This window comes from Neoarius graeffei, chromosome 4 (assembly GCF_027579695.1).
Source record: "Neoarius graeffei isolate fNeoGra1 chromosome 4, fNeoGra1.pri, whole genome shotgun sequence".
NCBI classification, from domain to species: Eukaryota; Metazoa; Chordata; class Actinopteri; order Siluriformes; family Ariidae; genus Neoarius; species Neoarius graeffei.
Genome location: NC_083572.1, coordinates 70,002,273 through 70,074,361, shown reverse-complemented (window position 1 = coordinate 70,074,361; position 72,089 = coordinate 70,002,273). Strand labels below are relative to the sequence as shown.

Here is a 72,089-nt window from a genome sequence, read left to right as displayed (position 1 = left end):
ATAATCCAGCAAACCCCCACTAGGCCACCAGGGGGATGACTCAAATGCAGAGGCGTGAGGCGGAAGTAGAAAAAGTATCAAAAGGTTTATTTATACTATATACACTATATACAGGGCAAAACAAAAAAAACAAAACAAAGAGTATAATCCAATACTGGGAAGACAAAGGGAAAAATAAAATATCAAAAGTTCAAAGTCCAAAAAGGAAAAGGCAAAAATGCAAAAGCTCAGAAGATCACAAAAATAAAAATATCCAAAAGGTACAAAACAAAAGCCAAAAAACCAGAAAAGCAAAGTACAAAACAAAGAACACGGTACAGAGGAAACTGGAGATAAACATAACAGCACAAAGACTCCGTGACAAGAGGACTGAACTCAGGGGTATAAATACACAAACTAATTAAGGACACAGGTGAAGATAATTAGGACTAACAGGCAATTAACAAAAACACAAAACACAGGAACAGTGGCGGCCTCTAGAGGCCAAAATAAACATGACACGAAAAGGAAATAACAGCGGCCTCTAGAGGCCAAAACAGTCCTAGTCCTAACAGGACCCCCTCCTCTAGGAGCGTCTCCTGACGTTCCCAGGGCGATCCGGATGGGCCGAATGGAAGTCCCGACACAGTTCTTTATCTAGGACATCCCGAGCAGGAACCCAGCAGCGCTCCTCAGAACCATAGCCCTCCCAGTCCACCAGATATTGCAAGCCGCCGCGGACCCGGCGGGAGTCAAGCAGGCGATGCACAGTGAACACAGTCTGCCCCTGGAAGATGCGGGGGGGTGGGGGGTTCCTAGGGGCAGGGGCATACGTAGACGTCAGTACGGGCCGCAACAGGGAAACATGGAAAGTGGGGTTGATCCTCAGAGTCCGGGGCAACTGGAGCCGGTAGGAGACAGGGTTCACCCTGCGCACCACCTTGAAGGGGCCAATGTAGTGAGGAGCAAGCTTGCGGTTCTCCACTCGCAGCAGAAGGTCCTTAGTGGACAGCCAAACCCGCTGCCCAGGGCGGAAAGTGTGTGCAGGTCTTCTATGGCGGTTGGCCTGAGTCTGGTTGGTTCTGGAGGTCTGTATGAGGGTCTTCCTGACCTTGCTCCAGGTCTTGCGACACCGTCTCACATATTGGTTGACCGAGGGCACCCCCGCGTCCTCCTCCTGGTCCGGGAACAGAGGTGGCTGGAACCCGAATTGGCACTGGAATGGCGACAGCTTGGTGGCCGATGACTGCAGGGTGTTGTGGGCGTACTCTGCCCATGGCAGCCAGGTGCTCCACGATGTCGGGTTATCCATAGCCAGGCCTCGCAGGGTGGTTTCCAGGTCCTGGTTGAGCCTCTCCGTCTGACCATTGGACTGTGGGTGAAACCCAGAGGAGAGGCTGGCAGTGGCTCCGATGACCTTGCAGAACCCGTGCCACACTCGGGAGGAGAACTGGGGCCCTCGGTCTGAGACGATGTCCTGTGGAAGACCAAAGACTCGGAAGACATGATTAAACAAAAGTTTCGCTGTTTCAAGAGCAGAGGGGAGTTTGCACAGTGGTATGAAGCGGCAGGCCTTGGAGAATCTGTCAACTATGACCAAAATGACCGTGTTACCTTGTGACTCAGGGAGACCCGTGATGAAGTCGACTGCCACGTGGGACCAGGGACGCCGGGGAATGGTCAGAGGATGCAGGAGACCCTGGGGACGCTGTCGTGGGTTCTTGGTTCTGGCGCAAACCTCACAGGACAGGACAAATGACCTTACTTCCTGCTCCATGTTAGGCCACCAGAAGCGTCTTTTCAGGAAGTCCAGGGTCCTTCGAGCTCCCGGGTGGGCGGTGAGAGGGGAAGAGTGACCCCACTGGAGAACCTTGGCCCGGGCTTGATGTGGGACGTACAAGAGGCCCGGTGGCCCCGTCCCAGGACCGGGGTCCTGGCGTTGGGCTCGTCGGACAGCCTCCTCAATACCCCAGCGGACCGGGGCCACAATCCGGGACACAGGGATAATAGGCCCGACTTCATTCTCCCTGTTAGTGGCAGAGAACAGCCTGGACAGTGCATCAGGTTTGGTGTTCTTGGAGCCGGGGCGGTACGAGAGGGTGAAGTCAAACCGACTGAAAAACAGGGCCCACCTAGCCTGTCGAGGGTTAAGTCTCTTGGCTTGCTGGAGGTACTCCAGGTTGTTGTGGTCAGTCCAAACCAGGAATGGATGTTGCGCTCCCTCCAGCCAGTGCCTCCACTCCTCAAGGGCCAGTTTGACCGCTAGCAGTTCTCGATCCCCCACATCGTACCGGGACTCCACAGGACTCAGGCGGTGGGAGAAGTAAGCGCAGGGGTGCAGCTTTCCTTCCGAACATTGAGAGAGCACCGCACCGACACCACTGTCCGAGGTGTCCACCTCCACGATGAATGGTTGGGAGGTGTCCGGGAGGACCAGAATGGGTGCCGTGCAGAAGCGGTCCTTGAGGTCTTTGAACGCCTTTTCCGCCTGAGGAGACCAGACATAAGATCCACCTGTCCCTTTGGTGAGGTCTGACATGGGTGCTGCCACAGAACTGAAGTTCCTGATGAACTTGCGATAGAAGTTAGCGAATCCTAAGAACCACTGAACCTCCTTAACAGACTTGGGAGTAGGCCAGTCCCGGACGGCCAGGGTCTTGGCAGGGTCCATTTGGAGTTGGCCTGTCCGTACAATAAATCCCAGAAAGGAGACCTCGGGAACATGAAATTCGCATTTCTGGGCCTTGGCGAACAGATTGTTCTGTAGCAGCCTCTGGAGAACCTGGCGGACATGGTGGCGGTGCTCCTGCATGGTCTTGGAAAAGATAAGGATGTCGTCGAGGTAGACAAAAACGTACAGGTTAATCATGTCCCTTAAGACGTCGTTGATTAGGGCCTGAAAAACAGCTGGTGCGTTGGTGAGTCCGAAGGGCATCACCTGGTATTCGTAGTGCCCAGACGGGGTGTTAAAGGCAGTCTTCCACTCGTCTCCCTGTCGGATACGGATGAGGTGGTATGCGTTCCGTAGGTCCAACTTGGTGAAGACGGTGGCGCCTTGGAGCAGGTCGAAAGCAGTGGACATCAGCGGAAGGGGATATCGGTTGCGCACAGTGATCTTGTTCAGGCCCCTGTAGTCAATACATGGTCGGAGCCCCCCATCCTTCTTGCCGACAAAGAAGAAGCCGGCACCAGCAGGTGAGGTGGAGGGTCGAATGAACCCAGAGACCAGGGCGTCTTTGAGGTATTCCTCCATGGCCTTGCGTTCTGGCTGAGAGAGGGAAAACAGCCTGCCACGAGGAGGGGTAGTCCCAGGGAGCAAGTCGATGGCACAGTCGTAGGCCCGGTGCGGAGGAAGAACGGCGGCCCTGCTCTTGCTGAATACCTCCTTGAGATCCCAGTACTCTGTGGGAACTTGAAATAACTCTGTGAGATCAGGGGGCTCGGCAGGAGACACAGGAGAGCTAGAGAGCAGACAAGAGGCATGGCATGCAGGGCCCCATTCCACAACCTGGCTTGTTACCCAGTCTATGCGAGGGTTGTGGCGAGTAAGCCAAGGAAGGCCTAGAATAACTGGGAACTCAGGTGAAGGAATCAGGTGCAGGGATATTTCTTCCTTGTGACCTTGAGACTGGAGGAAGACTGGAGAAGTAACTTGGGTGACTCTTCCATCACCTAACGCTTGGCCATCGAGGGCAGACACAGACAGTGGGACTTCAAGAGGTGCAGTCGGAATATTGATGCTTTGAGCGAAGTGAATATCCATAAAATTCCCAGCCGCCCCTGAGTCTATCAAAGCTTGACAAGAGTGGACAGACTCACCCCAGGAGATGGAGACCGGGATGTAGATTCCTTGGCCAGGGAGTCCGGGAGAGAGGGTAGGCCCCGTCACAACCCTCCCTCGGCTGGACGGGGCGGTCCTTTTCCCAAGAGTTCGGGACATGATGCTCGGAAGTGACCAGGCTTGCCACAGTAGATGCAGCACTTGTCCCTCCTTCTGCGCTCCCTCTCAGATGCGGAGAGGCGAGTACGACCCACTTGCATGGGTTCTGGACAGTCACTGAAGGAGGTAGACGGTCTCCAGGTAGAGGTAGGGAGGCTGGGGGGGCTCAAGGCTTGGTGGCGTTCTCTCATCCTGTTGTCCAGACGAATAGCATGTGAGATGAGGTTTTCAAGGTCACTTGGGCATCCAATAGAGGCCAGACCGTCCTTGATGGGGTCAGACAGACCATGGTGGAAGGCTGACACCAGGGCAGTCTCGTTCCATCCACTTACTGCTGCGAGCGTTCGGAACGAGATGGCGTAATCTGCGACGCTTCCTCCTTGCCGGATGGACATGAGCTTTCGGGCTGCGTCGGTACTGATGTCCGCCTGATCGAAGACCCGAAGCATCTCTTCAGAGAACAGCTGGAAATCAAGGCACTCAGGTCCCTGTCTTTGCCAGATAGCAGTAGCCCAGGCTCGCGCCTTACCAGCTAATAAGGTGATCACAAAGGCAATCTTGCGGCGATCCGTAGTGTAGGTGGTAGGCTGAAGCTCAAAGGTGAGTTGACACTGGGTAAGGAACTCTCGGCACTCACTGTGCTTGCCGTCGTACCTCTGTGGTGCAGGAAGGCTGGGTTCGCAAGGTGAAGAAGGCAGCATGGCAGGAGGCACAGGAGCAGGAGCGGGAGCTGGATCAGGAGATGCAGGCAGAGATGTCAGCTGTGCCAGGGTTTTCCCGATTTGCTGAAGCAGTTCCTCGTGGCGAGCAAGGGCCTCACATTGGCTGGTGAGCGTACGTCCATGAGCGTCCATGGTTGCTCCGAAGCGTGTCAAAGCTGCCGTAATTCCCTGAAGGTTGGCCGGGTAGACAGTTGAAGCAGCCTCTGCTGAGTCGGTCATGACGGAGTCTTTCTGTTAGGGTTTTGCTGGGATTCGAACCTGGTTCGTTGGTGTGATAATCCAGCAAACCCCCACTAGGCCACCAGGGGGATGACTCAAATGCAGAGGCGTGAGGCGGAAGTAGAAAAAGTATCAAAAGGTTTATTTATACTATATACACTATATACAGGGCAAAACAAAAAAAACAAAACAAAGAGTATAATCCAATACTGGGAAGACAAAGGGAAAAATAAAATATCAAAAGTTCAAAGTCCAAAAAGGAAAAGGCAAAAATGCAAAAGCTCAGAAGATCACAAAAATAAAAATATCCAAAAGGTACAAAACAAAAGCCAAAAAACCAGAAAAGCAAAGTACAAAACAAAGAACACGGTACAGAGGAAACTGGAGATAAACATAACAGCACAAAGACTCCGTGACAAGAGGACTGAACTCAGGGGTATAAATACACAAACTAATTAAGGACACAGGTGAAGATAATTAGGACTAACAGGCAATTAACAAAAACACAAAACACAGGAACAGTGGCGGCCTCTAGAGGCCAAAATAAACATGACACGAAAAGGAAATAACAGCGGCCTCTAGAGGCCAAAACAGTCCTAGTCCTAACAGATTATAAGTTTCTTCTGACCTTACTTCTAATCCTACAAATACAGATACTATAAATAGCAATGGTATAGCTACCAATCCCATGTAACATGGTATTTTCCCCCTTTTTTTCTCTTGGATCCTAAGATTAAGGCTTTTACTTCCTCTTTCCAAGCATTTCTGTTTCTTTTAATTCTTTGTCCAATTATCTGTAACACTGAATCACATATAGAATTAGAGAAGGCCCTCAACACCATCAATGAGTTTTCCTTTTCAGCATTTTCCTGAACATATTCCCCATTTTCCCTTTTCCTTTCTTAGGGGTTGGAATTTCAGTGTTCAGATGCATTGAGGCCATAATTCCACGCAGCAGCACATATGACATGCTCCCGGGCTCACCGATCACTCTGGACTCCACTTCCCACAATCCCACTCACACACCTGACACTACCATGTGCACTCCATCAGCCAACCCTGAGCCACTTCCTCGGAGTGGCTCCCTGAGTTTTAACTGTCATCACCTGTACCGTTTTGTTTATGTCTGTATTTATACCCCTCTGTTTTGTTCATGGTATAGTATTGCCTCCACATTTCCGTGAGCGGTTATAATTCTGATTGTGGTTCCGTGTATGGCCCTTTTTGCCTTCCCGTTTCGCTTATCCCTTGCGTTTATCTGCTCATTTTTCTCGCTTCCCGGTTTCTCGATCTTCGTCTGTTTCTCGACTCCGATTTGCCTAGCCCTTGTGTTTATCTTGCCTGTGGTTTCCTGATTTCTGGTTCTTGGACTATTGCCCACTTCATGACCTCAATTTGTCTAGCCCTCATTACTTTGTTGGATTTCCCGGTATTGACCTGTCCTGGTTATTGCACATTGTCTTTTCTCACTGTGTCTAAAGCCTTGAGTTTATTCTTAATCCGCGAGTGTCTGGTTTGTCACAGCCGCGTTACAACATACAGTGAACATGTATTTATTACCAGATCAGGGGGCTCAACATTAACTTTTAAACCCACTTGCCCCCCCCCCATATCACTTTCCCCCTATTTTGCAAGTACTATTTGTACTATTTTTTTTTTTAATGTACAGGTAGATGATAACTAAAATAACTTTTATACAGGAGCTTTGTTCCTCTGATTATAATACATAGGGCCAAATTGCTCAATTCTGATTGGTCAGTCAAGGAGGGCTTTTTTTCCTTAACACGGGGCCGTATTTCTGAAATGCTATTGGCTAGTTCGTTACTTGGTTAAATTTATAACGATGAATGATATTTGTAATTCCTTTTAGATGAAGCACAGAGGTTTCTTGCATTTAGCAATCAGCTTTTTGTAAAGAAGTTCCAGTAAAATTTTGTAAACCACTTTTAAAATCCTTGTGTCATGATGAAAGACACGTTAGAAACTGATTCAAATGTGCAAGATAGTCTTGCTCCCTGATTGGTTCAGAAAACGTGACTGACAAATGTTGTGAACTTGAATGGCTTCCAAAGTATGAATTTGGCCCGATATATTATAAACAAGTAATCGTATGGTTCCTCGTAAAATTAAGGATCAATTTCGCTCGTGATTTCAAAGTTTTGAAATTGCCCAAGTCACAAAACTTCGAAATCACTCGTGAAATTAATCCTTAATTTTACTCGGCCCCATACGATTACCTATACTAACAGAAATAAAGCTCCAGCTCTCTCTGCTCTTAATCTGTTCTGTTATTTCAGGATATATCGCGCATATCCATGTGTAGACACAGGGAACCCTTGTTAATGTACACTGATTTATACAATCAGGACATTTAAGACATTTACAGTCTGAGACTTTTGATAGCCCCAACACAAGCACTCTGGGATACTTTATCCTACAAGGCCCCATAGATGACAATGCTTCCTACTTTATGCTGGGATGGGTGATCAGTCCATTCCCAGTGCACTGCTCTGTTGGAGGGCTCTGGCCTAGTGCCCTTAAAGGGATAGTTCGGGATTTTTGACATGAATCTGTATGGCATCCCCATCAATAGTGTCATGCAAACACACTGACTTACCTCTGACAGCATCCTGTGAGTCCAGTTCTTGTCCAGTTTTGGTCCAGACGAAAGTAGTCCGGCAAGTTTGTTGGGGTCACGAAAGTAAAACGTTTTTCGTCTCAAAACAGTATGTGTTCAAAAGAGTGATATATTTGCATCACAAAACCATTGGCAAATAAAAAGTCAGACCTCGAAATCGCTTGGCACTATTTTCCTGCGCGCTGCCGGCTTCATCCAGCTGCGGCTCCAGCTTCAAGGATAAGCTGGAGCCGCATAAGTAGGAGTCCCGGCGGGTGGTTTGTATTCGATTCGTTTATATCCCGACCTTGTTAGCTGTAAGATTTATGTTCATGGACCCGGTAAGCTGGTAAATAATTTTTTTTTTTTTCTTTACCAAATTCTAACAGAAAACGAGAGCGCCCGAAAGGGAAAGCTGAGCCGAGCTGCTTCACGGCTGTAATGCAAATTGCTTTCCTCCTCAGTATACAAGTGCGCTTCCATGTCAGGGAAAAAGAAACTACCACTGCTGCCTATGTAGTGCCCTATTTATACAAATAGGAGTCATTCAGGATTCAGCCATGACACGGAGCAAAAACATGGCTGAATCCTGAATGACTCCTATTTGTATAAATAGGGCACTACATAGGCAGCAGTGGTAGTTTCTTTTTCCCTGACATGGAAGCGCACTTGTATACTGAGGAGGAAAGCAATTTGCATTACAGCCGTGAAGCAGCTCGGCTCAGCTTTCCCTTTCGGGTGCTCTCGTTTTCTGTTAGAATTTGGTAAATAAAAAAAATAATAATAAATATTATTTACCAGCTTACCGGGTCCATGAACATAAATCTGACAGCTAACAAGGTCAGGATATAAACGAATCGAATACAAACCACCCGCCGGGACTCCTACTTATGCGGCTCCAGCTTATCCTTGAAGCTGGAGCCGCAGCTGGATGAAGCCGGCAGCGCGCAGGAAAATAGTGCCAAGCGATTTCGAGGTCTGACTTTTTATTTGCCAACGGTTTTGTGATGCAAATATATCACTCTTTTGAACACATACTGTTTTGAGATGAAAAACGTTTTACTTTCGTGACCCCAACAAACTTGCCGGACTACTTTCGTCTGGACCAAAACTGGACAAGAACTGGACTCACAGGATGCTGTCAGGGGTAAGGTCAGTGTGTTTGCACGACACTATTGATGGGGATGCCATACAGATTCATGTCAAAAATCCCGAACTATCCCTTTAATGACCCCTCTGAGTCCTGTACCGTATGTTTGATGTCTGTGCATAACATATAGCAGAAAACTCAATTGGTAGGTCGAATGATAGGTCCATCTTCAGATCAATCTTCATCTATACCATGAAAAAATTTCCCATTTGTCTTGAGTGTTCAGTCTCTAGGGCAGGGGTGTTAAATTAATTTTCACTGAGGGCCACACCACTAAATTTCCAGGTCATTGAGGGCCAAATAGTCACTGAACATCCATTTAAAAAGGGCAACCATAAACTCCCCATGGCAAAATTATTAGTTTATTAAAGAAATTTTGAACACTGTTCCAAAGGGAATCAGTAAAACAACTGCTAGGCTAATTTCTCATTCATTTCATTTGATTCCATTTCAATACATTTCCAATTTTTTGTTTGATATATTTTAACATAGAAACATGAAAATGAGTGCAGTCAACAATTTACATTCATTACGTCAATAGAAAGTAAAAACTTAACAATTTGGTTTCAATAGGAACATCTTTAAAATTCAACTTTCATTCATTCATTCATTCATTCATTCATTCCTAGTATATTCAAGTATATTCCAGTGTGTTTTGTTTGATGTTTTTAACATGTAACATACAGTAGAATTATTAGCATGAATGATAAGTGCAATCAACAATTTACATTCAATATAAACTTGCCTGTCCTTACCATTCAAAAACTATGGCAATAAATAGTGTATTTAATTTTGTGTGTGTGTGTGAGAGAGAGAGAAATTCAGTTGCTCTTCCCTGACATCTCGCATCTCTTGGTCTCAACCAGGAAATCAAAATTAGGATTTAGTTTTTGTACTGTCGAAACCTTCATGATATGGTGAAGGCAGGCCCATTTCAAGCTATTTGGGGGCCCTAGGCAAAGGGGGATCTGGGGCCCATAATTATCCCCCCCTCGACGAAAGGCCTTATGGCTGCCTATCCACTGAAGACTTAATAAATAAACATCACACATATTGTAATCATTCTTACGATTTTTACTTAATAAATGAACTCTTTACATTATTATAAATAATTATCAAACCCAATTAAACACAAGAATAGACAAAATATACACACACACACACACACACATATATATATATATATATATATATATATATATATATATATATATATATACACACACATTGGTGCTTGAAAGTTTGTGAACCCTTTAGAATTTTCTATATTTCTGCATAAATATGACCTAAAACATTATTAGATTTTCACACAAGTCCTAAAAGTAGATAAAGAGAACCCAGTTAAACAAATGAGACAAAAATATAATACTTGGTCATTTATTTATTGAGGAAAATGATCCAATATTACATATCTGTGAGTGGCAAAAGTATGTGAACCTTTGCTTTCAGTATCTGGTGTGACCCCCTTGTGCAGCAATAACTGCAACTAAATGTTTCCGGTAACTGTTGATCAGTCCTGCACACCGGCTTGGAGGAATTTTAGCCCATTCCTCCGTACAGAACAGCTTCAACTCTGGGATGTTGGTGGGTTTCCTCACATGAACTGCTCGCTTCAGGTCCTTCCACAACATTTCGATTGGATTAAGGTCAGGACTTTGACTTGGCCATTCCAAAACATTAACTTTATTCTTCTTTAACCATTCTTTGGTAGAACGACTTGTCTGCTTAGGGTCGTTGTCTTACTGCATGGCCCACCTTCTCTTGAGATTCAGTTCATGGACAGATGTCCTGACATTTTCCTTTAGAATTTGCTGGTATAATTCAGAATTCATTGTTCCATCAATGATGGCAAGCCCTCCTGGCCCAGATGCAGCAAAACAGACCCAAACCATGATACTACCACCACCATGTTTCACGGATGGGATAAGGTTCTTATGCTGGAATGCAGTGTTTTCCTTTCTCCAAACATCACGCTTCTAATTTAAACCAAAAAGTTCTATTTTGGTCTCATCCACCCACAAAACATTTTTCCAATAGCCTTCTGGCTTGTCCATGTGATCTTTAGCAAACTGCAGACGAGCAGCAATGTTCTTTTTGGAGAGCAGTGGTTTTCTCCTTGCAACTCTGCCATGCACACCATTGTTGTTCAGTGTTCTCCTGATGGTGGGCTCATGAACATTAATATTAGCCAATGTGAGAGAGGCCTTCAGTTGCTTAGAAGTTACCCTGGGGTCCTTTGTGACCTCGCCGACTATTACACGCCTTGCTCTTGGAGTGATCTTTGTTGGTCGACCACTCCTGGGGAGGGTAACAATGGTCTTGAATTTCCTCCATTTGTACACAATCTGTCTGACTGTGGATTGGTGGAGTTCAAACTCTTTAGAGATGGTTTTGTAACCTTTTCCAGCCTGATGAGCATCAACAACGCTTTTTCTGAGGTCCACAGAAATCTTCTTTGTTCGTGCCATGATACACTTCCACAAACATGTGTTGTGAAGGTCAGACTTTGATAGATCCCTGTTCTTTAAATAAATCAGGGTGCCCACTCACACCTGATTGTCATCCCATTGATTGAAAACACCTGACTCTAATTTCACCTTCAAATTAACTGCTAATCCTAGAGGTTCACATATTTTTGCCACTCACAGATATGTAATATTGACTCATTTTCCTCAATAAATAAATGACCAAGTATAATATTTTTGTCTCATTTGTTAACTGGGTTCTCTTTATCTACTTTTAGGATTTGTGCGAAAATCTGATAATGTTTTAGGTCATATTTATGCAGAAATATAGAAAATTCTAAAGGGTTCACAAACTTTCAAGCACCACTGTATATATATATATATATATATATATATATATATATATATATGGGCGGCACGGTGGTGTAGTGGTTAGCGCTGTCGCCTCACAGCAAGAAGGTCCTGGGTTCGAGCCCCGGGGCCGGCGAGGGCCTTTCTGTGCGGAGTTTGCATGTTCTCCCCGTGTCCGCGTGGGTTTCCTCCGGGTGCTCCGGTTTCCCCCACAGTCCAAAGACATGCAGGTTCGGTTAACTGGTGACTCTAAATTGACCGTAGGTGTGAATGTGAGTGTGAATGGTTGTCTGTGTCTATGTGTCAGCCCTGTGATGACCTGGCGACTTGTCCAGGGTGTACCCCGCCTTTCGCCCGTAGTCAGCTGGGATAGGCTCCAGCTTGCCTGCGACCCTGTAGAAGGATAAAGCGGCTAGAGATAATGTGATGTGATGTGATATATATATATATATATAAATAAAATATGAAAATACAACCCCGATTCCAAAAAAGTTGGGACAAAGTACAAATTGTAAATAAAAACGGAATGCAATGGTGTGAAAGTTTCAAAATTCCATATTTTATTCAGAATAGAACATAGATGACATATCAAATGTTTAAACTGAGAAAATGTATCATTTAAAGAGAAAAATTAGGTGATTTTAAATTTCATGACAACAACACATCTCAAAAAAGTTGGGACAAGGCCATGTTTACCACTGTGATACATCCCCTTTTCTCTTTACAACAGTCTGTAAACGTCTGGGGACTGAGGAGACAAGTCGCTCAAGTTTAGGGATAGGAATGTTAACCCATTCTTGTCTAATGTAAGATTCTAGTTGCTCAACTGTCTTAGGTCTTTTTTGTCGTATCTTCCGTTTTATGATGTGCCAAATGTTTTCTATGGGTGAAAGATCTGGACTGCAGGCTGGCCAGTTCAGTACCCGGACCCTTCTTCTACACAGCCATGATGCTGTAATTGATGCAGTATGTGGTTTGGCATTGTCATGTTAGAAAATGCAAGGTCTTCCCTGAATGAGACGTCGTCTGGATGGGAGCATATGTTGCTCTAGAACCTGGATATACCTTTCAGCATTGATGGTGTCTTTCCAGATGTGTAAGCTGCCCATGCCACACGCACTAATGCAACCCCATACCATCAGAGATGCAGGCTTCTGAACTGAGCGCCGATAACAACTTGGGTCGTCCTTCTCCTCTTTAGTCCGAATGACACAGCGTCCCTGATTTCCATAAAGAACTTCAAATTTTGATTTGTCTGACCACAGAACAGTTTTCTACTTTGCCACAGTCCATTTTAAATGAGCCTTGGCCCAGAGAAGACGTCTACGCTTCTGGATCATGTTTAGATACGGCTTCTTCTTTGAACTATAGAGTTTTAGCTGGCAACGGCGGATGGCACGGTGAATTGTGTTCACAGATAATGTTCTCTGGAAATATTCCTGAGCCCATTTTGTGATTTCCAATACAGAAGCATGCCTGTATGTGATGCAGTGCCATCTAAGGGCCCGAAGATCACGGGCACCCAGTATGGTTTTCCGGCCTTGACCCTTATGCACAGAGATTCTTCCAGATTCTCTGAATCTTTTGATGATATTATGCATTGTAGATGATGATATGTTCAAACTCTTTGGAATTTTACACTGTCGAACTCCTTTCTGATATTGCTCCACTATTCGTCGGCGCAGAATTAGGGGGATTGGTGATCCTCTTCCCATCTTTACTTCTGAGAGCCGCTGCCACTCCAAGATGCTCTTTTTATACCCAGTCATGTTAATGACCTATTGCCAATTGACCTAATGAGTTGCAATTTGGTCCTCCAGCTGTTCCTTTTTTGTACCTTTAACTTTTCCAGCCTCTTATTGCCCCTGTCCCAACTTTTTTGAGATGTGTTGCTGTCATGAAATTTCAAATGAGCCAATATTTGTCATGATATTTCAAAATGTCTCACTTTCGACATTTGATATGTTGTCTATGTTCTATTGTGAATATAATATCAGTTTTTGAGATTTGTAAATTATTGCATTTGGTTTTTATTTACGATTTGTACTTCGTCCCAACTTTTTTGGAATCGAGGTTGTAAGACAAAGTAATATAAAATGTGCAAATAACACAACACTAAATATTTACAGTATATACACAAGTAGAAATAACTTCAAATGGTGATTAAATGATTACAAACATGAATAAGAATCTTAATAAGAACCAGCACACACAGAAAAGTGCAAAAGGTATAGAAAAACACATAAAAATTTAAGAATACACAACTAGAATCATGGGCAAAATGTCTAAAACTGCTGCTTGTGGGCTTTGGCTTCAGCAAAGGCAGCCACAATACCCTCCATGTCCAAAGACCTGCGGACATCACATTCAATTGACATCAGTGCCAGTCCGGAGAGTCTCTCTTGGCCCATGGCGGACCTCATATAGAGGTTTTCGACCCACGTGACCGTTGCCATGTCAACAAGTAGCCAGCGCCATTTTGATGGTCACAAATATGGCGACTACCGGTAGCGATACACTGTTGATCATGATGAAGTCTCATTGTCGAGTATTTTATCTGGCCTAGATGACGCGAGTAAGAAGCGATATCACCAGAAAATCAATGATGCTGGTGTACGTGATCCGTACACGTTACCAGGCTATCTTTTTCTGGCTTTGCAGCGCTGCAGCGCGGGTGATCTTCCTGACCTGCAGTCAGGCGTTTGGGAAATACCAGGGAAAAAACATCAAAGAAAAAGGAGCGAGATGCAGAAAACACCTTCACTATCCAGCGACGTAGGGCATTTACAGGGCGAGCAGAGGGAGAGGTATTTGCAAAAATTGAGGTTAGCAGGCTTAGAGAATGACGTTTACCTGCTTCCACCAGGATTGTTCACTGACGTACGGAAGTACACCAAGCCCTCGTCTTTACCTGACTTCGGCCCACATGATCTGTATACCTATGTCATTAAAAACCAGGCTGGGTAACATGCCTACATCAGCGGGTTGTTCCTGGAGCCGGTGGTCGCCATCTTATTACAGCTAAGGTTTGTTCACATTTTCATTTACTTTCGGTCCTCAGGATAAACAAAATGTTATTAAATGTCATTGAAATAACTTCTTAGTCTGTTGAGACATGGCCCGTTATAAATTTGCTGTTACCAGGCAATGACCAAGAACTGTATTATTAGGGTCGGTGTCTGTGTTGTAGCAGTGCACTAGCAGCTAGCTGTTAGCACTAGCTAATGTCAACAACATAGTAGCTAGTATGTTACTGTAGCAATGTTTACGTTCAGTCATTTGGATGACTGTTAAAACCTTTCAGTCTCAAGTTTTTCCTTTACTGTATTTACTAGTTTACTGAGCTAGCGCGCTCGCTCCCAGCCTGCCCGAGCTAGCGCGCTTGCTCCCAGCCTGCCTGAGCGCGCTAGCTCAGTAAACTAATAAACACAGTAAAGGAAAACCTTGAGACTGAAAGGTTTTAACAGTCATCCAAATGACTAAACGTAAACATTGCTACAGTAACATACTAGCTACTGTTGTTGACATTAGCTAGCTTGACCTTCAAAATGGCGGACACCGGGGCGTCACGTCACCTGTGACGTCACGTCAAAATCCTCTATAGTTCTTAATAAGCTTCAGAGCTGAAAAGCTCCTCTCACTTGAGGCAACTGGCACAGGAAGTGTAAGAAGTAAATGTAGTGCAATGCTTAAATTGCTGTACAAGTCACTGTTATAAACACTGTCTACAAGATAACTACCATTAACGTAAGCTAGCTACCAAATTTGCTTGTCGACCCGCTTGGTATTAATGAGTGTGTACATTCTCACTTGCCAGTGTCTTGTTTTTTTCTGTCTTCCTCTTCCCTTTTCTTCTTTCTCTTCTGGCTCCCTGAGGGGTAATTTCACTTCATATTTGATTTTGGGTTTTTTTTGCCACGGAGCTCTGCAACCACTTGACTGGACGGAGATGGGCATTGAGGGGTTGACAACAGACTGTCATTGCACTTTTCGGCCAAAACATGTAGGGAGGCGCTGTTGTGCATTAGGGGGCCCCCCTTGGAACTAGGGTATTTCAACAAGTGTCATTAGGCGCTGCGCTGCCGCACTCAAAAAGTTGTCATTGCTATTGAATACATAACCAGTCGTTCGGCAGCGGGGGCCCTTCGAGGGCTGGGGCCCTAGGCAATTGCCAAGTCTGCCTACCTTGTTGCAACAGGTCTGGGTGAAGGTGGCTCTGTGTAATTTGAGATCTCAGTGCAGCTTTGTTTATATTCATAACAGAAAATGCTTACCAGTTCATGGGTATCAGTTCTACGAATTCCTCAGTGATATTACAAGTAGAGTCAACACCTCGAGTAAACATCGCCAGTTGTACCACATCTGTTACATCTGTACTTTTGTCAGTTGCGACGGAAAAAGCAACAAATCCCTGAACTTTCCAAATTAGCTATTGTGTCAACTGTCCAGCGATGTCCTCAATCCGCGCTGCCACAGTGTTTCTGGATAGGCTAATGTTCGCAAAAGACTGTCACTTGTCTAGGCACATGAGTTCAGCTGCTTTAAGCATACAAGTTTGTGGCAGCGGGGGCGTGGTCAAGCGTCGGTCTGTGACTGGAGGGCGGAGTCAGGGAAGGTAAGTGACAAAATCGCGACACCTGATGTCAATTAACCTGTGTTTGTGTGTCTTCCCAGCGACCATGCCCGATATAAGGGAGAGAGAGAGAGCACAGGAAGAGAGCTCTCTCCCCAACCAAACGGCTGATGTGTGTGTCTGAGTGTCTGGGAGAGTGAAAAATGCTGAAAAGTGTTAATAAAGAGTTTTTGGAAACTCAGTTCTGGCCTGCCATACTTCTGTGCTCCACCCACCCATGCAAAGTTCTACAGTGGTGCTGAAACCCAGGATCAGAGCACAGAGGAGAATAGCCCCATGGAGTCCTCCCCCTTTGTAGACCTGATCCACGCCCTCGCCACGGCCCAACAGAGCCAGCACCAGGCGCTGCTCGCCCTCTGAAAGGAGCAAGAACAACGGTTCGAGGCCCTGGTGCTGGCGCAACAGGAAGATCGTCAGGCGTTCCGGCACCTCCTCGCGTTGGCGGGGTCCACCACCTCCACCGCCACGGGCCCACCCCACCTCACCCTAACGAAGATGGGCCCGCACGACAACCCCGAGGCCTTCCTCACACTATTTGAACAAGCAGCAGAGGCCTCAGGCTGGCCAGTGGAACAACGTGCGGCGCGCCTCCTCCCCCTGCTATCGGGCGAGGCGCAGCTGGCCGCGCTACAGCTCCCCGCCGACAGCTGGCTGGTCTACGCGGACCTGCGCTGGACCGTCCTCCAGCATGTGGGGCGCACCCCCGATCAACAACGCCAGAGCTTTCGTGCTCTACGCCTAGAGGAGGTCGGATGGCCGTTCGCGTTTGGCCAGCAACTCCGGGACACCTGCTGGTGGTGGCTGAGGGCTGACAACCGTGATGCCGAGGGAATCATTGATCTGGTGGCACTGGAGCAATTCATTGTCCGGCTTCCCGAAGGAACAGCAGAGTGGGTCCAGTGCCATTGCCCTGCGTCACTGGATCAGGCCATTGAGTTGGTGGAGGATCATTTGGCGGCTGTTTCCATGGCAGGACAGCAGATCTCCTCTTCTCTTCTCTCTCTCTCTCTCTCTCTCCCCCCCTCCCCTTCTGTGTCTCGTCCTCGCCCCATTCCCCCACCGCGGAGGCAGGGGCCGGCTCCACCCCAGCCGGCCCGCCGCACCCATGGTGCCCTCTCGTTTCCCACTTCCGTGTCTGTCTCTCACCCCCCCCAAGTGAGTGAGCCCCAGAGCGCCGGTGCAGAGAGAAAGCCCGGGCCAGTTTGCTGGTGCTGCGGGGAGCCGGGGCACCTCCAGCATCAGTGCTCGGTAATGGAGGTGGGCGCGGTGGGCGCAGTGGTCCGGATCCCCAACAAGCCAGGAACCGCCCTCCATTGGGCCGAAGCATATCGCATACCGGTGAGTGTCCAAGGGGATACGTATCAGGCTTTGGTGGACTCCAGCTGTAATCAGACCTCAATCCACCAAAGCCTGGTGCAAGGTGAGGCATTGGGGGGAGCACAATTGGTGAAGGTGTTGTGTGTGCACAGGGATGTTCACAACTACCCTTTAGTGTCGGTCCACATTCTATTTTGAGGGGAGAAATCTAGAGTAAAGGCAGAGGTTAATCCTCACCTTACCCACTCGATAATTTTGGGAACTGACTGGCCAGGATTTCGGGAATTAATAACTCATTTAGTAAAGAGTGGGTCCTGCTGTAGTTCAGCAGGGGGAGGTCCCAGAGTGGCATTGGCAGGAGCAGCTGTCACAGAGCCATCTATGTCATCTTCGCGTCAGAGTGAGGAGCGGCAGGCTCCTCCTCCCTCTCTCGGGGAATCCCTTGCAGATTTCCCGTTAGAGCAGTCGCGAGACGAGACTCTGCAGCATGTGTTTGACCAAGTGAGAGTAATCGATGGTCAAACACTCCAGCCAAACGCCACCCCGTCCTTCCCCTATTTCTCCATTATGAGAGATAGATTATACCGAGTGATGCAGGACACTCGGACTAAGGAGACGGTCTCACAACTTTTGATCCCAAAGAGCCGCCGGGAATTGGTATTCCAGGTGGCTCACTTTAATCCCATGGCTGGACACTTGGGGCAGGATAAGACACCAGCCTGAATAAAGGCCCAGTTCTATTGGCCAGGGATTCGCGGCGATGTCCGTAGGTGGTGTACGGCATGCCGCAAATGCCAGTTAGTAAATCCAGAGGCCATTCCAAAAGCGTCTTTGCCCCCTCTACCATTAATCGAGACCCCGTTCAAGAGAATTGGGATGGATCTCGTCAGGCCATTAGATCGGTCAACATGAGGGTATAGCTTTATTTTAGTCCTGGTGGACTATGCAATGCGATAACCGGAAGCAGTGCCTCTGCGCAATATCTCAGCACGCAGCATTGTAGAAGCACTCTTCCACGTAATCTTCCGCGGAATCCCCAAAGAGATTCTGACTGATCAAGGCACTTTGTTTATGTCACACACACTGTTCGAACTGTATGGGTTATTGGGAATTAAGCCGAACCGCACCAGCGTTTATCACCCACAAACGGTTGGTTTAGTCGAATGGTTCAACCGCACCCTCAAGAATATAATGTAAAAAATTCGTAAGCGAGGACGCACGCAATTGGGATAAATGGTTCGAACCCCTGTTATTCGCAGTCCGAGAGGTCCCACAAGCCTCCACGGGGTTCTCCCTGTTCTAATTATTATATGGGCATAAGCCGCACGGCATCCTAGATGTACTGTGGGAAAATTGGGAGGAGGGACCTTCACCGAGCAAAAACGAAATTCAATACGTTATTGACCTGTGTGCAAAACTCCACACACACACCTAACCCAGGAGAATTTGCGGCAGGCTCAAGAACAGCAAATCTGCCTGTACGACAGTGGTACGCGCCTTAGGGAGTTCACACCGGGAGATAAAGTACTCGTAGTGTTGCCCACGTTGAGCTCCAAATTGATCACCAAGTGGCAAGGACCCTTTAAGGTCACACAGCGAGTCGAGGACGTTGACTATGAGGTGAGGCGAATGGACAAGGGTGGAGCGCTACAGATTTACCACCTCAATCTGCTTAAATTCTGGAACGAGGAGGTCCTCGTGGCATTGGTGTCGGTAGTTCCAGAGAAGGCGGAGCTGGAGCCGGAGGTTCAAAAAGGAACATTGACATCGCTTACCTCTCCGGTCCCCTGTGGAGACCACCTCTCCCCGACCCAACTAACAGAGGTTGCCCAGTTGCAGACCGAATTTTCGGACGTGTTCTCGCCCCTGCCTGGCCGCACCCGCCTCATAGAACACCACATTGAGATGCCCCTGAGGGTGATAGTGCGCAGCCGCCCTTACAGGCTACCCGAACACAAGAAAAAGGTGGTTCGGGAAGAACTCGAGGCCATGCTCGAAATGGGCATCGTCGAGGAGTCCCACAGTGACTGGAGCAGGCCAATGGTCTTGGTTCCCAAGGCCGACGGGTCGGTCCGGTTCTGTGTGGACAATAGAAAAGTCAACGCGGTGTCTAAAATCGACGTGTACCCAATGCCTCGCATTGACGAGTTGCTGGATCGACTCGGCACTGCTCGCTTTTATTCGACGCTGGATTTGACGAAGGGATATTGGCAGATCCCCTTGACTCCACAATCCTGAGAAAAAACGGCCTTTTCCACACCATTTGGTTTACACCAATTCGTCACCCTTCCGTTTGGGCTGTTTGGGGTGCCTGCGACATTTCAGCGGCTGATGGACAGAGTCCTCCGCCCTCACGCCACTTATGCGGCCGCTTATCTGGATGATATCATCATCTATAGTAATGACTGGCAGCAGCACCTCGAACATCTGAGGGCCGTCCTTAGGTCGCTGAGGCGAGCAGGGCTCACAGCCAACCCAAAGAAGTTTGCGATTGGGCGGGTGGAAGTACGGTATCTGGGCTTCCACTTGGGCAACGGGCAGGTGTGTCCCCAAATTAATAAGACGGCAGCAATTGCGGCCTGCCCGAGGCCCAAGACCAAAAAGGGGCTGAGACAGTTCCTGGGGCTGGCTGGCTATTACCGTAGGTTTATACCTAATTATTCGGAAGTCACCAGCCCGCTGACTGATCTCACTAAAAAGGGGGCACCAGATCCGGTCCAGTGGATGGAGCAATGCCAGCGGGCTTTCTCTGATGTGAAGGCTGCACTGTGTGGGGGGCCACTGTTACACTCCCCTGACTTCTTTTTCTCTCCTCCTGTGTAAAGTCCACAAGCGGAGGCCATCTGATCTGCTTTAATATCAACAGATCTTCATTTAAGGTACGTGAATCTTTTCATCATGGCACACCTTCAGCCTGTTCAGTGTGCTGAGTGCAGGATGTTTAGTCATTCTTCCTCCGTCACTAGCGATAGCTCTATTAGCTTTACTTGTGATAAGTGCAGATTAGTTAGCTCTCTGACAGAGAAGATTTCAGTGCTAGAAGCGCGTGTCCAGGCTTTAGAGCAGGTTAGTGAGCGTGAGAACAGTGTAGTTTCTGTTAGGGAAAGTCTGGACGCCCTAGGTGGAGTTAGCAATCCCCCAACTCCGGCATTAGAGCCCTTACAGCGGGGCGAATGGGTGACGGCTCGGCGGCATAAGCGTAGAGCCAAAGCTACCGCTGAGGCTCGCCCACGGGAGCACCACTCCTCTCCGCGTCATGTGTCGAACAGGTTTGCTCTCCTTAGTGATGCACCCACTGAGAAACCTGAAAGAGCTCTGGTTATAGGGGACTCTATCATACGGCACGTGAAATTAGCTCAGCCTTTAGGGGCACCAGCAGCTTTAGTCAGGTGTATACCGGGAGCCAGGGCGCCGGACATAGCAGGTAATCTTAGGGTCCTAGGCAAGCACAGGTTCTCAAAGATAGTTATCCATGCAGGAGCTAATGATATACGCCTTCGTCAGTCTGAGGTTACTAAGAGTAACTTTGTAGAGGTGTTTAAATTAGCGAAGGCGATGTCCGATGCTGTAGTATGCTCTGGCCCCATCCCAATGCGGCGTGGCGATGTAGCTTACAGCAGGTTATGGTCGCTGAACTGCTGGCTGTCCAGGTGGTGCTCTGAAAACAGTGTGGGCTTTATAGATAATTGGGCTAATTTTGAGGGCACTGCTGGCCTGTTAGGGCGGGACGGTATCCATCCCACTCGGGAAGGTGCTGCTCTCATTTCCTGCAGCATAGGTCATAGTCTCAGAACAGGCCTAGTTAATTTCTGACAATCCAGAGCCAAGGCCAGGGAGCAGACGAACAGGCTAAACCGACTGTCTGCTAGCTGCACAGAGTCGTCACTCAGGGCCCACTACATCGAGACTGTGTCTGTTCCCCGAGCTCAACAAAAAGGTAGAAATTTTCAGAGAGTTTGTTCCAGTAACCTAATCAATATAAAATTAGATCAGACTGACTGTACAGCTGCTGCCAGCACCTTTGATCTAAAGGTGGGGCTATTAAATATTAGATCTCTTACATCTAAAGCGCTAATGGTTAATGAACTCATTACTGATCAGGAGTTTAATGTACTGTGTTTAACAGAAACATGGATTAAGCCAAATGAATATATAGCATTAAATGAAGCGAGTCCTCCTGGATACAGTTATATACACCAGCCTCGTCTAACTGGCAGAGGAGGAGGCGTCGCGGTTATTTATAACGATTATCTAGGTGTAACACACAAACCTGGTTATAAATTTAATACATTTGAAGTTCTTCATACTCATATAATGTATGTAGCCTCGAAAAATAAGTCTACCCAGTTAATTCCATTGCTTATTATTTACAGGCCCCCGGGGCCATATTCTGAGTTTCTTTCTGAATTTGCAGATTTTATCTCAGATTTGGTTATTTCCTTAGACAAAGCTTTAGTTGTCGGAGATTTTAATATTCACTTTGATAACCCAGAAGACCCTTTAAAAACAGCGTTTGTGTCCATCTTAGATTCAGTCGGGATTAAGCAGAATGTCATAGGACCGACCCATAATGGTGGTCACACCCTTGATCTAATACTAACATTCAGATTAAACGTAGACAATATAGTCATACTTCCACAGTCTGAAGTTATCTCAGATCATTGTCTCATCTCATTCAAAATATGTCTGAGTAATAATATATGCACCTCACCACGCTACTGTATTAAACGTACTTTCACGTCAACTACTGCACAGAGCTTTATAAATGATCTCCCAGAGCTGTCAACTTTGATTGGGTCACTGTCAGCCCCTGCAGAACTCGATCAGGCAACTGAATGCTTAGAGTCAACATTCCGCCATACTTTAGATAATGTAGCTCCTCTAAAAAGGAAAATGGTCAGAGACAAAAAATTAGCACCCTGGTATAATGATGACACTCGCACATTAAAACAGACCACTCGAAAATTGGAACGTAAATGGCGTCAAACAAAATTGGTAGTGTTCAAATTGGCGTGGAAGGAGAGCTTCCTGAAGTATAGAAAAGCTCTTAGTGCTGCGAGATCAACATATCTCTCCTCACTAATAGAAGATAACAAAAATAATCCTAGATTCCTATTTAATACTGTAGCAAAATTAACCAGGAATAAGTCCACTATCAACACATGCACACCTGCAGTATGTAGTAGCAACGACTTCATGAATTTTTTTAATGACAAAATTGAGAATATCCGACAAAAAATTCAAACTACTAATTTAAGGTTAGACAATGAAAGTGACCTTGTAGTTAACAATATCACTGTTTCAGATCATCAGTTAGAATGTTTTACTCCCCTAAAAGAAACTGAATTACTTTCATTAATCTCTACATCAAAAGCCTCAACTTGCGTACTAGATCCCTTACCGACACATCTATTCAAACAGATAATGCCTGGAGTAATTGAACCGCTTCTAAAAATAATAAATTCTTCTCTTATGATTGGCTATGTACCCAAATCCTTTAAACTAGCAGTTATCAAACCCCTGATTAAAAAACCTGACCTTGATCCCTGTCAGCTGTCCAATTATCAGCCAATATCAAACCTCCCCTTTATCTCCAAGATCTTTGAAAAAGCTGTGGCACAGCAGTTATGCTCATATTTACATAGGAATAACATCCATGAAATGTATCAGTCAGGATTTAGACCTCATCATAGCACAGAGACAGCACTGGTTAAAGTAGTAAACGACCTACTGTTGGCGTCTGATCAGGGCTGTGTCTCGCTACTTGTGTTGCTTGACCTTAGTGCAGCATTTGATACCATTGATCATTCCATTCTTCTGGATAGACTAGAAAATGTTGTGGGAGTTAAGGGAATGGCCCTCTCCTGGCTCAGGTCTTATCTAACTGATCGTTATCAGTATGTCGATATAAATGGTGATATTTCTAGACGTACCGAGGTAAAGTTTGGTGTTCCACAAGGTTCTGTCTTGGGTCCACTGCTTTTTTCTCTATATATGTTACCTCTGGGCGATATTATTCGTAAACATTGTATTAGTTTCCACTGTTATGCTGATGACACACAGTTGTATGTCTCTGCAAAACCTGATGAGAGACACCAGCTTAATAAAATTGAGGAATGTGTTAAGGACATTAGACACTGGATGCTTATAAATTTCCTTCTGCTTAACTCTGACAAGACTGAAGTACTTGTGCTAGGACCACATACAGCTAGAAGTAAGTTTTCTGATTACACAGTAACTCTGGATGGCCTTTCTGTTTCTTCACGTGCAGCAGTAAAAGACCTCGGAGTGATTATTGACCCCAGTCTTTCATTCGAAACTCACATTGATAACATCACCCGGATAGCTTTCTTTCATCTCAGAAATATTGCAAAGATAAGAAATTTAATGTCATTGCATGATGCAGAAAAACTAGTCCATGCTTTCGTTACCTCCAGGTTGGATTATTGTAATGCCTTACTGTCTGGATGTTCCAATAAGTGCATAAACAAGCTCCAGTTAGTTCAAAATGCCACAGCAAGAGTCCTTACTAGAACTAGAAAATATGACCACATCACGCTTGTCTTATCCACACTGCATTGGCTCCCAGTCAAATTTCGTATTGATTATAAAATACTACTATTGACCTTTAAAGCACTAAATGGTCTCGCACCACAGTACCTGAGTGAACTTCTGCTCCTCTACGACCCGCCACGCCTACTTAGATCAAAAGGTGCAGGCTATCTGCTGGTACCTCGTATAGTGAAGGCTACATCAGGGGGCAGAGCCTTTTCTTACAAAGCCCCACTGTTATGGAACAGCCTTCCAAGTAATGTTCGGGAATCAGACACAGTCTCAGCATTTAAGTCTAGGCTGAAAACATATCTGTTTAGTCAAGCCTTTTGTTAATGGTGTTTATGAGGTAAAGGAGTAGATCTGGAGGGTCCTCAGACATAGAGTGTTTTGGTAAACTGGGATGTATGGATGCTGTCAGTCCCCACTCGCTTGCTCACTCGAGTTTGTTGACGGTGCAGTGGCTGGCTGCTTTATGTCCCGGGGCTCCCTCATGCCTGTGTTACCTTCTGGCTCTCTCCTTTTAGTTATGCTGTCATAGTTAGTTGCCGGAGTCCCTGCTTGTACTCGGTGCAATATGTATACTGTTCCTACTTATTCAGGTGACATTGGGCATACCTAACCACCTGTGTTTTCTTTCTTTCCCCCCCCCCCACTCCAAATCTGTCCCTCTGAGTTACATGGAGTCAACAGGAAATCTTTTGGTGGAGACGGTGGGGACCTCGACTGGCTATCGTAGCCTGCAGGGAATCGGCCGTCAGACATTCTGTCGCATGTCCCAGACCCGGTGAAATGTAACTGAATTGTCTTGGCCAGGCCTAAGGGTCCCATCTGCATCTCATCATTGCTGAGGAGTGTGCTCCCATCACCCAATCAAGCATCCAGCCAGAGCAGGTCATGATATATTTTTTACCATATTAACATGCCATTGTGTGTCATGCCTGATGTAAAGACTCTCGTCTCTGCGAGCCTACCACACAGATTTAATACTTGTCATTTTTAGGGCATACCTAACAACATGTTTTCTCTCTCTCTCCCCCCCCCCCCATCTGTCCCTCTGAGTTACATGTTGATCCTGGGATTGAGATGCTGGCCTCTTCTGCCCCTCAGACCTGCTTGATCCATCCTGGTGCCCTGTGTCTGGTCGGAGTTTTATCGCCCCACTCCTGTGAAGGATGGCCCCATGAGGACAGTTGAGGGTTATACCTGTTAAAACTGTTAATATTATAGTCAGGCTGTCTGTTGTTGCCCAAATGAGGATGGGTTCCCTTTTGAGTCTGGTTCCTCTCGAGGTTTCTTCCTCATGTCGTCTGAGGGAGTTTTTCCTTGCCACCGTCGCCACAGGCTTGCTCATTGGGGATAGATTAGGGATAAAATTAGCTCATGTTTTAAGTCGTTCAAATTCTGTAAAGCTGCTTTGCGACAATGTTTATTGTTAAAAGCGCTGTACAAATAAACTTGATTTGATTTGATTTGACTTCTCTCTCCCCTTTATGTTGCAGACGGACGCGTCAGACAGAGGGCTGGGGGCTGTTTTGTCCCAGGAGGTGGAGGGGGAGGATCGCCCCGTGCTGTATATCAGCAGGAAGCTGTCAGTGCGTGAGGGGCGCTACAGCACAATCGAGAAGGACTGCCTAGCCATCAAGTGGGCGGTCCTCGCCCTCCGCTACTACATACTGGGATGCCCTTTCACCCTCTATTCGAACCACGCGCCCCTCCAGTGGCTCCACCGCATGAAGGATGCCAATGCGTGGATCACCCGTTGGTATCTGGCACTCCAGCCCTTTAACTTCAAGGTGATCCACAGGCCGGGGGTGCAGATGGTTGTGGCGGACTTCCTCTCCCGTCGGGGGGGGAGTCAGCTGCAGGCCGGACAGCTGCCCGGCCAGAGTCGGGCGGTGGGGGTATGTGGCAGCAGGGGCGTGGTCAAGCGTCGGTCTGTGACCGGAGGGCGGAGTCAGGGAAGGTAAGTGGCAGAATCACTACACCTGATGTCAATTAACCTGTGTTTGTGTGTCTTCCCAGCGACCACACCCAATGTAAGGAGAGAGAGAGCAGAGGAAGAGAGCTCTCTCCCCAACCAGACGGCTGATGTGTGTGTCTGAGTGTCTGGGAGAGTGAAAAACGCTGAAAAGTGTTAGAGTTTTTGGAAACTCAGTTCTGGCCTGCCGTACTTCTGTGCTCCACCCACCCGTGCAAAGTTCTACAAAGTTTTTATAAACTCCCCCTCTGAATATGACTTTGATGCCTGTGCAATGTCATTGGCTAGCTGGCCTTCACAGCAGCCTCACTTGTTTCATGACCTCTTGTAAATACTCATCTCATCTCATTATCTGTAGCCGCTTTATCCTGTTCTACAGGGTCGCAGGCAAGCTGGAGCCTATCCCAGCTGACTACGGGCGAAAGGCGAGGTACGCCCTGGACAAGTCGCCAGGTCATCACAGGGCTGACACATAGACACAGACAACCATTCACATTCACACCTACGGTCAATTTAGAGTCACCAGTTAACCTAACCTGCATGTCTTTGGACTGTGGGGGAAACCGGAGCAACCGGAGGAAACCCACGCGGACACGGGGAGAACATGCAAACTCCTCACAGAAAGGCCCTCACCGGCCACGGGGCTTGAACCTGGACCTTCTTGCTGTGAGGTGACAGCACTAACCACTACAACACTGTGCCGCCCATCTCTTGTAAATATTGACTACAGTATTTCTGTAATTCTGTAATGTAGCCATCAACTCCTTCACTTTGTCTTCCCGCAACTCGCCAGTGTTGCGATCATACTTCTCAGCATGAGTGGTCTGGTAATGCCTCCTCATATTATACTTCTTTGGAACAGTAAGTTACTGTAGCAGTTCTTACGGAGGGGTGGAGCACAGAGGACGGCAGGACAGAGATCAGGTTCAACAAATAGTTTTATTGTTACACTTTTCAGTGAACACAATATGTTGGGCACAGACACACGCTCACACACACATCAGGTGTCTGGTTCAGGAGAGATCTCCTCTGCTCTCACTCTCCCTCCCTAAATAGGGCGCGGTCACTGGGAAGACACACAAACACAGGTTAATTGCTCTCAGGTGTAGTGATTCTGCCACTCACCTTCCCTGACTCTGCCCTCCTGTCACAGACCGGCGCTTGACCACGCCCCCGCTGCCACAGTTACTATGAGCAAACTAAAGAAATTGGTTTACTATTAACATCCCAAAACAAGTAGGCATTCACCCACTTTTCCTGAAAGCTTCGATGCTCTTTCTCAACTTTCCTTTTCTTTGACAACATCTTGACAGCAAGAAGCTAGCTCGGGATCTTTCTTTAGTCTTGAATGACTCTGTTAACTTGAAATAGGTTGTCCCCACCTAGCAGATGGATGACAAATTGCGTTTTGTGGTACTGGTTGACGCAATGAATGTAGACTCTTTGGTTGAGGTGAGGGTCATTTGGAATCTCTGTGGGCCGTATGTGACCCGCAGGCCGTATGTTTCACAGCCCTGCTCTAGGGCTAAGTGGACTCTAAAGCCTTGCTCATTACCTGTGACTCTGATGGCTCCCCTTTGATTAAAAATTTACTTTTCCTTTTGTGCCTTGTCCATATTAAATTTCTGGTTGACCAGACACTACTGGGCTCTAATTCTACTGAATTAGAAGCTAAAACATTTATCACTTTGTCTTCTGTTCCACCTCTATCCTTGAATCTTTTCCCTTTACTTGTTTTTAAAATAAAAACCTTATTGCCTACCTGTAAAGTCTAGCCTGGGCCTCTTCCTCTCGAGCCCTCTCTTCTATTGGTCTAGGATTAAGATAAAAGAGACAATCCTCGATTAAGGTGTCCCAATCACATTTTTCCTCATTTTTCCGGAAAAAAAAATATTTTGCTTTTCGGACTGCTCTCTCTGCAATTCCATTGGAAGCTGGTTGATACTTCAAGAATGTAATGAATAGAACATCTCTCTTCAAGAAGTTTTTCAACTTTATTTCCTGTTACCACAAATGCATTGTCTCCTAATTCTTAGGGGCCTTCCCAAGAGGTTAAATAACTCTGTTAAACACTTTAATGTAAAGTCCTCTGACTGAGTTGGTGTAGGGCAAATCATAATTTGACCTGTATAAGGAAGTAAATATTCTTTATTCAAGTCACTGGACATATAGGACCTGCATAATCTAGAGAATATTCTATGCCTGCTTTCTCTGGTTTGATTATTGTATACTCAGAATTATTAACTGTCATAACTTTCCTGCATTGAAGACAGTTTATCTGATTTCTCTGTATTTTTCATTCCAATTAGCAATGTTAAGGCCTGATTTTTTTAAGCTGTTTGCCTACAAAAATTTGCTGTTCGGTGAAAAAAATAACAAATGAATTTTTTCTAAACCATTTCTGGTCATTGCTGTAATAACGGACGTTTGTTTGAGATATAGCTGTCTATGAATCTGTTTCCTTTTACGATTTCTGTTTCCTGTGCTGTGTATGAGACCCGGTGTAGAGTGTGGACCGTAATGTTGCACCTAAGCTGGCTGATCCTTTTCCAAATTTAAAGGCTTTCCTTTAGCATTAACAAATCCATTTTGTTCCCAAATGTCTAGGTCATTTACCATTGCCTGATAACAGTACTGTGAATCTGTGAAGTCTTGGTTTTCTAGCAAGTGGTTTCACTGCAAGGGATTTTGTACTATACTTTTTGACTTTGACTTATTAGGCCATAAAATAAAGTCTAAGTCAAACTGCTCAGTTTACCTGTTGTCCCAATACCTGAGTTCTGCTTTTATAGACATAATGTACAACAGTAAATGTAAGTCCATCCATCCATCTATTATCTGTCAGGCAAGCTGGAGCCTATCCCAGCTGACTATGGGCGAGAGGTGGGGTACACCCTGGACAAGTCACCAGATCATCGCAGGGCTAACACATAGAGACAAACAACCATTCACACTCACACCTATGGTCAATTTAGAGCCACCAATTAGCCTAACCTGCATATCTCTGGACTGTGGGGGAAACCGGAACACCTGGAGGAAACTGGGGAGAACATGCAAACTCCACACGGAAAGGTCCTCGCCGGCCGCTGGGCTCGAACCCAGGACCTTCTTGCTGTGAGGCGACAGTGCTCAACAAATCCATTTTGTTCCCAAATGTCTAGGTCATTTACCATTGCCACCGTGCACTGTTATCAGTCAATGGTAACCATGCTGCCCAGTAAATGTCTCATCTCATCTCATTATCTCTAGCTGCTTTATCCTGTTCTACAGGGTCGCAGGCAAGCTGGAGCCTATCCCAGCTGACTACGGGTGAAAGGCGGGGTACACCCTGGACAAGTCACCAGGTCATCACAGGGCTGACACATAGACACAGACAACCATTCACACTCACATTCACACCTACGGTCAATTTAGAGTCACCAGTTAACCTAACCTGCATGTCTTTGGACTGTGGGGGAAACCGGAGCACCCGGAGGAAACCCACGCGGACAACATGCAAATTCCGCACAGAAAGGCCCTCGCCGGCCACGGGGCTCGAACCCGGACCTTCTTGCTGTGAGGCGACAGCGCTAATCACTACACCACCGTGCCGCCCCCCCAGTAAATGTAAGTCTGAATATATAAATGTATAGTATATGGAAACCTCATTGACCGTTTTATATGTGCTCCATGGGACACTGCAGAGAAATGAGATGTTCTTTAGAATGTACATTTCTAGTAGCAGGTTTGATGTGCGACCTAACAGAATTAGTATATCAATTTCTAATACATTTTCATGGCCTCATTTTAAATACTGATAGAAAAAAAGGACACAAAAAGATGATGGACAGAACATTTCATTCTTCAGTATTTACTGAAAAAAGGGAAATATCGGGTCTTTGAAGTTACAAAAATTAAGTTCGTAAATGCAACACAATTAATTTATATTCTGCTTGTGTATGGTTTAATCAAATAGATTTAAGTTGTTTATAGAGAATGTTGAATGTACTAGTTTCTTTCATGTTGATTGAAATTGATTGAATTAAAAAAAACTAACTCAGTGTAATCGAGTTTAGTCTCTACCGGAAATGGAATACGTTCAAATGTCACCAGGAAAGGTCACTAACCACTCCAGAGCAGAAGGTGGCATTAATGCACCGATAAGTTGGATGCCAAATAAGCAAAGAAGAAGGCCCATCAGCCTGCAAAAATTGTGGAAAAGTCTTCATTTTCTGCAGCAACAAGTCACTGTGGAGAGAAACCGAATCACTAAAAAAAAAAAAGTTCTTCAAATTTCTGTATGTTCGTGTTAAAGTAATTTGGGCGACAGTCCACTAGAGTGCTGTTTTTGTATAGTAACATTATGTAACAGTTACAGTAACCTGTTAACTATATATATATATATATATATATATATATATATATATATATATATATATATATGCACAGCAAGCATATTAGCGGATGTTAGCTAACACCTGCTAGTTAATTTACAGTTCAAGTCAAGTTTATTTGTATAGCGCTTTTACCAATAAACATTGTCGCAAAGCAGCTTTACAGAATTTGAACGACTTAAAATATGAGCTAATTTTATCCCTAATCTATCCCCAATGAGCAAGCCTGTGGCAACGGTGGCAAGGAAAAACTCCCTCAGACGACATGAGGAAGAAACCTCGAGAGGAACCAGACTCAAAAGGGAACCCATCCTCATTTGGGCAACAACAGACAACATAACTCTAACATTAACGGTCCTAACATAAAGTCAGCTTCGTTGATGCTATAAACCCCCCACCAACGGAAACCCGAGCACAAAACCGTTCATGACAACCGCGGTCCCAAAGTCAGCAAGTCAACTGCAGTCCTAAAGTCAGCAAGTCAACTGTAGTCCCCAGCCACAAAAGCACCACTGCAAGAGTCCAGAGCGTCCTCCAGGCATGACCCCCAACTGTCCACATGGGGCCGCCCTCCACAGGAGCGATGCGATGAGACTCCAACCAGACAGGTCCGAGGAGCAGAAGAGAACTTCTGTTGACTGTTGACAGTTATTGCCAATAATTGTGTTTCTCTGCTGAGCTCCCGGTCCTGCTGCTGACCACAATGCTTCATTAAAGTCGCAGCTGGTGGAGAGCAGCCGTTAGCAGGCTGTGTGAGGGGATTTTATCAAGCTTTGCCCCTGTGCTCCAGACAGTGACTATAGACCGTTTGCCCATGACCCTCTCTGATTTAGCTGTGTCCACCATCTTTGTGGAATAACACATGCATAGTAGCAAGTACCTTAATACGAAATGCCGCAAATTTGTGCAGTTGTTGGCTGCTCAAACTATTGTCAAACAACTGTTGGACAATTTATTATTTTGTTTTTTTAATTTTGATCTTTGAATACATGGAGCACATTAGAGTAACCTGAGGCACAAATAACCATGTTCCAGTTCCCATAATCATCTATTGTTGGAATCTGTAAAAGGGGAAGATTACACTAGAGTGGAGAAAAGTTAATATCCTCAAATGTTACAATACCATAGCAACACCAGAGGGCAATATTTAGCTCTGTTTGTCCACATCATCAACTGTAGATTACAGTATATCTGTCATTTGAATATGAATTTTCAAGCCCTTTTCTCAGCATTGTTGTTCACCAATAGGTTTCTAGTCAAGTCAGTTTATTTGCATTGTGCTTTTAACAAGTTTCAAGTTTATTGTCATATGTATTTAAAAAGTACAATGTGCAATAAAATGCAATGCACTTTGCCCTGGCTCTCTCAGACCCTAAAGTCTATAAAATAAATAATACAATTCTTAAGGCAACTTGAAGGAATAATAATAATAATAATAATAATAATAATAATAATAATACAACCTAAAAGCCATAGCAGCACGTAATAAAAACAAAGGCATTAGTAAAAGCATCCATAAAACAGTCCACCTCATTCAACTACATTCATTTCAGTGTCACTGTTCAGTAGTCTGACTGCCTGAGGGGTAAAAACTGTCTCTGAGGCAGGAGGTCCGAGCTCTGATGTACAGTATCAGTAGACATTGTCACAACGCAGCTTTACAGAAAAATATTTTAAACATATGAACTTAAAAATTTATCCCTAATAAATGTATCCCTAATGAGGAAGCCTGAGGTGACAGTGGCAAGGAAAAACTCCCTGAGACGACATGAGAAAGAAACTTTGAGAGGAACCAAACTCAAAAGGGTCACTGATGGAGACTTGACTGCAAAACTGTTCATGACAACTGCAGTCCTAAAGTTATGCAAATTGTAGTCCTAAGCATTCATTTATGTGTCCAAAGCCATCTTTTAAGTGTATCTTGAGACTGTCCATATGGGATCATCTTCCACAGGAGTGAAAGTGTTAACTTATAATTAAACTAAAATAACCATACCTGTAGCAAGATGTAGTAGGCTGAGATTCAGGAACCACAATGACATCAGTGCTACAGGCAGTGGGAGGCGATTCTAAACCTTGGCAGGGTGCAAAAAGGTTTCTGCCTTTTTATTCACTAGGTCTACAGATTTGCATTAGCATATGACCAGCCAGTTCCATTCTGATAGTGTAAAACCAAAAACAATGCCTTATAGCTACTAAACAGTCCTGCAGGTTTTGTAGGTTTAAAATAAAGGGCTTGAAGGAGTGGCAATCATATCAGGTTTCAGGTAATTCAATCGCTGAATAGGTTTTGAGTTAGAAAAGGAGGTCTATGTTGTTGTATGGGTCTGTGTTGTTAAATCAGAGGAACATCTCATCTCATCTCATTATCTCTAGCCGCTTTATCCTGTTCTACAGGGTCGCAGGCAAGCTGGAGCCTATCCCAGCTGACTATGGGCGAAAGGCGGGGTACACCCTGGACAAGTTGCCAGGTCATCACAGGGCTTCAGAGGAACATAATGAGAAAAAGACAAAAGGAGGGGGGGAACAGAGGTGCGCAGAGATTTTTTTCACAATCTAGATCAAGTCAAGTTTATTTGTATAGTGCTTTTAACAACAGACATTGTTGCAAAGCAACTTTACAGAAAATGAAAGGCTTTGAACATCAGCTATCCCTGATGAGCAAGCCTGTGGCGATGGTGGCAAGGAAAAACTCCCTCAGACGACGTGAGGAAGAAATCAGATGATCACGGATAAAACATGTCTTGCGTCTCTCAGATTTTTTAAAGGACAGTTAGAAAGAGGATAACCCCAGTTCTAGAGGGAAACACGCAATGACCTGACTCACCAGATAATTACCAAGTTATTACTAGCAGGAAACCGTTAAACTGCACTAGACACTGACCCCTCAAGATGGGAGATAAGTGCCCTTGGCATATCCCTTGTCCATGCAGGTCTAATTTAAGATTTCTTATAATAGTGACCTCAAACTGCTGATGATCAACATGTTTCTATATCCATTTATCATAGGTAAAAGGCAACCCAGTTTCAGAACAGTGGCTCAAAACTACCTCTGTCTTCAGAGCTCTTACCGGTAGCTCCGCCTTAATTCCTCTCATTCTTGCTGTTTCAACGTATCATTTAGAACGGTTGCTTCAAATGGGCACAGACATAATCAGAGACAGACAGTAAGACAAGTACCTGCAGAATCTCAGGTAAACTTTTATTACACTTTTGCTATTTGTTAGTGAGCTGCAGTGGCAGAAATATTGTGTTCAGTTAGTGATACAATTTTCTTTTAGAATTTCCAGGCTAAATAATGAATAAATGAATAGGTTAAACAAATCCTGCAGTTGACTTAATTAGTATAAAGATGATTTATATGATTGATGATTTACAGCAGAACAAACTGGTGTACTGCTTTGTGAATCTGTGTGTTGATCATACTGTATTTGAACTGATTAATGGTGTTTTTATGGCACCTGTTCATGTGGAACCATTCATATACAAAACATGTGGATCTGGTCAGGAAGGCATTGGTATTTGACTCTCAAAGGAAGTAAAGGAGGTCATGACCCTGTGTGGTTGTAGGAATGAGGTTAGGTGTGTAGACTAATGCATACAAAATACAGAGTGTTTATTTACTTTTTTTCAATTAAATTTTCTAATGGGAAAATTAATCCCAATTACTATAGAACTAACAACAAGTAGAGACAAGTAAATGGACATTTGGCATTTGTTAAGATAGGCAGAATAGTTAATTGAATAACTTTTAAAATTATAGAATGTGACAACTGAGATTCAATCAGTTAAATTTAACTTCCTTTAACAATCAAAAGCAGTATAAAAATGTTGTTGTTTTTCCTAATAGGGTAACATTAATGTTTAAAAGGTTTTTTTGTTTTGTTTTTTAAATATTTATTTATTTATTTATTTATTTATTTTGATTTATATAACACTATACTGTATGTAACCATTGCACAATGAAGGACAATTTTACAGTTATCATGCACCACAGATCTACTCAGCCTAGATGGACGCCATTTCACATCAACTTCCTAAAGTTACATAACAGCAATGCATGTGATTACTACCATATGTGCTGTTCCTTTGTTTTAAGTAGCCAAACATACTGCATTTAAAAGGGGTATATTTATCATGTGATTAATGTTATAACTACATGCTGTAACTTTATATTTGCATTTAGAATTCCAGTGAAACATTAGCAATTTTGTGAGATACATTAATAAAAGGAATAAACATTTGTCCAACTCATGATTATTATTTTTCTCTTTTTTATGGAATAATATTTTTAATTCATTCATTTATTAATTCTTTAATTCATTTTTTTCTTCCTCAGCTGCATCATGGAGAGATCTGAGCCTACAGTGACTTTAAAGCTGGTGAATGTATCTGGCTCCATGGCACAACCCCACAACAAACCAAAACAGAGAGAAAAGTGGGCCAGTAAGATGGAGTTTATTTTCGCTGTTGCAGGACATATCATAGGTCTGGGAAATGTCTGGAGGTTTCCTTATCTGTGTTACAAAAATGGAGGGGGTATGTTCCTTTACTTACCAAATCACAGCCTCTAATGCTTACTTGTCCTACAGTTCTTTTTGGATGCACACTAACAACACATGGATAACGAGACTACCATTTTTATTCTGGTTTAATTAAGTATATAATATTGAATATTTTAAATATGAAACTTATAAGACTACATTTGTTGTTTACAAAATGGAGGTACACCACAAAGTTGAATTCTTGAGTTAATGAGCTAGTTTTCAGTTTAACTCAGGCTTCACAGTGTCAGAACAATCTGTCCAAGACAGATGCAGATAAACACAGTTTAAATCAGATCAAACACTTTGCATGTGTTTAGTGTTTAGTGGATATTTGGAGAAATAAATTTCCTGATAAAGCTGGGTCTTACAGAGAGTGTTCTCCATGGCACATCATATTCCTTTATCTCAGTTGAGTTCCCTCAATATAATGAGAGACAGTTTATGTTTAGGGTTTAAACATGGCCTCTAACTGTATCACTGGTTTCTAATCTCCTTCCTGAAAACAACTGGAAGAAACAAAGAACTGGCTCTGCCCCTTTTCCACCAAAGTAGTTCCAGGGCTGGTTCAGGGCCAGTGCTTAGTTTGGAACCGGGTTTTCTGTTTCCACTGACAAAGAACTGGCTCTGGGGCCAGAAAAAACTGTTCCAGGCTAGCACCAACTCTCTGCTGGGCCAGAGGAAAGAACCGCTTACGTCAGCGGGTGGGGGGGGGCGGAGTTGTTAAGACCAACAACAATAACAAGACCGTGAAAGATCGCCATTTTTAAGCGACGAGAAGCAGCAGCTGTACAAACGCGAAGTCATCCATTATTATTATTATTGTTGTTGTTGTTGCTGCTTCTTCCATGTTGTTTTTGCTTCGATATTCGCGCCGAGGTTTATGCAAACGTAGCGACGTAACTGACGTATACAGTGACGTAATGACGTGCTGGCTCGCAAGTTGAATGAGTTGTGAACCAGCACCAGCACTTTAACGCCAGGGGATTAAGAAATGTAACAAAGCGTAAAGCTTTATTTTTATTTGCTAAACAGCAGAATACAGATTTTTGTTTTTGTCAAGAGTCTCACTCAATTACAAATGATGCTAATTTCTGGAGAAGCCAATGGGGTAATGATATGTGGTTTGCTAACTGTAGCGAAAGGTCTGCAGGGGTCTTGACTTTAAAGCATAAATTTAATGGTGATGTTCTACATACAGACATAGATCCTAAAGGTCACTTTATCTGTCAGGTTATTAATTGTAAACAAGGTTATTTTTATTATTTTGAATGTCTATGGATACAATGATAACTCAGAAAATGTACAATTGTTTATGGAGCTAGAAGATAAACTTAAATTTTGGTCAGCTAAATTTCCAGAGGCTCACATATTAATGGGAGGGGACTTTAATGAAGTCCTCAACCCTGCTATTGACAGATTTCCACCTGGTTGTCAAACTAGAAATTCTTATCTTAAAAGGTTTATGGACACTTTCAGTTTAGTGGATATTTGGAGAAATAAATTTCCTGATAAAGCTGTGTTCACTTGGAACAACAAGGATAACTCTAGACTATCCCGCTTAGACTATTGGCTGGTCTCTAGCAGCATAAATGAAGAGAATATCTTAGTAAACATCTCACCCTGTCCTTAAAGTGATCATAGAGCGATTTCTATATCTATTAAATTATTTTCTTTAGACAGAATCTGCAAAAAATCTAATTACTGGAAACTTAACAACTCTCTTTTGAGCTATGAGCAAGTGAATTCTAACATCTGTGGTTTAATCTCACATTTTTTTGTTAAGGCAACTGTGGAAAATTCTTATAGTTGTAACTGGGAATTGTTTAAATATGAGTCTGCCAAATATTTAAGGAAATTTGGAAGCGACATGGCTAAATTTAGACGAATAGAGGAAACAAATATCATTAATAATATTTCTTTACTCTCTCAAATATCACCAGACGCATTAACAGGATGACAAGGTAAATATGATCGAATTGCAAAAGAACTTGGATGAAGTATATAAAAAGAGGGCAAAAGGTGCTTTCGTTAGATCTCGAAGACAGTGGCTTGAAGAGGGAGAACAAAATTCTGCATATTTTTTTAATCTTGAAAAATACCGTGCAAAACTTAACACCATTGAGCAACTTAACATTGATGGCATAGTAACTGATGACCCAAAGCAAATATCCAATTTTTGTTCTACGTTTTACCAGAACCTATATACCACGGATTACTCTGAAACAGACGTGTTGCTTTTTTTTTGACTCACTAGAGAGTATACCACAGCTGATTGAGTCAGATAGAGATATTTGTGATTCTCCTTTATCTCTTATAGAAATTAGTAATTGCATAGGCCTCCTCAAAGACAACAAATCACCTGGAACTGACCTCAGAGTTTTACAAAACATTTTCCTTGCAGTTACGTAGCTCCTTTCTTATTACAAGTATTTCAAGAAAGTATCTCTGGCAACGGGCGGCACGGTGGTGTAGTGGTTAGCGCTGTCGCCTCACAGCAAGAAGGTCCTGGGTTCGAGCCCCGGGGCCGGCGAGGGCCTTTCTGTGTGGAGTTTGCATGTTCTCCCCGTGTCCGCGTGGGTTTCCTCCGGGTGCTCCGGTTTCCCCCACAGTCCAAAGACATGCAGGTTAGGTTAACTGGTGACTCTAAATTGACCGTAGGTGTGAGTGTGAATGGTTGTCTGTGTCTATGTGTCAGCCCTGTGATGACCTGGCGACTTGTCCAGGGTGTACCCCGCCTTTCGCCCGTAGTCAGCTGGGATAGGCTCCAGCTTGCCTGTGACCCTGTAGAAGGATAAAGCGGCTAGAGATAATGAGATGAGATGAGATCTCTGGCAACACCCTGCCTTGGAGCATGACACAGGGTTTAATTACTCTGATACCCAAACCATGTAAGGACCTGTTGTATATAGATAATTGGCAACCAATCTGCTTATTGAACAATGATTATAAAATAATTAAAATAATTAAAACAGTTCTACCTTCTGTTATTGATGAAGAACAATCTGGATTCATGCCCAACAGACATATTGCTGATAACATAAGATTGGTTTTAGATTTACTTGATTATTCTCATTTAATCCCAGATGATAGTTTTATATTTTTTTTAGATTTTTTTTAAAGCTTTTGACACCGTGGAACACAACTTTCTTTTTCATTCATTGAAGAAATTTGGATTTGGGGATTATTTTTGTAACACCATTAGAACCCTCTATAATAATGCTAATAGCTCTATTAAGCTCAAATATGGTTCTTCTGCAAGATTTAATGTACAGCGAGGAATTAGGCAAGGTTGCCCAATATCTCCTTATCTGTTTCTACTGGCTGCCCAACTTTTATGTACTCATCTTAAATCAAGTATTCTGCAGGGTATCACTATTGCTGATCGAACTATCACTATTAGTCAGTTAGCTGATGATACAACGCTATTCTTAAAGGACAGCTCACAAGTTTCTCTTGCCATTGATATCATTTCACTATTTACTAAAGCATCTGGTTTTCGTCTGAACTTAAAAAAATGTGAATTGTTGGCCATAAAAGAATGTCATGTTGACTCTATTTCAAATATTCCGGTGAAAGATTCTGTTATGTATCTAGGTGTCACTATTGATAGAAATGACTCTCTTCAATCTTCTGTTAACTTCAACCCTATTATTGAAAAAACTAAGAAAAATTTGAATCAGTGGTTACTTAGAGACCTGTCTTTGAAAGGTAGAGTATTGCTCTCAAAGGCAGAAGGGATGTCTAGATTAACCTATGCTGCTCTGTCTCTTAGTGTTGATAAACAAATTTGTGATGCTATAGACAAGATTTTATTTAATTTTATTTGGAAGAATCGCACCCATTTTGTCAGAAAGTCTATCTTAATGATGAATACAGTAAAGGTGGTTTAAATGTCTTGGACTTCACTACTCTAAACTATACATTTAAAATCAACTGGATCAGGCATTTTTTAAGGTGTCCTACCTCAATATGGAACTTCATCCCTCATTATGTTTTCTCTTCCCTAGGTTGCCTTGACTTCCTTTTACAATGTAGCTACAAAGTTGATAAGATACCCCTTAAATTGGCTTCTTTCCACAAACAAATGTTGATGGCTTGGTCTTTAATTTACAAGCATAATTTCAGTCCTCATAAATTTTATATTTGGAATAATGGATACATTCTTTATAAAAATAAGTCTATTTTCTTTAAACAATGGTTTGATAATAATATTATTTTGATTAATCAATTGTTTAACCAGCATGGCCAACTGTATTCATACTCAGAATTTTTACAAATGTATGGAATCCCTATTCCTCCAAAAGAATTTTCAATTGTATTTGATGCAATACCATTAGGTACTGTTGCACTCTTTAGAGGTTTGGGGGCTAATCCAAATCTACCCACATTGGGCAGTGTATGTGATACAAGTATTGGAAAGAACTGTCTTACTCCATATGGTAATAGAAATATAACTATACTGTACGTACACTGTTCAAACAAGATCTCATTACTACTCCTTCTTGTCTGTCACACTGGTCCAAGTGGGTGGGGGACATCTGGTGGAAAAAAGTTTGGCTATTGCCTAAAAAATTCTTTTTAACCAACAAAGTTAAAGAAATATCCTTTAAGTTGCTACATAGATTTTATCCAACAATTTTTTATTTACAGAAATTCAAAAAAGATATTAATATAAATTGTTCTTTTTGTGGGGCTGAAAGAGAAACTATCACTCATTTATTTTGGCTTTGCCCTTATTCAAAACTTTTGTGGAGTAAGCTTGCTCGTGTCATCATAGATTCCATTCATTTAGACTTTGCATTAAAGTGGGAAAATGTCTCGTTTGGTTTTCATGAAAAGGAGTATGTGGGCTCTCAATATTATTTGATTAATTTTTTGTTATTTTTATGCAAATACTACATTCATAAATGTAAATTTCAAAGCAAAAAAACTAACTTCATTGAATTTGGTATAGATGTGAAACATTATAGATCTGCAATTTCTGCCAGCACTAATGAAAAGGCTGTTAGAATGGAAACTATTTTTGTATTGTATAACGTCTGCTTATGATACTCTTTTACTCTTTTATCTGTATAGGCTTTTTTTTATATATCCCCTGGCATAATTATAACAATACTGTTTTATTTTCTTGTACCCTTTGTATAATGTGTGTTAGATTCAATAAATTTTCTAAAAAAAAAAAAAAAACAGCACTGGCCCCGAACCAGCCCTAGAACTGATTTGGTGGAAAAGGGGAGATATTCCTTTTTTCTTTAATGTAGAGAATCCATTTGAAGAGCAGCATTGTATTTGAATGGCCCATATTGGCTTAGGTGTTTTTTAGTAGTAGGTATTTAAATTTTATAGGTGTTTGTTGTATTATAGTCACCAATACAGGTTCTCTGCTTTTGAATTAAATAAAAGAATAATTAGATTGGACCAACATTAACTCGTTAATCACTTTTTAAGGGAAAGGGGGTTATGCTCAGCTGGAAAAAGGGATAAAAGCAATACTGTGAATCCTAACTTATAACTAGATCACTATGCACAGAAATCACATACTCCATATAATCCACTGTCTGTGAAGATTCTCGGTCATCCAGGTCATAGTAACTGTGGGTGGTAAAAGTCCAGTTGCTCTCTTTTACCACCCACAGTTACATATAATCCACTCTGTCTTCTTCACTAAATATACAAAAATGTCACGTGAGTAATTTTTTTATTGACTCGATTTTGTTATTGCATAAAAGCACACATTTTTACACTATCTGATACTGTCTCTAACACATTCTGCACTAATGTGTGTATTGCACTTGTGCCAAACATGTGTGTGCACAAGTTTTTTCTATTTGTCAGGTGCTGCTTTGCTCACACTGACCTGCACTGATCATTTGCATAATAATGTAAAGTTGCATAGATGATAATTGTGCTGAAGAAGGAGGATTGAGTGTGTGTGGAGAGAAAGAGAACGGGCACCCCCTTTGTCTTCAGATGAAAATACTTGGAATTCTAGTGCTAGTAGACCAGAGGGTGATAGATGACAATGAGAAGGTTGATTGCAGAAGTAACTGTAACTATATAGAACTCAAAGGATGAGATGCTGAGATGAGATGGGGGAGAGGTGTGAAGCACCATCTCCAGGACAAAAGCAGACCTGTACCACCACCCCTAGCCGTTTACTGTGAAGTGAGAGAGAAAGCACAGAGCAGCAGTCAGTGTAGCTGAGTTCTGTGGAGATATCCAGGTCTCAGTTAGTGCAAGAAAGTCAAGAGAAGCTACGGTAAAGCGGAGATGAAATCTTAAAGTTACAACATGCAAAGATATTCTAGATAAATATGTATTTTCAACTTTGTGCCAACAGTTTAGAAAAAGCCCATGTATGGATGTGATGGTCAGATGTGCACAAGTTTACCCATAAAATGTATTTCTATAAAAAATAAAATATGTATATGGCGCTGTTTCCCTAGGACAGGGACTGCATGAGGTGGTGGGTTTTGTGAACAGAATTAGTGAACATCTTTGTGAACAGAATTATACAAATGCTTCCCTCTTTCACAAATAATCTGCAGGATGCTTATAGAAAGCAAGGTGTGTACGAGGATAACAGAAATGTCACTTTATATAGTTTTCTTGAATGTGATAAATTAAAATTGTTAGTACATCAGCTAAAGTCACTTTGAGGTATTGTATATTCAATATTATTTGTCTATTTCAAAGGAGCTTTCTTTGTGCCATACATACTGTTCCTATTTTCCTGTGGCATACCTCTGTTCTTCTTGGAAACATCATTGGGCCAGTACACTAGCCAGGGTGGCATCACATGCTGGAAGAAAATTTGCCCTCTTTTTGAAGGTAAATCAAACAAACAAACAACATGGACAATAAGCAATATTCCAAAAATGATAGAAACAATCAGTTGCAAAAGAATTACACATGCTCACATATATGTATGCAGATGTTTGTTTGTTAGTTTGTATTTATTTTAACAAAAATGCCATAATTTACAGTGGTGCTTGAAAGTTTGTGAACCCTTTAGAATTTTTTATATTTCTGCATAAATATGACCTAAAACATCATCAGATTTTCACACAAGTCCTAAAAGTAGATAAAGAGAGCCCAGTTAAACAAATGAGACAAAAATATTATACTTGGTCATTTATTTATTGAGGAAAATGATCCAATATTACATATCTGTGAGTGGCAAAAATATGTGAACCTCTAGGATTAGCAGTTAATTTGAAGGTGAAATTAGAGTCAGTTGTTTTCAATCAATGGGATGACAATCAGGTGTGAGTGGGCACTCTGTTTTATTTAAAGAACAGGGATCTATCAAAGTCTGAAACTTCACAACACGTTTGTGGAAGTGTATCATGGCACGAACAAAGGAGATTTCTGAGGACCTCAAAAAAAGCGTTGTTGATGCTCATCAGGCTGGAAAAGGTTACAAAACCATCTCTAAAGAACTTGGACTCCACCAATCCACAGTCGGACAGATTGTGTACAAATGGAGGAAATTCAAGATCATTGTTACCCTCCCCAAGAGTGGTCGACCAACAAAGATCACTCCAAGAGCAAGGCGCGTAATAGTCGGCGAGGTCACAAAGGACCTCAGGGTAACTTCTAAGCAACTGAAAGCCTCTCTCACATTGGCTAATGTTCATGTTCATGAGTCCACCATCAGAAGAACACTGAACAATAATGGCCTGCATGGCAGGGTTGCAAGGAGAAAGCCACTGCTCTCCAAAAAGAACGTTACTGCTCATCTGCAGTTTGCTAAAGATCATGTAGACAAGCCAGAAGGCTATTGGAAAAATATTTTGTGGACGGATGAGACCAAAATAGGACTTTTTGGTTTAAATGTGAAGCGTTATGTTTGGAGAAAGGAAAACACTGCATTCCAGCATAAGAACCTTATCCCATCTGTGAAACATGGTGGTGGTAGTATCATGGTTTGGGCCTGTTTTGCTGCAAGTGGGCCAGGACTTTTTGCCATCATTGATGGAACAATGAATTCTGAATTATACCAGCGAATCCTAAAGGAAAATGTCAGGACATCTGTCCATGAACTGAATCTCAAGAGAAAGTGGGTCATGCAGCAAGACAACGACCCTAAGCACACAAGTTGTTCTACCAAATAATGGTTAAAGAAGAATAAAGTTAATGTTTTGGAATGGCCAAGTCAAAGTCCTGACCTTAATCCAATCGAAATGTTATGGAAGGACCTGAAGCGAGCAGTTCATGTGAGGAAACCCACCAGCATCCCAGAGTTTAAGCTGTTCTTTACGGAGGAATGGGCTAAAATTCCTCCAAGCTGGTGTGCAGGACTGATCAACAGTTACTGGAAACGTTTAGTTGCAGTTATTGCTGCACAAGGGGGTCACACCAGATATTGAAAGCAAAGGTTCACATACTTTTGCCACTCACAGATATGCAATATTGGATCATTTTCATTCAATAAATAAATGACTAAGTATAATATTTTTGTCTCATTTGTTTAACTGGGTTCTCTTTATCTACTTTTAGGACTTGTGTGAAAATCTGATGGTGTTTTAGGTCATATTTATGCAGAAGTATAGAAAATTCTTAAGGGTTCACAAACTTTCAAGCACCACTGTAATTGTGTGTTACTACAATATATTCTTAAACACCCCCTCCCCCCAGGACTGGGCTATGGTAGCCATATTGTGATCCTGTACACTGGAACTTATTACATCATTATTATGGCTTGGACATTTCTCTACCTATTCTTCTCATTCAGCTCAGAGCTCCCATGGGCTAACTGCAATAATAGTTGGAACTCAGGTAATACTGCTGCCATGGTCATTAACTGCCCATACAGCTATCTGGAGTTATGCTGTGTTCTTTTCTAACCCTTCAGTTAAGCTAAGATTAAGCTTTGCACAAATATCTCTTAGTGAAATTCTAATGGAATGCAAATCCTTTTGTTGCTGATCATTCTCATCTGAATTCTCAGCTGATCTATGTTGCTGTCATAATTCTCAAAAACAGTTCACTTGCATCATATAGCTTTATAACAAGTTTATTTTCTGTCTTACAGAGTACTGCATGGAATTTATCAAGAACAACATGACTGATAATATTCCAGACAAAATTACATCCCCAGTTATGGAATTCTGGGAGTGAGTTTTGGGAATTAGCACAGGAAACAGAACAATATGTATATATGTGGCAGTCTACTGTACATGCTTCAGCTTAATTAGGAAAGTCAGTGTAATAGTTCACATCCTGTGCTTACAGGAAGAGGATTCTGGGTTTGTCTGGTGGCATAGAAGAAATAGGTAATGTGAGGTGGGACCTGGCTCTGTGTCTCCTTCTAGCCTGGATCATCTGCTACTTATGTGTGTTTAATGGTGTGAAGACTACAGGCAAGGTTAGTGCTCAGACTTCACAGTGTCTGTATTAGCCACTGCCAGATAATGATTGATAGAATGACAGAAATGTGGGTTTCTAGCTTATGGTAAGAGTATCATGTCTCGCAGGTGGTCTATTTCACTGCTACCTTTCCTTACTTGATGTTGGTGGTGCTGCTGGTGCGTGGATTGACACTGCCTGGAGCAATTAGTGGCATCACATTTTATCTCTACCCAGATCCTACTCGCCTCGCAGACCCTCAGGTAGCACACATTAACTTAGACATCGCTGAAGAAACTTATAGCAAAATGATGTTGGGTTTTTGGGTTTTTTTGCATTTTATATATCTTCTATATAAGTGGTATATTTCATTTCAGGTATGGATGGATGCAGGTAGCCAGATATTTTACTCCTATGGAGTTTGCACAGGGACTCTGACAGCTTTAGGAAGCTATAATAAATATGACAACAACTGTTACAGGTAAATAAATTTGTCAATTAAAAACCCATTTTTAAATACTTGATGCTTGATGCTTAGTATACTGCAAGTTAGCCTAGTGGTTAGCATGTCTGCCTCTCGACTGGGAGATTAGGGATTCTGCTCGTTGTCAGGTCATAACAAAGACCATCATAAAAATGGTACCTACTGCCATCTGGTGAGGCACTCTGCAATACAGATAGCAGGGAGTCAAACTCTCATGGTTACCAGAGGACTAGCCCCCTACTGTAACCTGAGCTACATAATAGGCAAGAGGCAGAGGGGTATAGAAATGGAGATCGGTGCCGATCTCCATTTCGATGCATCTTAAGGGCCTGGCTAGTACTTGGACTGGAGACTGCCTGGGAAGACAAGGTCTTGGCACAGGGGAAGACAAGGTCTTGACACGGGGGGGAGACGACTTTGACTTTTGAGGTTTAGTATATGTATGTGCTTGGGAATAGAGCCCGTGGTGTTTGTTTTTTTTTCCATACGATCCAATTTATTGCATCTTGTATTTTTCCTTTTTTTTCAGAGACACTCTGTACTTGTGTCTACTAAACAGCATGACTAGCTTTGTGGCTGGATTTGCCATTTTTTCTGTGCTGGGCTTCATGGCAGATGAACAGGGAATGGATATTTCAATGGTGGCAGAGTCAGGTATGGCAAGAGTATGGAGGCAGAGTCAATTTACCTTTTAAAGAAAATACAGACGTGAGGAAATATTGATATTACTTTTCACTTTCTTTGAAAACAAGACTACAAGAAAAGAAAACCTTCACTGCAGGGGCAAAAACCATTACAACAGTTATATAACAAAAACAGTTATGTATCTTTGCCATGACAAGTGACAAATGAGCATGAAAAACATGCTGACCACTAATTTTTTTCTCAGTTGCAAGTGTGTGAAATCTCTAAACGCTCCCTCAGAAACATATTAATTATTTTGCATGGCTATCTTTTTGGAATTTATATGGGTCCAAATTATTTTAGATTTTTGTATACTCATCAGTCTTTATTCCTCTAGGTCCTGGGCTGGCATTTATTGCTTATCCACGTGCAGTGTCCTTGATGCCTATCCCTCAGTTATGGGCAGTTTTCTTCTTTATTATGATCCTTTTCCTTGGACTAGACAGTGAGGTAAATGTGCTTTGACAAACCTACTGTTAATTGTTTCCTTTATATATTTTAAAGTGACACAGGTTGATATATTAAAAAGATGAATAGTACCCTGTGGAGCTAGAATATCCCCTAGGTACTTGAATCACACGCTGTATTGCCCACTGCCTCATGCCTGTGAAAAAGAATGAGCTGGAAAAACACTGCGTGCTAATGTTTACACTTGGGTATGGAAACAGCTTGTCTGTCGTGTTTTTTTCCCTCTCTTTTCTGCCATGTTTTGGCTCTGACAATGTCAGATGCTTCTTTAAATTTGTCTGGGTTTTTTTTCTCAATTTAGGAGTTTTCATTCGATCTGGGCGATCCGCCATGTTTGCTGTGGCTCCACAGTCGCAACCTCTGACCCGCACATGACCTCACGTGACTTTTCTGAACTGGCGGCCGAGTGGTTTGTAAACAGACTAACACGTGGTTAGGACGCCCCACATTAGGAAATAAAATATATTGAAACAAAATGATGCATACCAGCTATGGGGATGGGTATCAGCTCAAACAATTCAGAAAGGGGAGTGGATTAAATTATTCCTGAACCAGCACATTGACCTGTGTCATTTTAATTATTTTCATCAGTGAGAAAAAATTACTTTGTATAACACTGAAATCCACTTATCACTTATAGCTTGATAAACATATACAGTAGATTCAGAAAGTATTCAGACCACTTGTTGCACATTTTATTGTGCTGTGGATTTGACTTTGAATGGACATAATTGGCAGTTTACCCATCAGTCTACTTAATCAACCATCATGATGAAGTGAAAACATTTTAGGAGATTTTAGAAAATTAATTAAAATTCAAAAACTGAAATCTTATTCACAAAAGTATTCAGACCCTTTATTCACTACTTTGTAGAAGCTTCATTGGCAGCTATTATAGCTGCACATCTTCAATATGCATTTATAAACTTTGCACACCTAGATTTGGGCAGTTTATCTCATTCTTCATGATGGATCTTCTCAAGCTCCCTCAGATTGGAAGGCAAGTGTCTTCAGATCTCTTCAGAGATGTTCATGGGGTTTAAGTCTGGGCTTTGGCTGAGCCACTCAAGGACATACCGTACAGAGACTTGCCCAAGAGCCACTCATTTTGTTTTACCTGTATGCTTTGGGTCATAGTCATGTTGAAAGGTGAACTGTCACCTCAGTCTGAGAATGTGTGTGCTTTGGAGGAGGTTTTATTCAAAGATATTACTGTATTTGGCTCCATTCATACACCCCTCAGTTGTTACCAGTCTCCCTGTTCCTGCCACTGAGGAACACCCTTATAGCATGATGCTGCCACCACCATGTTTCACTGTAGGGATGATATTAGGTAGGTGATTAGCAATACCTCTTTTTCATCAGACATATTACTGGCTGTTCATTTTATCAGACTGGAAAATCTTTTTCAACATGTAGCCAGAGTCCTTTATGTGCTTTTTATTTAAAGGTGCTGACTGCAAAGTCATCTGAAATTTTAATTTTTTTTATTGTGCATGGCATTTTCCTATATCTTGCAAGAAAAATGTGATGCAGAAGAGATGTGATCATTCTGATGTGCTGAGAGTCGCTTTTCTCCATTTTGGGACCTTTTTTTCTACCTCTTGAGGTACAGTAAACAGTATGGCCCTACGGAAATAACCAAACACGTGGAACTTTTTTTTTTTTAAACGTGAGGAGTTTGAACTAATTAGCATAACTGTGAAACTGTGTCACACCAAGATGGCAACATGCGGAAAACATTGTGCCAATTAAAAATTGATATATCAGCAGATTGTATTACATCCAAAAGCTGAAACATGCAGGCGTCACAGAGCCATATAATTTGCCCACAAATGTATTCATTTATTGTTTATTCTGCTCACTGTGCTGTCTCTCTCCCCTCTGTGTGTGTGTGTGTGTGTGTGTGTGTGTGTGTAATGGACAAGGGGTTGAGTTCACATAAGGTTACACAGTCATCAGGAAGTGAAATATAACAGAAAGTGCAGTGCTAATCTGTTTGAAAACACATGCTGTACTGCCTGTGGTTAAACATATCCACACACTACTGTGACTGTGGAGAGGGCATTTAATTTCAGTCAAAATAGCAGTTTATAAAATCGCTGAATGATATATTGGTTATGCTTCAGAGACAGTCTATAATAAGAATGTTTGAACTCTCTTTAAATATATTTAAATATAAATATTGGCTTAAATATAGAGGAGTAATTTCACCGTATTTGAGTGTACATGTGACAAAAATAAAGCCTTCTTCTTAATTTACCCACAAATGTATTTATTCCACTTGAAAAGTGTAAGGTAAATGTAACACTTCTAAGGAAGGGTGGAGCACAGAGGACGGCAGGACAGAGATCAGGTTTGCAAGATGCGCTTTTATTGCCACACTTTTCAGTCTAGCATCAGTGATTAAACACAGACACACACACACGCAGGTATCTGGTCGGGGAAGAGCCCTCTGCTCTCTGCTCTCCCTCTTTAAATAGGGCGCGGTCACTGGGAAGACACACACAAACACAGGTTAATTGACAACAGGTGTAGTGATTCTGCCACTTACTTTCCCTGACTCCACCCTCCTGTCACAGACCGGCGCTTGGCCACGCCCCCGCTGCCACATACCCCCACCGCCCGACTCAGGCCGGGCGGCTGTCCGGCCTGCAGCCGACTCCCCCCCCCCCCCCCCCCCCCCTTGACGGGAGAGGAAGTCCGCCACGACCATCTGCGCCCCCGGCCTGTGGACCACCTTGAAATTAAAGGGTTGGAGTGCCAGATACCAACGGGTGATCCGCGCATTGGCATCCTTCATGCGGTGGAGCCACTGGAGGGGCGCGTGGTCCGAACAGAGGGTGAAAGGGCGCCCCAGCAGGTAGTAACTGTTGGGCGAGGACTGCCCACTTGATTGCCAGGCACTCTTTCTCTATGGTGCTGTAGCGCCCCTCACGCACTGACAGCTTCCTGCTGATGTATAGGACTGGGCGGTCCTCCCCCTCCACCTCCTGGGACAAAACCGCTCCTAGCCCTCTGTCCGACACATCGGTCTGTAATATAAAGGGGAGAGAAAAGTCAGGGGAGTGTAAAAGTGGCCCCCCACACAGTGCGGCCTTTACCTCAGAAAAAGCCCACTGGCATTGCTCCGTCCACTGGACCGGATCTGGTGCCCCCTTTTTAGTGAGATCAGTCAGCGGGCTGGTGACGTCCGAATAATTAGGTATAAATCTCCGATAATAGCCAGCCAGCCCCAGGAACTGTCTCACCCCCTTTTTGGTCTTGGGCCTTGGACAGGCCGCAATTGCTGCGGTCTTGTTAATTTGGGGCTGCACCTGCCCGTTGCCCAAGTGGAAGCCCAGATACCGTACTTCCACCCGCCCAATCGCACACTTCTTCGGGTTGGCTGTGAGACCCGCTCGCCTCAGCGACCTAAGGACGGCCCTCAGATGTTTGAGATGCCTCGGCCAGTCATTACTATAGATGATGATGTCATCAAGGTAGGCGGCCGCATAGGTGGCGTAGGGGCGGAGGACCCGGTCCATCAGCCACTGAAACGTAGCGGGCGCCCCAAACAGCCCGAACGGAAGTGTGACGAATTGGTGTAATCCGAACGGTGTGGAAAAGGCCATTTTTTCTCGGGATAGTGGAGTCAAGGGGATCTGCCAGTATCCCTTTGTCAAATCCAGTGTTGAATAAAAGCGAGCCGTGCCTAGTCGATCGAGCAACTCATCAATCCGAGGCATTGGGTACGCGTCAAATTTAGACACCGCGTTGACCTTTCTATAGTCCACACAGAACCGGACCGACCCGTCAGCCTTGGGTACCAAGACCACCAGGCTGCTCCAGTCACTGTGGGACTCCTCAACGATGCCCATTTCGAGCATGGCCTCGAGTTCTTCCCGAACCACCTTTTTTTTGTGTTCGGGTAGCCTGTAAGGGCGGCTACGCACTACCACCCCCGGGGACGTCTCTATATTGTGCTCGATGAGGTTAGTGCGACCGGGCAGGGGCGAGAACACATCCGAAAACTCGGTCTGCAACTGGGCGACCTCCGCGAGTTGGGTCGGGGAGAGGTGGTCTCCACAAGGGACCGGAGGGATACATGATGCCAATGCCCCTTTTTGGACCTCCGGCCCCAGCTCCGCCTTCTCCGGAACCACCGACACCAACGCCACGGGGACCTCCTCATTCCAGAGTTTAAGTAGATTGAGGTGGTAAATCTGTAGCACCCCACCCCTGTCCATTCGCCTCACCTCATAGTCGACGTCCCTGACTCGCCGTGTGACCTCAAAGGGTCCTTGCCACTTGGCGACCAATTTGGAGCTCGATGTGGGCAACAGTACGAGTACTTTATCTCCCGGTGCAAACTCTCTAAGGCGTTGTACAGGCGGGTTTGCCGTTCTTGGGCCTGCCGCAAATTCTCCTGGGTTAGGTGGGTGAGGGTGTGGAGTTTTGCGCGCAGGTCCATAACGTATTGAATTTCGTTTTTGCTTTGTGAAGGTCCCTCCTCCCAATTTTCGCGCAGCACATCTAGAATGCCGCACGGCTTACGCCCATATAATAATTAGAACGGGGAGAACCCCGTGGAGGCTTGGGGGACCTCTCGCACTGAAAACAGCAAGGGCTCGAGCCACTTATCCCAATTACGTGCGTCCTCACTTATGAATTTTTTAATTATATTCTTGAGGGCTGTTAGGCTGCTGTGCTCCAGTCCCAGGTTTCGGCACCACTGTAACACTTCTAAGGAAGGGTGGAGCACAGAGGACGGCAGGACAGAGATCAGGTTTGCAAGATACGCTTTTATTGCCACACTTTTCAGTCTAGCATCAGTGATTAAACACAGACACACGCAGGTATCTGTTCGGGGAAGAGCCCTCTGCTCTCTGCTCTCCCTCTTTAAATAGGGCACGGTCACTGGGAAGACACACACAAACACAGGTTAATTGACAACAGGTGTAGTGATTACCTTCCTTGACTCCGCCCTCCTGTCACAGACCGGCGCTTGGCCACACCCCCGCTGCCACAGTAAACCAGCTACCAGATTTGGGACACTACGACATCCTGAACTATTTAGTATTTGGGACTTCTAAATATACTGGAGATGCTAAAGGCTTACAAAAGTACAGATGCCTACCAATATTTCGAGGCAGGTTTCGTGCCAGAATGTTATGGGAAGTTCCCAATAAAGAAAAATACCTTATTATAACAAAGGTAAGCTTGAACATGGATGTATAATAATAATAATAATAATAATAATAATAATAAACAAGCCAGGGCCTAGATCTAGCATATTTTATGGTGTTTAACTTTGTGTACATTATCAGAATATAACAAACATGTTGCTAGTTTAGCCAAGCATTAGGTCTAATAAAATATATCGCATCCAAAGCCCACATTCAGATATGCATTTTAACGTTGCACAAGCTTTCACACTAACCTGATATAAAATGTTCTACACGTACACAGAAATGTTTTTTTGTTGTTTTTTTTTTTTTGTTTTGGCGTCCAGTCTTCCAGTTTAACTGCAGCTCGCCATTTTTCTCATCTTTCTGGGTTCACTGGAAAGCAGGAAAAAGTTAAACCAGGTGCATCTCCAGATCTGGTATTACATCCAAAAGCACTACAGGTCTCTGGCATTGTTCTTTTAGATGTAACTTCTACAAGTTTATCTGTAGACGCACTGAATTGGGCTTAGAATCACTCGCGTACACTTGTGGCAGTCGCTAGCAAACACAAAGCTTGGCTGGATAAACAAATCCATTACGATGACATCACGTGAAAGGCCCCTATAACATCATACTCACTACCATGGAGTCAAGCCCATGCATTTTCATGCTAAGATAGCTAAGCGCTAGCAAGAATGATTTGGTTATCTATCCAGAAAAATGACATGCCATCTAACCTTGTGCTATCTTGCAGTTGCACTCACTAGGCAGGCTTTTCTTTTCTTTTCTGCTGGTTCTTAGCTGACAGGGAGAGCGGAGTCTGCCACATTTGCCCACACCAACTTGTTTTGGTTAAAAGTAGGTCAAATGACCGCCATGGGACATATGTGATATTGCTGCTCGCTTGCTTCGGCAATTTTCGGAAAATGCGGGACATATTTTATCTCAGTAAAACAGTGACACATAGGGCACACGGTGTGTGCAGCATCGCAACATCTCGAAACTCCAACAGCTATAGCCATAGAACATTTTGCCCAGAATTCAACTTTGCAGTCAGAACCTTTAACAGTGGCTTCTGTCTTGCCATGGAGGCCTTAATTTATGGAGTGCTGCAGAGGTGGTCCAGTTGTGTTCTTGATACATCTCAAGGATAAATAAATAAAACAGGATGCACCTGACCACACTTTGGAGTGCTACAGAAAAGGGTCTGAATACTTTTGTGAATAAGATATGACAGTTATTGATTTTTTTTAATTAATGTTTGAAAATCTCTAAAAACATTTTATCACTTTGCCATTAATGGTGATTAAGTGTAGCTTGATAGGTAAAAATAGCAATTATTTTCATTCCAAAATCAAATCCATAACATAATAAAGTGTGCAACAAGTAAAGGGGTGTGAATACTTTCTAAATCCACTGTAGTTTTAATGCAAATTGTGAAGAAATTAACACTTTTTTTTGTACAGTTTGTATATTATGAAGCTGTGGTGACAGCGATCTCAGACAAGTACCCTTTGTTCTTCCGAAATGGACACCGACGTAAAATCCTACTTCTCTTAATCTGTGTAGTCAGCTTTTTTGTTGGTCTGCTGCTGATAACAGAGGTAAGAGCTCAGATTTATCAGATGAGAACTTGCATTTCTTTGTTCCTTACATTCAACATGTGCTGCTAGTTTTAAATGAATGCTTATATAACCTTTTGCGAAATCTTTCTCTCTCTCTCTCTCTCTCTCTCCTTAAAGGGTGGACTGTATGTCTTCCTGTTATTTGATTATTATGCTTGCAGTGGAATTACTTTGATGTCCTTCGCCATTCTTCAGTCCATCTGTGTTGGATGGGTTTATGGTAGAGATTTTTGTTATATTTTATGTGGACTGATGAAATCCAGGAATGTCCAAAATGTTTTAATCAAAAGCATATTTGCTTAGTAGTACTTAGGGCTAGTAAATACAATAAAAATACAGTAAATACATAAGACTTGTATGGAAACACTGATGCTAAGCATCTTGGCAGCTACTTAGTAGTAACCAAAATCAAGCACACACGCAAAGTATTAGTTTTACTTATATGCATCTGGTTTCTGTTTTCTCATCACCCTTTGTTCTGATGCTACTGTACGGAAAAAAAAAAAACTGTATACGTAGATGGCAAATTTAGTTGCTTGGATGCCCCTGATGTAAACTATAGGGGGAAAAAAAATAATTGTGGTATTTCATACAGCTTTGGTGCCCCTGTCTACATGATTTCAAAGTAACACAATAATAATTAAAACAATGACAATCATCTTTTTTAAAATCTCTCTTAGGTGCAGACCGTCTGTATGACAACATTAAAGATATGATTGGTTATCGTCCCTGGCCCCATATGAAGTTCTGCTGGAAATATGTGACCCCTATTATTTGCATAGTAAGTTATACAAGGTGAAACATTTCTGTAGCTACAAGGGAAGGTGTTGTAAATATTGACAGTTCTTAACATTTCATAAGGATCTTAGTTTATGGAACAGCAGAATATATCAGAACACTGTAAAACAAACAAACAAAAATAGTGTTGTAATCAGTTATCTAATATATACTAGTGCATGTCAAAAATTTGAATATCGTGAAGTTCATTTTTTTCAGAATTTAATTAAAAATGGTAAACTTTCATATCTTCTATATTCATTACATGTAAAGTGAAATATTTCAAGCCTTTTTTGTTTTAATTTTGATGATTATGGTTTATAGCTCATGGAAATCAAAAATCCAGTATCTCAAATTTATTAGAATATTTCTAAAGATCAATCAAAAGAGGATTTACAATACAGAAATGTCCAACTTCTGAAAAGTATGTTCATTTATACACTCCATACTTGGTTGGGGATCCTTTATCACGAATCACTTAATGCGACAAATTACCTAGTGTGGCATGGCATGGAGGTGATGAGCCTGTGGTACTGCTTTTTGTATTTTTGGGGGTTTTGTTTACGAGTTTGTATTTCGTCCTCAGTTAGTTCAGCAATACACTCTGCTATTTTGTTTTTCTCTACTCATGGTATATGAGCTGATAGCCTAGTGGTAGAGTAGCCAATCTGAGCGCACAGTTGGCTCTGAAGACTGTTGTGTGTGAAAACCCCAGGAGATCAGCAGTTTCTGAAATGCTCATGTTTGAAGTGAACGTTAACTGAAGCTCTTGATTTGTTTCTGCATGATTTTATGTGTTGTGCTGCTGCTAAGGGACTGGTTGATTTAAGACCCCGTCCACACGTAGCCGGGTATCTGCTAAATCGAAGATATTTTTCTACGTTTTGGCCTGTCATCCACATGAAAACACATCAAAAACGAATATTTAAAAAAACTCCGGGCAAAGTGAAGATTTTTGAAAACTCCGTGTATGCCTTTTCGTGTGGACAGAGATAACCGGAGGTTTGCGTTTTAGAACGTCACAATCTGCGCCAAAAAAATGACAACAAATCTGCCCTAACGTCAAACGTGCGACCTTTGTTTACTGCAGAAGCCAGATTAAGCATGGACTTAAGCTAGCCGCACACCACGGCGATCCACGCGGTACCGAACCGACCCATTTCAGAGCCGACTCCCGACAGGGCACGCACATATCCCCCGACTGTTGACGAGTGCAGTCGCGATTGAAGCGACACGTGACAACTTAATAGCTTTGCGATTGGCTATTGGATATAGTTACTGTTAAATCCAACACTTGAAGATGCTACAGGCTGAATTACAAATGACACAACATGGAATATGTAGCGCACTATCTAGGCTGCATGAGCTATTATTTCCAACCTTAAATAGTGCACTTGTATAGGGGAGTTAAAGCGATTTGGAATTCAGCCACACAACTTGAGCAGAGTGGCTTTCCAGCCCACTGTGTCTATGGATAAAGCTTCAGTCTATGGAATTACAGTATATACCTGCATTAGGTGCTACCAACACGTATTTCTCGCGCTGGAAATTGTGTTTAATGATGTCACGTGTTATATGCGAAAGATATGATTGGCTATTGCTAGCGACTCTCGCCGATCAGTCTGGCTCCCGATTAGTTTTTCGAATCGGCTGTGAGATGAGTCGGTACCATCGAAAACTAGTCTTTATGCCTGACTCGCGACTTCAGTTGGCTCGGTACGCTGAAAATCGGCGTAGTGTGCGGCTAGCTAAAGAGTAATGGATCGGAGTAGTGCCTTGAAAGCGTTAATTATTGTGCAGGTGCTATTTACATGTTTAATTTTAGAAGCCCAACTACTGCTCCAAGAGCACAGGCGATGTGATTAGGGGGTAGGATTTGGGGAAATAGCCATCTACAGGTTTGGAATGCTTATGAATGTGATTGAAAACGCAGATGTTCGGTTATGTGTGGAAGGGATTTTTTTCGAAGACGAGGTGGTGTGGATAAAACATTTTTATAAACGGAGGGGGGGAAAATGTTCGGTTTTAAAAATACCCGGCTACGTGTGTACATGGCATTAGATAACTGCATAAAATAGCAGGTGCATGGGTGTACCTAATATAGTAGACGATGACACACTCAAGTCAAGTCAACTTTATTGTCAAATGGGCAAGGTCAAGGGGTAACGGAGTAACAAAATTGCTGTTTTTGGGCCATTACACTCAAACCAATTTGGATATGAAAATGACTTAAATACATTTTTAATAGGCCATATTAGTGCTTTTAAATGGTAAAAATTTTTCTTTGGATTTTGACACTTTTTGGGTGAAAACCACCAAAATAGGCCCGGTAACGGAGTAACCTGAAAACTACATCTGATTTTTGCATGTTTAGTCAGATAGGGATAACATGCGGTTTCCAGCACAAGAATGTAAAAGTGGCTATTTATTCTGTTAGTATATTGAGTTATCTATCCCCAAACAAAAAATTAGGGTGAAATTATAACCCCTCTTGAATCAGGGACACTTTTTTTTAGCCTTGCGCGGTAACGGAGTAACAAGGCAACCTGGTCACGGAGTAACAAATAATTATGATGAGTGAGGGTTTGTTTAAAATGAATAATAAGCATTGTTTTATCTTATTTTCTTTATTAAAGTAATCAAATAACTGTTATAAAAAGCAAAAGGGCTTCATTTATCTTTTAAGTTCATTCAGGTTCACAGTTAATTCATATTCACAGTTCATCATTCACAGAGACCAAAAGTTCATTCAAGTTCGTATCAAATTAATATTCACAGTTCATCAAAAGTTCTCATTTTATAGGAAGTTGGCAAACATCTCCCTAACCAAGTTAAAGTCAGTGGCAGTAAGTTTTAAGAGACTGGTCCTTGTGGATGAGGATGGAGCTGGAGCATCAATTTCTGCTAGAACGTGATCAAGTTTAGCAGAGTCAATGTCATTTGTTGTCTTGAAACCGTTTGTTTCTTCGTCAACTTGCTCGAGGAATGAGAACACCCATTTTGACTTGTCCTTCTTATGCTCATGCAGGGCCTGTCCAATGAACCAGTAATGAGTTTTCTCCCAGTAGACAGCATACCATTTGCCAGCGACGACAAACGAAGCAGCTTCTTTTTCTTCCTCGCTGCTGGGATCAGGAACTGACTGGGATGGCACATACTCGATGATCGGAGTCTCATCTGCGATTGGTGTCTCATCTGGGATCGGAGTCTCATCTGATGGGTTGTTCTCGGGTTTGAATGTAGTGTCTTGGGTATCGATCGCAGCTTGAGGCAGGAGACAATGTGTGGACCCAACCTGCCTGGAGTAACTTGACACGGACACGACTCCATGACTTATTGTTCGAACACAGTGCACGTTGTGTGTACCGGGAACTGTGATCGCCGCACCCCACAGTTTGTCCAACTCTGGCTTCATGTCATTGATTTCAGCACTGCTTACATGAAGAATAGTTGTTGATTTCAGGAGCTCCTTGGCACAAGATGCGTATTCTTCTGCATTGGTGATGTGATAACGGCGACTCTTCACACCACTAAAAACAGTTCTTTTGACAGTTCCGCCAATACCATCAACGGCTCCTTTTCCGTGCGATGTTGCAAAGAAGTGCCAATGGATGCGTATGCCTTTCGATTCCAGCAAACTTGAGATGAACAAGAACATGTACTTCTGCTTGAAGTGCTGACCAGCGCCATCAGAGAAAATGTCTAGATCTGTAAGTTCATCGGGCATTGCCGCCCGCAGGTTGTCAATCAAAGTGTTCAAGAAGACGGCAGCAGTGTATTTATCGTGTGACTGGGTGTCAGATGTAATGCAGTACGACTTGGTATCTTCCATGATCCATGCGACAGCAGTGAAGATTGTCACCTGGATGTGACTCCAGTGCGCACTCTGTACCTCATCCTGCTCGATTATCGCAGCATTTTCACTAAAGTCAATCTGCATTACGGCGTGGTTGGGGCGAGGGTTCGAATAGGCCAGCACGAACTCAGCAGCCTGCTTGCTTTTGATGAAGCAGTGAATCTTGAAGGCGGGGAGCTTATCGGCAAGTAACTGCAATGCATCATTTACGGTTCCTGTTTCTTCCACTTTGGCCATCTTCCCTTCATCAGTACGAATCCACTTGAACCATTTGGCATTCTCGGACAACAGTTCATCATCATCAACCAGTTCTGCTAATGAGTCGGTGCTTATCTTCCGCTGACAAGTTTCGCACTTCCCAAAAATACAGTTCTCATTGTCAATGTCACAGCACAATGTACGAAGGAGAAGTTTGTGATTGTCAGGAATGGTATTTATTCGACCGAGTCCTTGGAGTATAAGATTCACGTTTTCATGATATTGGCACACGCAAACATTGTGCGGCATATCACTTCTGAACAGCACCACATCTGGCCGAAATGATTTGAAACTCGTCAGTTTGACAGAGTCATTTGGATTTTCTTCTTTATAGAGAGCAAATGCTTCCTGAATTGTCATTAAGAGGTAGTGGCGCTGTTCTTTGACTTTTTTGCCATCTCTAACGACCGTTATGCTGTCCTTCCTGCCTGGGGCCGTCCAACTGATGTCTGACCGAAGGTAGAATTCCTGTATGTGATTTCGTATTTCATCTGGAATCTTATTAGCCGGTGGTGGTGGTGGGAGTTGTTCTGGTTCGGCAGCTTCTGGTTCCGCAGAATACTCTGCTTCAAATTGCTGGGTCAGTTTAGTAACAACCTTCCTTCGTTTGCGTGGAGATTGTGGAAGGGTATTAAGCGTACACTTGACAGCACGATTGAGACTTGAGGGTGTACTGTATGCATTAGCTTTGTTGTTTTCTTCTTTTTTGGCAGCCCGCCACTTCCGCATCCTATCTCTTGCCTTTTCATTATCAGCATCTTTATCTTTTGCTCGGGCCAAACGTTTTCTTTCAGCATCTTTCTGTTTCAACACTTCTTCACCGACTCTTTCTCGTTGACGTTCTCTGTACCGCCTCTGCTTTTCTGCTTTGGTTAAAGCCATCTTTAACGTTCCCTCTTGGAGTCTTCACTTAGGCAGTTTATTTTGATACTGTTTATATACCTGATATTACATGAAGCCACCAATGCAAGTAGAGAAGACATGAATAAAAATTCTAAGTTGAACTGAAGAAGCCCACGAAGCCATGGAGGGTCAAAGATTGTGAAGTTGTCGAGTGCCCAGGGTGAATAAAGATATCATCTTACTGCATGTCTGTGATGTTTTAAGACTGATATTGTGCTAATCTGCATTTCTATAACATAAAAATGGGAAAAACTGAAAAGAAATGCATTGAAAACATTGATTTAGTAAGTTAAAAGCTGATGTTACTCCGTGACTTAATCAGTTACTCCGTTACCTGGTAACGGAGTAACTGATTTGGACCACTGAACAAACAACCAAAAAAATTTAAAATCAAACAACTGATCTTAGAATCTGATTATAGGTCCAAAGAAGCTTTCTTTTTAAAAGTTTCACTTTTTCAAAATAAAAATTAGGCAAAATAAAATTTAAAAATGTTTTTTTTTTGGTAACGGAATAACAATCAGGATTACCCAAGATTGTGAAATTCAGACCATTCAAAAACACCTTTTTTCAGATCAACCCCTAAAACTAAGGTTGTATGCTAATTTTATGATCATGGCAATGCAAATAATAGTTAAATGGATAAGATTTTGAATTAAACACTGAAGAAAAAACTTGGAGCAAAAATGCCAATATTTATGTGAAAAAATTAGTTCCGAGATATTTACACACACCCCAATTCAAACAGCTCTCATTTTTTTCGTAGTGATCCAATTAGAGAAATTCAACTTCTTCCAGAAGGTTCAGACCAATACCTAAACATCTAGAATGAGCAAAAGTGCCTAAGACCATTTTGAATTTTTGCCATCGATGTTCACTTCCCCTTGACCTTGCCCAAATATGCTATAGGGGAGAGTGGGGTAAGATGAGCCACTTTTTACATTTTTCATCATAACTACATGTTAAAGCCATTTTTGCTTCCAGTCTACACACCATACCAAATTTCAAAGTGTACTGTTACTATCTGAGCAAAACATAATTGATAAACTCTTATGGTTAGAGTGATATTACCTCTTGAAAAAAAAATGTCAATTGGCTCAACTTACCCCATGCACGGGGTAAGATGAGCCACTGTGTGGGGTAAATTGAGCAAACACAAAACATGTTAGGTTAACAAAGTAAACAACTTTTATTATTAGAAATGCAATCAATGAATCAAGTCAAGTCAATCAAGTGGGGGATAGGGCCGTTGCATAGAGAAGGGGAGATGAAGAGAGAGGTGATAGAACGAGATGGGATAGGGAGGGATAGATAGATGGATAGAGAGAGAGATATGCGTAGATAGATAGAAAGAGGGATGGTTAGAGAGGGAATGAGAGATATACTATATTATAGAAATTACTAAAACAGTAGAACAGTGCCAAAAGAATCTTATTTCTTTCAGTAGGTTAAAACATTGCTAAAACATGCAGCAATCATTCCATCAATCATTCAATCATTTCATCATTATTCAATGTTCCAAGCGTTCAAATGGCAAGGGAACACCATTTGCCTCTCCCTCTGTGCTGTCCCCCCAACAGTAAAGGGGCGGGGCAATTTTTTCACAATATCCTGTCTTGACAGGACAGCCTCATCTTTCTCTTTGAAGACAAAGGTTGGCTTTCTTGCAGAGCCATGGCATGACCGGCTTCTTTTGAGAAATCTTGCCTCTATTTCGAAGACATCCAATTTGATTATCTGGCCAATGAAGAAATGCACTTTCTTCTTCCCCGTGTATTTTGCCACAACATAATCCCCCACATCTAACAACTGGTCTTCCTCATCTGATGTCATATATATATATATATATATATATATATATATATATATATATATATATATATGTTGTTGTCATATATGACCAGTAAATGTGAAAACTTAAGTGTCATCCATATTGGGTAAGCTCAGCCACCAATGGGGTAAGTTGAGCCAGTGGCTCAACTTGCCCCACATCTAATGGCTCATCTTACCCCATGGCCACCATTTTGTAGAAAAATGCTAATAAAGGGGATTAGGCTAATCAAAATTATTTTTATTAGCATTCATATCATAGCTTAGAAAGCCACTAACTTAACCCTAATGTGTCTAAATATTATTCTACTTTTGTCTTCTCTAAATCATCTTCACTGTGGACAAACATGGAATTGACTTAGAAAGCACAAAAACACATTTTTATAAATATGTCCCTCACCTAGTTTGACATGTGGTGCTCCTCTCCACAAGTGTAAGTAAATGGTCCCGGCCCCCTTTGAATGTGGTCACATGGTCACATTTGTTTACTGTTTCTTAGAAACAGGGGGTGGCTCATCTTACCCCCTGGCTCATCTTACCCCGCTCTCCCCTACATGCTCGACATACAGCACAGATGAAATTTCAGTCCTCTCTGACCCACGATGCAAACAGGCAATGCAATAAATAAAAATAGAATAATTGAAAAAACAAACAGTATAAACAGTATAAACACTCTAGATAAGAACTAGACATAGACTAAACACTCAAATAGACAATATAAACAGTAAAAACACTAGATGAGAACTAGAAAGACTAAACACTCAAACAATATAAACAGTATAAACACTCTAGATAAGAACCAGACATCGACTAAACACTCATAAACAAACGATATAAACAGTATAAACACTCTAGATAAGAACTAGACATAGACTAAACACACACACACACGTAAATTGGTGCAAATAAACAGTCAAGGGCACTTGAGGTATAGCAGGTAAACATGAAATAAGCAGTATAAACAATAAACTAATGGCTGTTAAGGTGAGGTAGTGCGGAATAGTGAATGAGCGAGGTAAAGTGAAATGTGCAGTCTCTGAGTTCAGTGTGTTAATGAACGTTGAGAGTATGTGTGTGTGTGTGTGTGTGTGTGTGTGTGTGTGTGTGTGTGTGTGTGTGTGTGTTGGGGGGGGACTGTGAGGGTGACATGTCAGATGCTGAAGGGGGGCAGGGGGGTGTGCGAGCAGAATCTGTGGCAGGGGGCAGAGGGGGGAGGAGGGGCAGAACAGGGAGGGAGTTGAGCCTCCTGACCACCTGGTGAAAGAAACTGTTCTTGAGCCTGCTGGTTTTGGCCCGGAGACTCTGCAGTCTCCTCCCCGACGGCAGCAGACTGAAGAGGCTGTGAGATGGGTGGGTGGGGTCACCTGCAATCTGATGGCTTTGCGGGTGAGGCGGGAGTTATAAATATCCATTAGAGAAGGGAGAGAGACACCAATGATCCTCTCAGCTGCTCTCATGATGCGCTGCAGAATCTTTCAGCAGGACACGGTGCAGGTGCCGTACCACACGGTGATGCAGCTGGTCAGGATGTTCTCGATGGTGCCTCTGTAGAATGTGTGCATGATGGGGGCTGGGACTCTTGCTCTCCTCAGTTTGCGGAGGAAGTACAGACGCTGTTGGGCTTTTTTGGCCAGTGATGTGGTGGTGTTGCTCCAGGACAGGTCTTCAGAGATGTGCACACCCAGAAACTTGGTGCTGCTCACCCTCTCCACTGTAGCAGCATCGATAGATAGTGAGCATGCTGGGTGTGCGCTCTTCTGAAGTCCACAACAATCTCCTTCGTCTTCTCCACGTTCAGACGGAGATTGTTGTCCTTGCACCACATGGTTAAGCGGCTCACGTCACTCTTGTAAATTGTCTCATCGCCATTGTTGATGAGACCCACCACAGTCATGTCATCCGCAAACTTAATGAAGAGATTAGAGTTGGATGTTGGTGTGCAGTCGTGGGTCAGCAGAGTGAAGAGGAGGGGGCTCAGCACACATCCTTGGGGGGCCCCCGTGTTCAATGTGATGGTGCTGGAGGAGTTGCTGCCAACCCGTACAGTCTGTGGTCTCCCTGTCAGGAAGTCCAGCAGCCAGTTGCACAGGGAGGTGTTGAGTCCCAGCTGGTCCAGTTTATGAATGAGCTGCTGAGGAATGATTGTGTTGAATGCTGAGCTAAAGTCTATGAACAGCATTCTGACATACGAGTCTTTTGTCTCCAGGTGGGTGAGAGCTGAGTGGAGGGCAGTGGAGATGGCGTCATCGGTCAAACAGTTGGACTGATATTCAAACTGGAAAGGGTCCAGGGCGGGGGGGAGGGCAGACTTGATATGCCGCATGACTAGCCGCTCGAAGCACTTCATGAGGATGGGAGTGAGTGTGACAGGGTGGTAGTCATTGAAGCAGGAGGGAGACGGCTTCTTCGGGACCGGGATGATGGTGGTGGCTTTGAGGCACATGGGGACAACAGCCTGGCTCAACAAGATGTTGAAGATGTCTGTAAAGACATCTGTGAGCTCCTCAGCACAGTCTCTCAGGACATGACCAGGAATGTTATCAGGACCCGGGGCTTTTCGTGCATTTGTCATCCTGAGAGCTCTCCTCACGTTGTCAGGGGACAGCGTCAACACCTGGTCTCCGGGAGGTGGTGGGGTCTTCTGTGCCATGGTGCTGTTGTCTGCCTCAAAGCGAGCGAAAAAGTCGTTCAACTCATTCAGCAGAGACATGGAGTTGTCACAGGTCTGCGGCGAGTCTGTGATGGTCTGAATCCCCTGCCACAGGTTCCTGGTGTCTCTGCTGTCATTGAAATAGTCAGCAATGTACCTGGAATACTGTCTCTTGGCCACCCTGATGCCTCGTGACAGGTTGGCCCTAGCTGTCCTCAGGCCCACCTCGTACCCAGCTCTGAAGGCAGCGTTCCGAGCCCACAGGAGCCTGTGGACTTCCCCTGTCAGCCATGGCTTCTGATTGGCCCGAATGGAGATGGTTCTGGTGACCGTAATGTCATCCATGCACTTCCTCATGTAGGCAGTGACGGTCTTCGTGTACTCCTGTAGATCTGTGATATTGTTGTAGGTGGCCGCCTGTCTGAACATGCTCCAGTCAGTGGTGGAAAAACAGTCCTGGAGTGCCTCTGAGGACCCCTCTGGCCACACACGTATCTGCTTTGTAGCTGGTTTGGTGACTTTAACCAGCGGCCTGTATGCTGGCATTAGCATAACAGTGGAGTGATCTGAGACCCCAAGGTGGGGGAGGGATAGGGCTTTGTAAGCATCTTTATGCATGGTGTAAACATTGTCCAGAGTATTGTTTCCATGTGTGGGAAAGTTGATATGTCCATAGAGTTTTGGAAACACGCTCTTGGGGTTTGCATGGTTGAAATCCCCAGCCAGGATGAGGAAAACATCTGGGTGGGCTGTCTGCTGCCCACTGATGTGCTGATAGAGTTCATTCAGTGCTTCACTCCTGTTGTTATTGGAGCCGGGAGGGATGTATATTGCTACCAGCAATATGGCTGTAAATTTCCTTGGCAGGTAGAATGGCCGGCACTTAATAATTATAAACTCCACCAGTGGTGAGCAGTGTTTGTAGACCACAACAGCATCGCAGCACCAGGCATCACTTATGTAAACACAGAGTCCACAGCCGCGAGTCTTCCCCCCCCCCCAACTAGTGCTCTGTCTGACCGGTAGCATGTTAGCCGGGCTAGCTGAATGGCACAGTCCGGGACGCTGTCGTTAAGCCATGTTTCCACAAACACGAGGACACAACACTCACTCACAGACTTAAAAGATGAGCGGAGCAGGCGGACATAATCCAGCTTGTTGTCCAGCGAGCGTACGTTGGCCAGAGTGATGGTAGGGATAGCCGGCCGGTGAAGGCTAGCCACTAGCCTAGCCCAGATGCTTCTGTGCTTGCCCCTCTTCTGCTTCCGCATGTTCCGCCTGTGGCGCTTCCACTGTGGGCTGGATGAAGGAGTGGGGGTCGATGATTGAGCAGGCCTCCAGAGCAAACCGTAGTCGCATAGCACTTCTGCGTCTGCTGGATTTACACCTGGGCTGCCAACTCTCACGCAATGAGCATGAGACACACGCATTTGATTGTCTTCACACGCTCACGCCATACTTCCGATTTCTCACGCTAGAAAAAAATCTAGTTTATCTATCTGATCTAGGCTACCCATTGCGTCGCGCCAACCACTTGCGATTGATCAATTACGGTACGCCTTACGCATGGCTAAACAGGCAGAGAGGTGTTCCCTTCTGTACACACTCCCCTATGGTAGGTGGCGCATCTAATGATGCTGCACTCGCCGGAAGTTGGATAATTGCCTACCGTCAATTTAGAGGAAGAGGAGAGAGAAGAAGGTATCCGAGTTGAAGACAGGTGTCTCAGACAGGTTTGTACATATGCACGCCAATGTGTGGTGTTACTGGCGTAATTATGAACTTATATAAAGTTTCTTAATCGTTTTAGCCTATAAGTGTTGTGAGAATATTTAATGCCATATCGAGAGCTGTGTACTAGGCATGCTAAATCATTATAGGCCTACTGCCATGCCACAGCCTCTATCTTCCCCAACAAGCAGCACGGGAGAGCACCTCCTTAGCACACGTTTATTAAGGCACATTTTTAGTTTGTTTACTGTATGTTATCATACTTTATGACTTTATTTGAAGCCATACTGGAAATGTTGTAAAATAAAGCAAGTAAGAGATAATATTACAAATGCAAGAAGAGCCATTAGCCACCATACTTATTGTTTATTTACAGGGTATTTATTTTTAATTATTTATGATGTATGTAATTGCTCAGTTAAAGTAAATAAAGCATGGTCACCTGTAATATCAAAGAACTTGAACTTGTGAATAATTAAAAAAAAAGACAGAGAACAATATACTCAGGAGACAGGGTTTCAAAGAGGGCAAGACAGGTAGAGAATATTTGTCAGATAACAGGCCCTGACGAATGCTCTATTACTAATAAGAAACATAGATAAGAAATAAATTAATAAGAAATATATTAATATAGCTTATTTAAGTATGACCAAAATTTTTAAGCCCAACTTTGTGTGCACATTCCCACCTATGGCCAAGATTCAGCTTTTTGTGTTTCAATACTGTTCAAACTTAATCATTTTAATGTTTCTTGTAGCCCATGCACATTTTGCTTACTGTTTAACCTCCTAGGGCCTAGCGGTCACATGCGTGGACAGCACTTTTTAGAAATTCGGAACAAGAATCCACATATGTGGACATACTTTTTCTCTAAAAGTACATCTTATCAAAAGATGATGCTTAGTTTTTATTCTAATCAGGTTCTAATAAGCCCAAGTAGCAAAGAGAAATAAAAAATGCATGTAAAAAAAACAGCTTGGGCCTTAGGAGGTTAAGCATTTTATTTGTTCTTTTGCTGTTGATATTTTTCCCCATGCCAATCTTCTGCTGAACCCACTGGTGGGGAAAGCCCTTAAATGCATAATGAATAGCCAGTGAGGGACAATCTTATTTTTGCAACAGTTATTAAAAACTTAACATTTAGTTTCAATTCAGAAGGTGTTTAGGCTTAGCTGATGAAATATTTTCAAACATGAACTTGCCTTTAAATCTGAAACACAGGTCTATAGGGGTACAGGAACATTGGCAGTCATCTGTAGTTTTCTAGTGCGGGGGCTTTTAAGCCAAAACTTGGTGCTTTTGTTGGCCACAAGCTGAAGGCCTGGCAAGTCAGGGTGTGTAAGAATGTAGGTATGGCACAGCAGGCCACTCCAAAAATCCACCAGAATGCAGGAACATCTACTAAATCCAAAATCTCAACCCCCCCCCCCCCTCATTGGCCATCTCCAGCTGGACGACCCACAAACAAAACACCAGAATGCAGGGGGACAAGTGAATATCAAACTGAATACAAAATTCCCACTTACTGCATGGTGTGTGGAAACATTTTGCCGTCAACCCCCCCAAAAAAAAAAATCTCACTCCAAGGAATTTTGAAAAGTTGGCAGCCCTGTTTACACACACACACACACACACACACACACACACACACACACATACATATTACACACACAGCGTCTTGTATTTATCCCCCTTGGTGTTCGTCCTGTTTTGTCGCATTACAAACGAATTAAAATGGATTTTTGGGGGGTTAGCACCATTTGATTTATGCAACATGCATCCCACTTCAAAGGTGCAATTTGTTTTTGCTTTTTCTTCTCTTGTAACAAACAATAATTAAGATGAAAAAACAGAAATCTGGAGTGTGCATAGGTATTCACCACCCAAAATCAGTACTTTGCAGAACCACCTTTTGCTGCAATTATAGCTGCTCGTCTCTTGGGATATGTCTTTATTAGCTTAGCACATCTAGCCACTGGGAATTTTGCCCATTCCTCAAGGCAAAACTGCTCCAACTCCTTCAAGTTAGATGGGTTGTGTTGGTGTACAGCAATCTTCAAGTTATACCACAGATTCTCAAATGGATTGCAGTCAAGGCTTTGATTAGGTCATTCCAAGACATTTAAATGTTTCCCTTTAAACCACTCCAGTGTAGCTTTAGCAGTATGTTTAGGGTCATTGTTCTGCTGAAATGTGAACCTTCATCCCAGTCTCAAACCTCTGGCCAACTCAAACAGGTTTTCCTCCAGAATTGCCCTGTATTCAGTGCCATCCATCTTTCCTTCAGTCCTGACCAGCATTCCTGTTCCTGCAGATGAAAAATATCCCCACAGCATGATGCTGCCACCATCATGCTTCACTGTAGGAATGGTGTTCTCAGGTTGTTGTGTTTGCGCCACACATGGCGTTTCCCATGATGGCCAAAAAGATCAATTTTAGTCTCATTTGACCAGAGAATCTTCCTCCATGTGTTTGGGGAGTCTGCCACATGCTGTTGGGTAAACTACAAACGTGTTTTTTCCTTTAAGCAATGGCTTTTTTCTGGCCACTCTTCCATAAAGCCCCACTCTGTGGAGTGTATGGCTTAAAGTGTTCCTATGGACAGATACTCTCATCTCCACTGTGGATCTTTGCAGCTCCTTCAGTGTTATCTTTGGTCTCTTTGTTGCATCTCTGATTAATGCCCTCCTTGCTTGGTTTGTGAGTTTTGGTGGGCAACCTTCCCTTGTCAGGTTTATAGTGGTGCCATATACTTTCCATTTTGCTATAATGGATTTAATGGTGATCTCTAGGATATTCAAAGTTTGGGATATTTTTATCACCCAACACTGATCTATAGACCCCTTCACAGTAAACGTCATTCATATGTAAGCGGAAATTGCGCGCGCAGCCTGGACCCAAAAAAGACTCAGCGATGCCTAGTTGTTGTGTTGTCGGGTGTCAGAATCGTAGCAGTGATGGGGTTAAAATGTACAGAATTCCAGCAGGATCTCACCCATTCCAAAAAAATCGCCGAAGTCTATGGCTACAAGCCATCAAATGTGTAGACTGGGATGAAAGCACTATCAAAAATGCGCGGGTTTGCAGCGCCCACTTCATCACAGGTAAGATCAGGCTATTTATTAAATCTTTCTTTTTTATTCTTTCTAGTCTTCGTTTACTGATGTAGCAAAATACTTTGGTAACTTTTGTCTGATTAGCTGGGTCATAGTTACACAATGTAATGAATATTGTTAGCATGTTAACTTAGCTTTGCATGCAATTTTGTTTGTAGGAGAGGTCTCGCTTGACTCAAGCAGTCCAGATTTTGTGCCATCATTATTTGTGTATGCCGAAAATCACAATTTTAAAGCAAGGATGGAAAGGTAAAATTGTGTGCCCTCACTCTAAATGCCAACTTACGTTGACTGCTCTAACCTAGCTCCCGCCCCTTTCAGTTTCATTTCTGGTCTCTGCCTCTCGCTTTTTACGCAGCTCTGAGTTCTCTTAGCTGCACTCTTTACACTATAATTCCTTTCATGCCATTACCTCCTGCAAATTGCTGTTTAGTGTTGGTATTTGCTGTTGTAGCTAAAGCCACATTGCCATCACATCACTGGCATAATTTGATTAAAACAAAATGAATATGAATGTCCCATTGTTAATCAAGTTGTACATGCCCGCACATAACATAATCATATGCGTCTAAAGATTTGTAGGCACGAAGTTCTTCGTGGGTGTACACTGAAGTCTTGTCAATAAGGTACGAGTATATATCTGGCCATTGTATACCAGGGAACTTACTAACATCATCTGTCCACTCTTTAATTAAATACGGATCCGGTAGGTGATGTCCACTTGTTAGAGTTAACTTATTTATGTAGCATTCTCGATCTTGTAACAACAATTGTTTGGCATAATCTGACAGCTCATAATGCCGGTCTATGGGCAGCGCCATTGTTTCTGAGTCCAGGCTGCGCGCACATCCTGGCAACGGTCGGTTTGTTTACAAACATGCGAAGGGGTCTATACTTCTCCACAACTTTACCTATATGGAGTGCTCCTTGTTTTTTATGTTGCTTGCTTAGTAGTGGTGCAGAGTCAGGGTCCTTCCAGAACAGGCTCATTTATACAGACATCATGTGACAGATCATGGGACACTTTGATTGCACACAGGTGGATCTTAATCAATTAATTATGTCACTTATGAAGTCAATTGGTTGAGCCAGCTCTTATTTAGGGGTTTCATATGAAAGAGGGTGATACATATGCACACTCCAGATTTCTGTTCTTTCATCTTAATTTTTTTTGTGTTTACTAAGACATACTGACTAAGAGATGGCTGGATCACAGGCAAGATAACTATGCACTGATTTCATGCATTACATGATGCTGCAGTTGTGTGTGTGTGTGTGTGTGTGTGTGTGTGTGTGCATACAGTGTCTTGCAAAAGTATTCATCCCCCTTGGTGTTTGTCCTGTTTTGTCGCATTATAAGCTGGAATTAAAATGGATCATTGGGGGGTTAGCATAATTTGATTTACACAACAGGCCTACTGCCTTAAAGGTGCAAATTATTTTTTATTGTAACACAAAAAAAAATTAAGATGAAAGAACAGAAATCTGGAGTGTGTATATCACCCTCTTTCATATGAAACCCCTAAATACTTTTCCACAACTTTACCTATATGGAGTGCTCCTTGGTTTTTATGTTGCTTGCTTAGTAGTGTTGCAGAGTCAGGGTCCTTCCAGAACAGGCTCATTTATACAGACATCATGTGACAGATCATGGGACACTTTGATTGCACACAGGTGGATCTTAATCAATTAATTATGTCATTTATGAAGTCAATTGGTTGAACCAGCTCTTATTTAGGGGTTTCATATGAAAGAGGGTGATACATATGCACACTCCAGATTTCTGTTCTTTCATCTTAATTTTTTTTTGTTACAATAAAAAACAATTTGCACCTTTAAGGCAGTAGGCCTGTTGTGTAAATCAAATTGTGCTAACCCCCCAATGATCCATTTTAATTCCAGCTTATAATGCGACAAAACAGGACAAACACCAAGGGGGATGAATACTTTTGCAAGACACTGTACACACACACACACACATACACACACACACACACACAACTGCAGCATCATGTAATGCATGAAATCAGTGCATAGTTATCTTGCCTGTGATCCAGCCATCTCTTAGTCAGTATGTCTTAGTAAATCTGTTTGTGACACCTGTCACCAGCGCCTGTCTTTCTGGACAAGACAGATGAGAGTTTCACCTACTGTAGAACCTTGAACCTAGGTTTTGTGAGACAAAGGCTGCCTGTTTTAACCCAATATCCATCTTCCTTATCCTCATCACTAACCCCCATGTGCCATCTCTTTATCTTTTCCCGCAGGGGACATTGGTCTTCTCTTTGGTTAAGAGCAGTCCTCTGAAGTTGAGTAACTATGAGTACCCCTGGTGGGGTTATGCTCTCGGAGTCTTCTTCACACTCTCGTCCACAATGATGGTCCCTTTATGGATGGTCTTTGCAATTTGCAAGACCCCTGGATCAATAAGTCAGGTAAATCTCTAACAGTATAGAGTGAAAAATTAAAATGAAACTAAGAATGAAACACAGCCACTCTTTCTCAAAACAGGGGGCTGCTTTGACTTCAGTAGAGCAATTTGTTCTTGAAAAAAATTTGACTACATTTCTACTGATAAAGTAATTCTTATATATAAATTAATATTTAATGTCAAATTCATTTTGTTTGATTCACTATCTTAAATTGATTGTCTTAAAAAAAACTAAAGAAGAATAAGCAGCTACCTGGACATTCACAATGACCAATTCATGATTTTCAGAATTCTCACTTTAATGTGTTTATAAAATATATCTTGGTATATTTGATGTTTATAAAACTTCGAATGAATGAAAACATATATATTTCCAGAGAATTAAAACCCTATGTACTCCTGCTGAAGAGCTGTCTAATCAAAAATCACACGAAGATGTCCTTGCTTCTTGTACTTTTGAGACCTTCACAGATCTGCAGACTTTGCGTCAACACTCTCCAGTAGTTGTATGACCTTTCAACATTATCAAAACACACACACACGGCAATAGGTTGCCTGTCACAGATCATGGCTACTATCACTATTATTATTGTCATTATCATAACCACAGGGATGAGAATTTTCCACGGATCTGCAGAATTCCAAGTTTTTCCCACTGAAAATGTCATTTTTGTGAAACGTGTAAATCTGTTGAGAAAATTTCGGGGGGGTCGGCACGAGGCCTTGAAGCCTCTTTATTTTTATGTTTTCTTATTTTGTTTGTATAGTTTTCTTTTTGGCAATTTGAACCTTTGGCGCACTGTAAATATTTGCACTATTTTAAGAAAAGTTTTGAAAATAGAAAAAATAAAAAAATATATTTTTGGAGGAAGAAGTTTTCCGGCTCTCTGTCTGCTCCACCGCCGTCCTATATATATAATCTTAAAGTTTATAAATGTTTTAAACCATCATTGAATTTGAAAACATGTATGCATGAATGAAACGGGGACTGGGCAAATGCCCCCTAGACCGGCCAGGCATTTCAGAGTTTTTTTTTAAAATGTCCCATTCTCATCCCTGTAACCATTAATCCTTAATAGGTGAGCATTTATTTATTTACATTTAAAATGATTAACTTCTATACTGTTTAATATATTGGTGTAACTAATCTACAGTATGTGAACAAAAGAACAGACATTATTACTGTAACACTCTTGTGGCTCTTGGGAAATGAGGAAGTGGGAGACAGGCTTGATAACTCAAGGTGTATTTTATATTGAGTGTAAAGTTCACTTTTCAGTGATTTTTTTTTTTTTTATTAACCCCATTTCCAGAAAAGTTGGGATATTTTCAAAAAAATATTTAAAGAAAAGCAATTAAAAAAACTGATGTTAATTCACGTGAACCTTTATTTAACTGACAAAAGGAAACGGTTTTCAATAGTTTTACTGACCAACTTAATTGTATTTTGTAAATATAAAGTTAGAATTTGATGCCTGCAACACTCAAAAAAAGTTGGGACAGAGACAAAATAAGGCTGAAAAGTTTATAGGATATTCAAGTCACATCATACTGGAAGATTCCACAATAAGCAGGTTAACTGGTAACATGATTGGGTATAAAAGGAGCATGCACTAAAGGCTCAGTCTTTGCGAGAAAGGATCGGTTGTGGCTCATTGCTTTGTGCCAAAATCTGTGAGAGTGTCATTTTAAAAAAATGACAGATTTTTTTTTTTATTCATTCATTTATTTAATGATTGTGCATTTTGGAAAATATCCCAACTTTCCTGGAAATGGGGTTAATATTTTACTCTCTGTGCTTTAGGCGCACACACACACACACACACAGCACTGAGTTGCTCAGCTCTTTCTCTCTAGTCTCTGAAAGAACACAAGAGACACAAAAAAGCTGCTAGTAATCAGATACAGGTGAAACTCATCACATGGCCT

General features: G+C 42.9%; 1 protein-coding gene across 1 annotated transcript; it reads left to right on the top strand.

Moving 5' to 3' along the window:
• The first annotated feature begins 34,645 nt into the window (after positions 1 to 34,645).
• On the top strand, positions 34,646 to 70,672 carry LOC132885194 (sodium- and chloride-dependent GABA transporter 2-like). The gene is made up of 14 exons (XM_060919561.1): positions 34,646 to 34,838; positions 41,543 to 41,677; positions 43,487 to 43,627; positions 43,884 to 43,965; positions 44,084 to 44,216; positions 44,326 to 44,460; positions 44,575 to 44,678; positions 45,211 to 45,335; positions 45,703 to 45,815; positions 52,450 to 52,587; positions 52,726 to 52,828; positions 53,289 to 53,389; positions 69,997 to 70,164; positions 70,538 to 70,672. Exons 1-14 carry the CDS (start codon positions 34,646 to 34,648, stop codon positions 70,670 to 70,672), a joined length of 1,806 nt encoding a protein of 601 aa, XP_060775544.1.
• The last annotated feature ends 1,417 nt before the right edge of the window (positions 70,673 to 72,089 follow it).

Bases quoted from the DNA above. Each gene is read 5' to 3' on its own strand.
- LOC132885194 (XM_060919561.1), top strand. From the start codon at position 34,646: ATGGAGAGATCTGAGCCTACAGTGACTTTAAAGCTGGTGAATGTATCT. The intron at 44,217-44,325 runs GTTAGTGCTCAG...CATGTCTCGCAG, and splicing joins GTGTGAAGACTACAGGCAAG to GTGGTCTATTTCACTGCTAC. The intron at 52,829-53,288 runs GTAGAGATTTTT...AATCTCTCTTAG, and splicing joins CTGTGTTGGATGGGTTTATG to GTGCAGACCGTCTGTATGAC.